Genomic DNA, 70,737 nt, shown 5'->3' on the forward strand with positions numbered 1-70,737 from the left:
CCTGATGGTTCAGGCTTAAGTAAAGGTGGCAAGAGTGACCTATTTTGGTCATTTTAATAAACGTGAGCACAAGAGAGAGGAAGACACCCTACAAGGAGTTGAAAAATTAACTTAGTTATTCGTGCATATACAATTTTTGTCACTCGTATTGTGTCCATCACGATTTACAATTTCTGAAAACAGCATAAAAAAACCTCTAAATTCTGCTTTTGGTGTGCCACCCCAATATTTTTAGTGGCCCCCATACAGCCACCCCTATGGAAAGATTCTGGAGGTGCCCCTGGTGACTAACCTTTGATTAACAATGCAATATTAAAATAAGATATTTATTCTGGTACATGTGCAAATACTATATGATTATGAGGAAGAGTAGTTTTAAAAGAAAACCCTAAGACACATTTCAAAGAAATACATACAACTTCCTGAACATCATAGCGTAATGCAATAGTTCCAAGGACCCACTAGCTACTTATAGCTACCCACTGCTGCAAGATTAGCTGTGGTCCTGCAGGACCAGTGAGATACCAAACCCAATGCAGGACACTGTGAAGCTCTGTCCGGAGTTCTCAGTTCCCAGTCCTGAAGTTTGAGAACTCTTGACTTGAGTACCAACAACCTGCAGGATTCAAGCGTGAATCTGCTTTCTGATGGACTGAGACATCAGAGAAATGCTTAGGTTGGGATTCAAGTTTCATCTTGTAAATATAATATTTATTCTTATAATGTCTTGCAACTGACATTAATACGACAAAACTATAATAGCTGCTGTTCCCCTGTTCTGAGGGAAAAATATATAAAATCAGTTTAGAACAAAGGCTGTTCCAAACAGAAGCAAATTATATGTCACTGCAACAATTTTGAAATCTTAATAAATGTTGTGATATTTACAGATATCATAGTGATATAGCTATGGATGTGCTGTGTGTGTGTGTGTGTGTGTGTGTGTGTGTGTGTGTGTGTGTGTGTGTGTGTGTGTGTGTGTGTGCGGTTTTCAGATTTCCAGATTTCAAGTTAATATGCTGTTAGTCAAACTCATATATTTCACATGTGTTAGTGGATATTGCTGGATACCTTCTCCTGTTGCTCACTATATTCACATTTTGATTCCTGAAACATTTTCTTAGACAACAATGATAATGAAAGTAATTCCTGGTTTAGAAAACTACATAGCTAAATTTAGAGTGCACTGTTGACTGTAAATATCAATAATGTACTGTAAATATACAGCACTTATAACAGACTGTGTACTTAAGCTGTATTGTGGGATGCCCGTGAACTGGAACTGATGTAAACACAGCACAAAGAAACCTAAAACCATCTGGTAAAAACAAGTTTGTGGCATATATGAACAAAACTCAGTCCTATCCAGTTAATCTAGGCAGATTTTGTGTCTATCCTCAGCTGCTGTGCAAAAATGTTCTGACTGTTTCTGGGAGTTTGAGTGGAGAGAAAATGTTGATATATCAGTAGCTTACAGAGGGAGCAAAAACAATGAGGATCCTGTGTTTGGATCAAATGTTCGGTCCTGGAGTTTGGAATGCTCTAATGACCATTTTTTCATCTGCACAACAACAAAAATCTCCTCATCTGTCTCCAAAGACTTGCAGTGCATTTGGACCGCCCTGCTGGCAATGTGTCATCTGCAAAATCTCCTCCAACACTCTGATCCACTCTTGTGGTCCTCAAGTTTGAAAGTCTTTCCTGTGATTAGAAACAAGTTTGACTGAATCAGAGTTCAAAGGTGGATTTCTGGACCCAGGAAGTAACACAGTTTTAAATTGTGCTGAAATTTTAGGTTTTGTAATGTTATGTAATCTCATTCACACATAATTAAAAACTTTCATTTATGATGGAAATTCATTCTTTCAAAATCCCAAGTTACACATTCGCAGCTTAAGAAAAAATTACCATGAGAAAAAGGAATCCTTGCAAAATGTTACTTTATTTTTGTTTAAAAACAGATCATACAGTGAATGTCATCAGACAAACGAATACGTATTTGTATTATTTTAGGAGAGTCCAAGTTAACTTGTGAACCAGCCTTTTGACGTTATAGTCTGTTTGTGAATTCTTTGTTTGGAATGTTTTAGTTTTGTTTTAGTTCAGTTATTTGTTGCTTTGGCTGTATGTTTAGTTATTTTTGTTTCCATGTTTTCATGTCACACTTTGTGACATGTAAACCCTTCCGGTTTACATGTCCCCTCCCCGTGCTCTGTTTCATGTCTCCCCTGTCTTTCATGCTTATCCATGTGTGTTCAGCCCATCATGTCTCGTTCCCTCTGTCTCGTGACCCCTGGGGTTAAGTTTCCCTCCGCCTCGCTGTCTCTCGTGTCAAGCTTGAGCGTCCCAGTTTACGTTGCTCCATGTTTCTTGTTTTATTTTGAAGTTCTTGTGTTCCACGTTAAGTGTGTTTAGTTTTGCTTTTCCCCTGTGGTGTCATGTTCATTTGTATCAGCTGTTTCCCCGTGTGTTTCCACTTCCCCTGATCACCTCCTGTCTGTTTATAGTCTGTGAGTTTTCATTCATTCTTTCTCAGGACGTCTGTTATGTTAACGCCATGTTTCCAAGGTTTCACACTTCCAGGTATTTATGTATTCTCACCAGGTTCCATGGTTTTTTTCATGTTTACCTTCTAGTTTTCCCAGTTTAGGTTTTTGTTTAGTGTCATATTGATCTTGACTAGCTGTTTGTTTTGTACCTTTTATCAGCCACAATTTCAGTTAAAATCAACTTTGTTTAACTTTGTCTTCTATTCTTCACTCCACACGGTCTGCCAGCACAGACTGTGACAGGTCTCAGTGTAACCCTGGATAAGTGTAGCCCAAATCAGTTGTTTTGTTTGGATGTGCTGTAAAGTGCATGGTGTTTACACAGAACTTTGGACAAGAAACATTATGTAGCACACAATATGGTATAAAACATGGAAGTCTGCTGCCTCTTTAAGAATAAGGTCATATGACTATTAAATGGACAAGCATTTATGTATCACTTTTGTAGGTTTACTGACCACTCAACGCATTAGACTACACATCTGACCAAGCATGACGACATATTCATATTTCTTCAATATGCTTTCTATGCCTGTCAGCCAATTTGGAATCACCAGTTAACCCAATATAAAGCATTTCTGTAAGTTCTGCAAGGAAGATCTGTGATCTGTCATCTGCATACTTTCCTGGGTGTTAGTCTATCTTTCTGTTCTCTACATCACTACCTCTTTCTCACGCTGTCAGCCTCAGTACTGTCATCATTAATCTAGTCCAATCATCATCATCTTCTTGCCCACCTTCTTTGAGCCACTCAGCCTCCACTTCACATATGCCGTTTCTCAATATGCGTACTTGTGCGTACTTGCGTTCTCGTGTACTCGTGATACGTCATCAGTCGGAGACCAAGTACTGTTCCAATTCGAAGTACGCATCAAACCGAGAACGCGAAAAAGTCCCGGATGTGTTCTCGCTCCGCCCGTTTTATCGAGCATGCATCGGTGGTGACTTGTGTGGACTTGGTACAGCTAAATATCCCAGAATGCATTTCGTCCGAAACTCAGACAAAGGCCGTTTCTCAATTCTCAAGTACGTGAGTACGTACTCGCGTTCTCGGCCAGTACGTACTCGCCGAGAACGCGAGTACGTACTTGAGAATTGAGAAACGGCAATAGTTTAAATCTGTGCTCTCCATCTGCAGGGGAGGAAGTGGAGCAGTGCATTCAGGGTGTGGTGTCAGGTGAGGCTGGCTCACACACCTGACCCCCATCATCTGACCATGAGTATGTCGCCGGGACCTGAAGAGAGAACTGCGTGTGGTGTGAAGCCGAAGGAGGGCAGCTTGAAAGCTCCTGTAGGAAGCGACTGAAATTTAAAAACAAACACCCAATGTGTAATGCTGTGTGCATAGGTCCTTTATTATCACATTCTCCTTTTTAGACTCGTGCAACCCACCTCCTTCCCATCTCCACCAGTCAGTCAGACCTCAGTCTTCATCTTCACCCACACCAGCATCTAGACTCCAGGGGGTCAGGTCCTAAATCCTATCACTGCTGAGATTCCATCATGCCATGATGGTCATAGGAGTCTACTCACCAGATACATTAATTTCTCCTTCTCAATAAATCAAATTCATACAAGTAGTCTCTCTTATTGAAATGCATATATGTATAATATGCTGGAGGAAATCCATGCAGGCACAGAGAAAACTCAGATCTGATGATCAAACCAGAACTCTTCCTCCTGTGAGGTGACAGGGCTAACCACTACGCCACTGTGCCACCCACAGGACATAATGTATATATGTCATGTGGGTGACAACAGGGGGAAAAAAGGTGGGAAAAAAGCTGTTCATTCCACTCTTTCAGCAGTGCCTGTGGTGACCATGAAACATGAAGCAGTCTCCAGATCAGAGCTGTACTGGGATAGAAGAAATGCTTTCACAAAGTTCAAACTAAAACATTTTCTTAAATTGTTCATTACTCAGTAAGAGGTGGTCAGGTCAGGGATTCATTTAAAGAATGTTACAAAACAGGTAAGATTCTTATGATAATGAAGGCAAATGATAAAAAGTGAAAATTTCAAGTCGACAGCAAGATATTATGTTAATTAATCTTATTATTCTAGACAGTCTGTTATTTATTTTACTGCATATTTAATGACACACTTTAGTGCATAGCAAGAAAGAACACACATGGCTTCTGTATGAAACAAAAAAATCAGGTTTCGTTGTGTTTTGGCCTCAGTCCTGCACAGTTGCTATAAACTAATAAAGTAGAAGATTTCGCTGTGCTGCTGAGTTTAAAGACTTGCTGCAAATATGTTTTTAATGCAGACACAAAGAAAAGCACATGGATAACACTTGATGATCGTCTGATCATTGAGCTTCTCATTGAGGTAAGACTGTAATGTGTTTCCCTTAAAATATGAGTTGCCATTATGATATATGTTGTTGTGAACTTGTACTATGTGAATAAAACTGAATCCATTTAAAGGAAATTGTTGTACTATGATCATTACAAGAGTCAAAAAAGTAGTATTATAAAAGTAGTATTATTCAGGGAATGTTCATTGGCTAACGACATGTCAGTCACAAGCCCGTAGCCAATGAGCATGCGATCTCTTCAGTTTTCCTTTCTTGTGCTGCTTTCTGTCAAGATCATGTCAAGAGAAAATGATCAGTTAGATTAAAGATAGTATGTTTGTTGTAACTGGTTACATTTACTTTTTTTTCTGGAATTTAACGAACAAAATGTGGGAGCTTTGTGTTGGGCAGGAGGGGGGTGGGTGGGGCTGCAGCTTCAGGTTTAGCAGTTATTTCAGAGTTATTATTAATTCAGGAATACTGAAGCATTATGTTTGCTTTATTCATCTCCTGTGAGTTCAGAGCAGGGTTCAGTCCTTCAGGATGAACAATCGTCTGAAGAGTTTTTGGACCTGGCCCTTCACCGTGTTCTCATGGCCCCCCACTGAACGCCGAAACCAGATCTTTGACGCTGCTGGCTGTACGTGGTGTTTCCTCGTCCTCCTCCTTCTTCTTCTTCCTCGTCTTTCTTGGGTTGGCATTGAGACTCTTGGAGCGCAGCGTTGGATACATCTGGTCCTCCCCTACCAGCAGCTCCTCCTCCTCCTCTGCATTATTATTCTGACCCTCCTGTTCATGGCCTTGCAGCTTGGTCTCATCTAGTTCCTCTTTGGATTCCTTGCTGGTCATCTCAGTGGCCCAATTCTGGTCCTGCTGGCTGGTGCTATAGATGATGTTGCTGACATACTTCTTGTTGGAAGATGGAGAGCTGCTGAGGGTTGGAGAGGATAAATACTGTGTGACCTTTGACCTCTCCAGAGGGAAGGACACAGCCGCCTCCAGTCGGCCCTTCTCTATGGGTTTATCTTTGTTAGTGTCAGCCGAGTCACGTTGAGTTGAAATGGAGCAGGTCTTGGGGGATTTGATGTCCGGGTCACAGGGAGAGATCAGGATGTCCACGTTTGAAAGAGACTGAGTGTCCTTAAGTCCTTGAGCCTCCAGAGCTGATCCGAACTCTTTCAATTCACCTAAAAAGAGAAGTTCAAACAGAGGATAACCGTTTACCTTCATTCTTCTGATATAATGCGTCCAATAAAGACTCGTCTCTGGTCCTACCTGTTTTGGCTCTTCCCTCGCTGTTCCCAGCTTGCCTCTCTGGACTCTGCTGGACCCTCTTGTCGTTTCCCTCCATGTCTCCGAACACCGACGTCCTGTCGTCGTGCTCCAGCTGGTATCTGTACAGACTGTACCCGTCAGCGCTGTTGATGCTGCCTTGACGCAGCAGAGTGCCCGGCTCACACACGGACGATCCTCTGGAGTGCGTGCGGACGAGCTCGGCTCGGTCGACGCCCGCCAGCTTCTCCAGAGCGTTCATCATTCGGTTGGAGAACTCCTCCAGCTGAGCCAGGCGGAGGTCAACCGTCTGCAGGGATGCCTTCATCGAGTGTTCCCTTTCATTCACCTCCTCCAGACGCATGAACATGTTCTCCACCCTGAACACACAACATGAGTACTCAGGGCTGCGATGGCAACATTTCAGATTGCAGAGCAAGTTGTAAGTTTTGCTGTCTCACTTAAGTTTCAATTGCCGGCTAAACCATTACATTTTATAAATGAATAAATTGCTATAACTGTTTGTTTTTTTTCTACATTTAACAGCATTTTAAGTACATTTTATTCAGTTTTAACATATCTATTTTTGATTCTGGGAGTTTTGGTCCTCCAAAGATTGCACGCTGAGATAAACACAAACCTTTCAGACGTGACTCTGATTCGCTCGTTGTTAGATGACTGCTTCTCATCGTCCTTCTCTCTGAAGTATTCCTCCACACACTGTTCCTCAAACTCATGCAGACTCTTCAGCTCATCTGCATTCAGCACCAGCTCTGAGGGAACACAGCATTTTAAACTCCGCACACAAACACACGTGACTGCAATGTGTGCCTCAGACTGGTAGGGGTGGGTCTGATAGCTTGAGAAATACCAGGATTATGCTGTATTCACACAGAACCTTTAACCTACTTTAGCTTGTGTTAGTGATGTGCTTAAACATATAACATTTTTAGATATCAGATATCGAAAAAAACTGAACAGGATCCAGACTTTAAGTTCAGGTTCTGATTATGGCAGTCTCTGTCTTACGCAGTCGTCTTTCACGGTCGTCATACTCTCCACCCTCTGCTCTCCGTCTGCAGTGGCAGCACAGCCTCTTCAGTACGATGTAGATGTGGGGGAAGACGATTAGCGGCGGGGGCAAGATGGGGCGGTCATGGAAGGTCATGATCAGCTGATATCGCTGGAACTTCCACACCTGGTTAGAGATGGACTTCACCTCAAAAAAGGTGTTGCTGTGGAGGAAGTGGAGAAAATCTCTTAATTATCAGTTTATCATTATATAATCAGGTTTTCAAAGTTCAAGGTGAAGTTATCAACTGGAGCCATGAGCTAACTACAGGGTGGGCCATTTATATGGATACACCATGATAACATGGGAATGGTTGGTGATATTAAAGTCCTGTTTGTGGCACATTAGTATATGTGAGGGGGCAAACTCCTCAAGATGGGTGGTGACCATGGTGGCCATTTAGAAGTCGGCCATCTTGGATACAACTTTTGTTTTTTCAATAGGAAGAGGGCCATGTGACACATCAGACTTATTGGTAATGTCACAAGAAAAACAATGGTGTGCTTGGTTTCAACCTAACTTTATTCTTTCATGAGTTAATTACAAGTTTCTCTTTGTTCACAGCCATTGACATGTCGAAGAGGTTAACACGTGAGGAGCGGATCGAAATTGTGTCGATATCTGGTGAACGCAGTAACCGGGCCATTGCAGCAGATTTCAATGCAAGACACCCTACGAGACCACCCATCTCCCATGCTACAGTTAGCAAACTGCTTGCAAACTGCAAACTGCCCCCTCACATATACTAATGTGCCACAAACAGGACTTTAATATCACCAACCATTCCCATTTTATTACGGTGTATCCATATAAATGGCCCACCCTGTAGAAAAGGGTTTCTAGTTATTTTCCCTTCCCACCAGACTTTTCCACACAGGAAGTGACATTCCCCGCCCTGGATATTGTTTTCAGTGCATCTCTACTGTACCTCTGTAAAGCAATTGAGGGGACACACTGCAGATCTAAGCATTTTGTCCTGACAAAATATGCTTATTCCTGAGTCTCCTTGGATGGAAAATTGTCCAACAAAATGATTTCCTCTCAAGGTCTTGATATAGACACAGATTTGTGATGTATACCACCAATAACAATAATGTTCCCGCTGCCAGATAGATACTTTGTTTCTATTGACCACACAACCCTTTGTACCAGAGCAGAGAGGTTAAACTTCGGAAGAGCTGAGGTCAAAGTTCATTTAAAGGCTTTGTTAAATTGGAAGTGTGTAAGAGTCTGCTTGAGTCTGAGTGATGAAAAACTTGTCATCAATGAAGTGAACATGAGGCTCCTTTTGGATGTGAGCATGCTCTACAGTCTGTCGCGACACTAATGTTGACAAAGAGTTTGAACTATAAGGGCACAAACAGCGTGTTCACCCTCCAGTGGGTTCCGAGCAAATAAGTGAGTATAAGGCCGGGATTATACATGCTTGTGGACATGAACAGCTGTGTACTTGGGCAGTAACCACTTGATAATCAACCTCACATCACTTGGCAGACTTTTGTCGACGTACAAAGTATGTAAGTACGGCAAAGTAAACAGTGCCATAATCAGCGGCCAAATGGTTTTTAGGACACAGCAGAATCGTTATTGAGTCCCGTTTGAAACATTTATAAAAGAGACTGAAGAAGTCACTTGGACGAGTGATGAAAACGCTACGTCCAGGTGAACACAATCATCATTTTGTCATTCGTAAAAGTTGTACTTCTGGTTTAGTTGTAGTAGTCTTGATATTAAACTTCCTTTGGTCATTTCCCACATTCTGGGATCATTCTCAGTATTTTGTCCTTATATTTTTCTGTTTCTCCTCTTTCCCCTTTTTTCACACTGAAACTAAACTCACTTCTTCACTGCATTTAACTTGAAAAATATGTCAAGTGTTTTTAAACTTGTTTTGTCTGAGTCAGTGTCTGCAACCCCTACTTTTCTTGTATCTCCAGTGCAAGTGTCAAGGCTTAATTGACAGTTGTCTACACCTAACAAGGTGTGGATAAAGGTATGCCTGAGGCTGGCTTGGGGGAGATGCCAGTTTTTGTCTTTGTGCTCTCTGGGCTTCATGTGTAGCTCGGTTTACAAACTGATTTAAAATTAAAATGTTGTTTCCTCTTTATGTTGTGACTTTTAAGCCAAGACGGAACATATGTTACAGCTCGTGTCTGTAATGACTACTCGGTGTACTGACTTGAAGACGGCAATGAGCAGGTTGACCAGAAGGATGTTGGCTACCAACAGGTAACAAGCCATGATGGCGGGGGTGAGCCAGGCTCCAGGGATGCAGGGAGGAAGCTTCTTCCCATCTTCATCATATAAGTTTTCTCCACATGGAGCTGAAACCCAAATACACACACGCGTGCACATGCATAGACTTGCAGCACTCATTAAATCTGACATAAAGGGTAAAGTATAACAATGCAAAAGACAACATCAAGCAACAGCATTTATGAGAAACTGAGCTTTTATGAGTGTTGCCGAAGAAAGTTTAAATAGGGTCTATAACACCCACACTCAGAACTTCCTTGTTTCATAGACAGCACTTATGAAATGACATAACGCTCATTTTTTGTGGAGGGTAGGTTAGTTATTTTAGCTGCTAAACTTGTTTCAGCCTATTCTGGTTCAATGAGACTGAACCGAAGGGAATTAAAAGAAAATCAATGAGTTTAAAAGCATAAATTCAACAAATGATGGTTAGTAGATAATACAACTGAGATTTCACAACACTATGAGATTAGCCTTGTATGATCTCAAACACACAGATGAGCACATTAACAGTGACTGTTTGGTTTGAGTGGTTTAGTGTTTTTAGATGCTTACGATTGATTTCCATCGCGTAAACTGTCCATGAGCAGCAGGAGGAAAGAAGGAAGAAAAATAATCAGCTGAAAATCCTCAAAAAGTGAAGAAGACTTCATGTTGGAACACTGAAGGAGATAATGTCTAACAAAGGAGAGGAGGACAATCACAGTCGCAATGAACACAACAAATCAACTTCAGGGGAAAAAATAAAATTAGTTTGTAGTTTCCAAATCATTAATAAAAAGCATAAGTACAGTAAAAGTAAATACAGAGATCAATAAACTCAAGTGAATATATAAATGTCAGCTTGTCTCTGGAGGGAGAGGACAGCAGGGTGTGTGGACTAACTGATAGTTTACAGTGTGGAGGTTGAGGATGGGATAAGGACAGCATGAGGACAGGGGACTAACAGCTGTCTTACTATGGATTCTAGTCTTACGGTCTATGGAGTCGGCAAACACCTCTCCGTAGATCATCCAGTAGGGCATGTAGAAGATGTTGCGGGCCAAACGCCACGTCGGCTCCTCATCTGGATGGAGGATGGCCTGCCGAGCTACACCAAAACTCATCAGCACCACCAGCATGATAACCACGAAGTACAACATGTCGATCATCTGGAGACGTGTGGGAACACGAGACATTTAACCCAATCAACGTGGACTCTGTGACAATATCAACATTACATCACATAATCACATATAAACAGTAACCTGTGTGCTTTCACTGCTGGTACCCTACATAAAGCTGATAATACAGTGTACATGTGGTTGTGTACTGTGAGCAGTGTTGGGAAGGTTACTTTTAAAATGTATTCCACTACAGATTACAGATTACAGATTACATGCCCCAAAATGTATTTTGTAACGTATTCCATCAAGTTACTCAATGAGAGTAACGTATTCTGAATACTTTGGAATACTTAATATATTATCATGCTTTTTACAACTACATGAATGTACTATTGCTGTGTGATTTATTACTATTACTGAAGGCTACTCGCCATACCAATACCAACTAGATTTTTAAATCTTTATATAAAATGAGTAACAGTAGGGTGGACATTAGGTAAGGCTGCACTTTTTGCAGTGATCTCGTATAGAAAACTATTTCTGTATCATTAATATTGTAACGGACTGGGTTACAATATGTTTTCTTTTTGTCTGTTAATAATCATGTGGAACTGCACATGATTATTTGCAGCTAGCAGGTTGTTAATGCTATCCATCAAGTCTAAAAACAGCATGTTAATACGTGGAGATCCTGAAGCTGCTCCAAAAATGATCCGATTATATTTTAAATATTTGTTCAATTCAAATTATTTCCAATTATCGTTGTTTTCTTAAAGAAATCTACTACATCATGTATAATTTTATGTCATGTGTAATTTCCATTGCAAATATTAATCACAGTTAAATTAAGAGGGGATGGCAGTAAAAACTCTGGAGCTGTGATGTCATCAAGTACGCTGCCGTTCCAATTGTAGAATGATCGCGCTGCGTTCTCGGGAAGTCTGGACTCCCGTGTGAACTTACGAAGTCCGGACAAGCGAAAACGCGAAAACTTTATTAATCCCAGATCCCAGAAAAAAAAAATGGTGGGGGTCGTACTCGAACTGAGGTAAACCTGCGCCCGACTGCATTAAATCACCAAAATTGGAGAAGGCATAGAGAGGGGATAGCCTAACATATGAAACCGGAAATGACCGCCATGTATTCTATTTATTTCAACAAAGTAACTGTATTCTGATTACCACCTATTTAAACGGTAATTGTAACAGAATACAGTTACTCATATTTTGTATTTTAAATACGTAACGCCGGTACATGTATTCCGTTACTCGCCAACACTGACTGTGAGGTACCAGTGCGTCACAGTCAATGCCAGACTGTGATTTCCTGGTGACGTTTACAAAAGGTTCTGTAACATTGCGTTGTCCTGACTGTAAGTGTGGTTTCCTGAATGAAAAAATACGATTGAAAACCCACACCAGGGGTCCTACCATTTTGCCGATCATCATGACGTAGGGCCCCAGGTATTTGTTTACTCCGAAGATGTCAAGAACTCGGATGTACCAGAAGATGATGTCGACGCAGTAGATGACACGGCCGTATCCCATGTACGGCTCAGGCTCCAGCCGCAGCAGGAACCCAAAGATGAAGACCGAGATAGCCACCAGGTCTGTGATGTTCCAGTAGTCCTCCAACCACACGTTGATCTTCTGCTTCAGCTTCCCAGGCTCAGACATCAGGATCTGACCGAGCAAGCGTTTTTATCCAGGTCAGAAGAAAAGGTCAGAAGTTCATTTTTCAGAGCATGTAAAAAAGTTACTGTACAACCCGTTTGAACTGTAATGATCTGAAAAGTTTCCTAAAATATCAATATTCCTAATGTAATTCAGTCTAATGCATTTCTAATGGAACAAAACTGTGTTACTATGGCAATCCAGCTCACAGGGTTAGCGTAACTACAGAGAGTGAATCGTTTTTGTTATCTGTAAGTAAGAATAAACAGTTCTGAGTTAAGGATCAAATATTGTGTAAAAGTGTAATTTGAAAAGAGACCCTTTAATATGAAATACTGTCACCTGTCAGGAGGCAGAAAAGCTTTATAGGAAACTCAGAGGATTAAACCTTTAGGTTCCGCCATTGAGCATAATTTCAGTTGCATTTGGTTACAAATGGTTAGTAAAGTGTAAAATTCTAATTAGGCAAAAATAAAACTTTCTTTTTCTGTTATTAGCTTTTCAATCTCACCCTGCGCTCTGATCAGATTTCGTTTTGTCCTCACACCTACTGAGCTCATACTAAGTGTTACTGGCAGTTTTTTTCAGGCACAAATTTTGCTTTGCCTTTAAATTTTAATGGGCAATTTTAATGGGCTTTAGAGCAGAATCCAGAGTTCATAACAAGCTCACATTTGGTCTGAGAATGTAAAAAATAGACTTGTCAGACAAGAGCAGTGTCTGTGTTATATAACACAGTACTGGCATACCAGTATAAATTGCAACTTGGAGCAGCAGAGATAATGTTGTTCTTGCACACCTTCACAGACTGGAAGAGAACCTGATATGGATCTATTTAACCATAACACCTGGGCCAGTTTTTGTGTAGTTAGGGACTGAAATCTGAATCTGCTGCTGAGTGAGTGTTACAGAAGCAGGCGGGGTTAACAAACAGCCAAGGTGTGTTTGACGTTTACCTGTCTGAATTTCTCCAGGCCCAGAGTGACGATGTAAGAGACGACGATCCACTCTTGCAAAGATGGCCACCGCTCCATCTTCACCAGGATTATGTAGTTATACAACATCAGATACACCAGGTATGAGATCTGACATAGATAAAAAAAACACAAGGATCATAGAATCTAAAAGTAAAAATTCAGCTTCTGGATTTACGAAGGACATCTAGAATTGGGAACGTTTCAGACTCTTAGACCTCTGAGTCTTGATGTGCCAATTTTTTAAGCACATAACATTGTCTGTTGCAGTTCTGTCAAACACGAAGTTTCAAGGAAAATATTCATAAATGTTCAGTCTTTTTATATCTACCAGATACTTATTTTTATTATCTGAAATTCCCTTTTATATATATTTTATTTTAAATATTGAAATGTGCACTTGCCGTATTGAACCAGAACTTGGTGAATGGGGCGTTGTAGAACTCATAGATTTTCCTCCCGATAGGAACCCTCTTCCCGTGCTTCTTGTCACTCTCATTTTCTTCTTCATCTCCTTTCTTTGAAATAGCGTCAACATTAGATGCTGCATCCTGAAACAAAGTCTTAGTTACTCAAACAGTCTAATTTTATGCCGATGTTAATGACACCAATGTTTCATACCTTGTTTGACTTCTTGTCATCTTTAGTTTTTCCATCATTGCTTCCTTTGGACGAATGATGAGGAGCTTCATCCCCAAGACGAAAGTCCAGGAGCAGGATGGCAGGAGGGAAAATAATCCCTAAAATGACCTGGTTACAGGGCGAGGAGGGGACAAAGGTCAGGCTTAAGAGAATTATGTTAACGTATAGATGCCTCTCCAGTATTGCTGGGATCCCTCAGGGTTCTATCCTTGGGCCCATTTAATTTAAAAATTATATTTTAACTTGTGAAGTTCTAATGAACAAACTCTTAACTGTTTCTGTCTATCCAGTTTCTTTATTCTACTTTTTTCCTGAGAAAACCTTGCTGCTGTATTCTGCTGGTACCTTGAGGCTGTTGCTTTTGCCCATCCTCAGACAGCCCATCCACATGTCGGTCAGCAGCATCTGGCTGCAGGTGTGGGCAATGAAGTCTCTGTGTTTGGCAGCTACAGCCAGTTTCAGACAGGTGGAGTTGCTCCAGTTTTTTAGCTCGTAGGTCAGGAGCTTCATGGCCACCTGCTCATCGTGTTTGTAGGATTGATCCAACAGCTCATAGGCCAGCTGACCAAAGTCCCTGCAAAGAAAAAGGCCAACGCTGCCAATAGGCTGCCTCACAGTGGACACCTTAAAGGTGGAAAACCAGCATGTGGCTTTAACAAACAGAACTGAGAAGGTTTAAAAGAGAACAAGGGCCTCACAAGTATAACCGAAGCTGAACATGATGTCCAGGATTGTGTGTGGGACTCACTTGGAGTTGTTCTCCAGGTCCTGGTAGATGTCATCCACCAGCTCGCTTTGGGAAGACTCGTGAGCCATGGCCTTGTAGAGCTTGCAGGCTACTAGAGCCTTTGCCATGGCCTCCTCCCCTCGCTGCCACAGGAACAATGCCATCTTTTGGCGCTTCATCAACACCGCCCACACCATCAGTTCATGGAAGGGGTATTGGAACCTGCTGACTTCAGGGTCATCTACATCAATGTCTACTTCCTCCTCCTTCTTCTTGTTCTTCTTTCCCTTCCCCTTTGGGCGGGGTTCATCATCCTACAGAAACCAAACAGGTCAGCAAGTCTTCCTCTCAGAGCAGACCACCTTTAGTTTTCAGATCCACATATACATACCTCCATACCAAGGAGCTTCAGCGCTTTGGGCTGTAAGAACACATGATGAAAATATGAGTAAATATAAGAAAAATAGGATATTGATGCTACAGCAGATGCAAGGTCATTTCTATCAGGAGGGTGAAGTGATGTCTAACAGACTGAGCAGTGGTTGATCAGTGTGCCATCACAGCTCCACCAACTTTACTCACTCTTTTGAGGCCATACAGGTTGTTATACAGTGTCCTGAAACTCTTCCTTGTGTAATTGCAGCGGTATGCTCCACCCATCAGGAACTCCAGTACCAGTCCAATATCAATCAGTGTGATCTGGTAATCTGGAGGAAGATTCCCCTGAAACACATGATGCATCTTTTGTTCAGTCATTCCTCATATTTTCTTTGATTTGCTAGTTTTCTTTCTGCAGATGCAGCGTAGAAGAGCAGGTTTCCTTCAGTGAACAGGACACTGCAGATTTATACCTCATTTTTAAAGGCCATGAACATATTTTTCCACTAATGATGTGCAGCTGCAGTTCTGCCCTGGTACCTTCTGGGGACAAGCAGCCTGAGCTCAAAGCATATAGTGCAGTTTAAATATTTCATGGACTCGGGGAATCCAGAGCACAGTACTCACCTTTTTGACATCTCGGACCAAAAAGTGAAGTGTGTTGGCTGGTCCCAGTTTCTGCAGAAACCAACCACAACACAAGGTGATGCAAATAAAAACAGCAGTGGCTTCTCTGCTTAATACAATTTATACAAATTAACAGATTCGCTTAGAGACCAGAGGACGTGATGAGCGGGATGCACGCAGACAGCAGCAGAGAGCTGTTTTGTAATCTGACAATAATGTGGCTAAACCATTGTTTTAAGAGCTTTTATGTCTGTGGATCAGAGCTAGATTAGAGACAGCAGCAGTGATATAACAGAAGAAGGACATTAAGCTGCAGAGCAACGTGTCAGCGAGAGTAAAGTGGTTAGAGCAGAGCTTTTGTTTTGTTAACAGTTGTCCAAATTTTATTAAGATCAAACAAGCATGAAGGTATTATATTACAAGGGAAGAGTAACAAATGGTGAAGTAACCTGAAAGTGGAGCATTTTCTGCCTGATGTGTATGAGCAGTGTCCCTGAGAGAATTAACATTTTTCAATGCATCATATAAAAGCAGAACTTTTTCTGCTGTGCAGTTTAATGTTACTCCCATATTCAATAAACCAGCCCTTCCATCATGTTCATCAGTTCAGTGCTGACATACCATTTATTTGGATAGTCTATCATTAGTGCTTGCTTGTTCACTAGTCTATTCTGCCTCGGTGCACAGACTTTGTCTTTAATGCAGAACTGTGATGGCTGGCCACATCCCCACTCTACTAAAACCCCCCAATGATTGATAATAAATGATTCCAGTAACCATTTATCATCGTTTCATTTTCAGCCAGAGCCATTCTGTGTTCTTTGGTTCAAAAACAAGGAAATTTGAAAGTGGCCCAAAACTTGTGAGTGGCACAGTACACAAAAATATATAACTTATAGTGTATAACAGGATCGGGACATGGGCAAGCTTTCTGTCTTTCTATGTAAGTTTAACTTGTTCTATTTTGTCTTTCTGTGGATTTCTGAGAATTTCCCATTTGAAGCTTTGCATTACAGCATCAATAAAAAACAGGGAAACTGGGAAAAACCATTTGAATGGTGACGTAACATGTATTACCAGCAGGGTGTGCTCAAGCTCCACTGCAGCTCAGTTCAATGCTCTTCGAGCCACCAATGAATGAACCTGAGGTTTATGTGTGTATTACCAGCCTGCTGTGAGCACCAAATAATCAGGACTCTCACCCTGCTACGTCTAACATCTTAATTCAGGATAATCACACCCAGTTTAACATCACCATAAATCGGTTACTCAGTTTCATTACCCCCATCATAAAATGAGTCTGATGCTTTGTACTGGGTTTAAAATGGGTTATTTCTTTTTGCTGCTCATGGATTTTTATGCTGATTTCATTCAAGGTCATTTTTGATTTTTATTTATTATATCATTCTTGCAAAGAGCACTTTTTTCTTTGTAAATCAGCTATGACTCTGCACTCGGGAGGTGTCATGTAGTAGGTCGTCCTCTCACCGTGTTGTACAGCTCCTCCAGACGGGGGATGGTGAGGAAGTGGTGGATGTTGACGCCGTTCTCAATCAGAAGTTTAACAAAGTCGACCCTGTCCAACACCAGGGCGTCCATCATGGCCTGTTCCAATGAGTTCACCTATCCCACACAAAAACACCATCATCACAATCATTCCCCCTGCCACCTGCTTCTGGATCACAGATTTGCCTCGATCAGTCAGTGATGGTCACTGAGTGGATGCTGGTGGTGGCTATTCAAGATGATAACATCAGTTTTAGTCCAGTCTCCTACCCAGTTGAGCAGCTCCAGTTTCCGAGGGTCCGTCTCTTCAGGAGGTTCGGGTTTGCTTTTTCCTCCTTTTCCCTTCTTCCCCCGGGGTTTCCCTTTAGCCCCTCCTGCTGATGGTCGCTGGGCTACCGGGCTCTTTGGACGGTCAGAAGGTGAATTTCGCACAGGCTGAAACAGGAAACAAACGCAACTGAGGAATCAATAATCCACACACACAGAAGTAAAAGACAACTAGGCTGAGGAAGCAGACAAATGATGACAGAAAAAGGTTTCTCTAGAAAGAAAAAGAAAGTTTACAGACTGACTAATCGATTGATAGCTGTTGTATCTGTGAACTCACAGGCCAGTGGAGTCCATACACAAAGATCTGACTGCGAGCAATGTCCACTCTGTTCCAGGCCAGAGCCAAGCTCAGCTGATCAGACGCAGAAGCATTTGTACCTGAAACCAGGAAAAAATCAACTGAGCCTCAGTTCCGCCCCTACACAGACATGTTTTTGGAATAAATATTAGAAATACGAATGTGTTGCTGTTACATTGACCAATTAAACCATGTGAAATCACCGCAACTCCATATGCTCGAAGAAATTATCTGTATTGCCAGCAACATGTGGCTTTCATGACACTCATTACACCAAATGTCCCATTTTACGTGGAGAAAAGCATCATTTTGACCTACTAGAGAAATGATCCTGAACTGAAACGCAGCCCAACAAACATTTCTCTTAGGCTGTCATCTGTCTAAACCCTAAAATAGGATGTTACCTAACACAACAGCATTAACATTATTGTGCTTCTCCTTCTTAAAACCTTTTCACACACCAACCTTTGAGCAGAGCTGTGAGGATGGACATCTCAATGTCCTGCTGTCCCTCTGAGCCCATCCTGAACACTGTAATCTACACAAACAACAAAGAAATAGCACAGTGAACAACACAAACCACACCAGACACCCAGAGCCTGAGAGGCAAAGCTCAGGGCAGAGAACACTATAGTCAAAGCCGACTGAGAACCGGTCCGTTATGGCTCATCCGTCTCAAATCAATGTGCATCTTCTGCTCGGCCGGCTCCAACTTGCATATAAATCTTATGGTGCAAAGATTGGACACATAGATTGATTACTGTGACAATTTAGCTTCATTTATCAAATATTTTTCAAGATTCTTTCTTTGAGTCAAAATAAATTAATTTAATGTCAAAAAGAATTGTGCATGCTTTATTTAGCATTTTATTTAGCATCAAATATTAGACAAGAGACCTTAAAGCTTTCATATTTTAAATATCCAGTACTCATTCATTTACACAGTGACATTTTTAGCCTTTTTGAGATGTTCATGAAAAATGGATCAGCTGATCATTGAAAGGATTCAAAAAGATCTTTAAAGGATTTAAAATATATTAAGCAAAAATTTCACAGGAATCATCATTTATGTTCAAACTATGGACAATAACATTTTTATGCAAATTGGAGACGGTCAAGTAGGTCATAAAAATGTGATGATTTGAGACGGAATAAGGCATACGTATTCTGGCAGTCAAAAATCTGTACCTGTTATCTCTGAGTCTCCAAGGATCTATTTCCTTTGATCAGATATAAAAGTTAGCAGTTATTATTCACATATGCAGAGTTGGATGCAGACATTAGATGTAAATGTGATGAAACTGTCATAATTCCAGATCTAACAGACGTTGGCCTGGATTTATGCAGCAGGTTAGGGTCTGAGCAGCTCTCCTGCAGAGGTGGTGTCCACCCCTCACACCACTCAAGGAAAAACAGCAACCTGAACACAAATTTCTTGTGACATTTGCCAATAATGTTATTTTTATTTATTTATTTTTAGATGCAGGCTGTATCACGTTCAGCTTTCTCGATGTGGACTCTTAATCAGCACTGATTGTGCATCTTTTTTTATTTTATTTAAAAAGTCCTTAAATTAAAGACAATATGTCATCTGATGACATCCTCTAATATATGCCAGCAGCATCAATCCAGCCTACTCATGAGGAACCCGTTTGGTTTTTAAACCCCCTCATCTGGCTAGCTCAGCTAGACCATGGAGCGTCACTGAAAATGACATTGAAGGATTCCCAGTGTGGTACAATATGAAGGACCCTCAGTAAGTGTCAGTAAAGGATGAATCTGGAGTCAGAATCTGTTGTTTGGACATGTGCGGGAGGTTTTCAGATGCTTTGCACTGCTGGTTTTCCCCCCCAATCCCATCTGTATTCTGTTGATTTGGTCTTTGTGCTTATTTACTAATTGATTTACATTCAAAAGTCAGGTTCTTCTCTGGAAGAGATTAATGCAGAATGATATCCTCACTGGAAGTCAAAATCTGAACATAGGCATTTTCATGTGTGTGACTTACATGAACTTTATTCATTTTCCTCATGTTTCTGACTTCAGGTCATGTCTGCAGACAAACGTGTGAACCTGCAGCCAAGCAATTTTAATCTGACAGCAGATCAGTTTAAGTGAATTGATGTTCAGATTTTTAAATTTATGGGCAGCCTGCTGCTGCAGCTGTTCTCTGGAAGAAGCAGAGGATTGTGGGATTAAATAAATGGTGGAGGGTCACAGAACAATCTCCACTAAGTGCAGCAGTGTCGGGTCAAAGGGAAACCCTTCATTGTGCTAATGTCACAGTGAACAGGTTTGTATAACATGAATTTGTAATCTGCAGAAACCGTGTCCAACCAATAGTGTAGGTTAGCTTACCACAGTTACACATGTCTGGTTTAAGTTCTTTTAAACCTTTTTTAAATTGGAGGGAAAAAAAAACAAAACAAAACAAAACAAAACAAAAAAAAAACCACACACACGCACACACACACACCAGCACGCCACACACGACCTGTAAAAACCCAACTTACGAAAATGTAAAGCTGCTCTTCTGAACTGCACAGGACTGAGCTTACGTCATTGCAATCTTCAGAAGTGTTAGCTTGTTTCAGACAGTGTTGCTTCAGAGACTTAAGCCATTGTTCTCCAATTAGCACCATCACTTGTGCACCTTGATATGTAAGGTAGCTCACCCTGGATGCTTTCGGTCATCAGGCCTCTACATGGCTTTAATTCTTTTGCAGGGTTGGACTGTTACAGGACACCCTGCCCTACACAGTACAAAAATAAATGGTGCATAGCCAAGACAAAGGAAAAATAAAGAAAATCTGGCACAGACTGTTTAATTTTGAGAAAAGCTGATGTGTTTCAGCATGAACTCCAATCACAGTGGGTTGTTGTCTTTAGTAGGTCTGCAGCATATTCATGCACTCCTGAACCACTCAGATCCAGGCAGGGATTATTTCGTCCCCAACAGTAACACAGCTGACTGTATGAAAGCAGCAGGGCTGGTTTGTGATAAATGACAGAGACGAGATGGGTTGGGACGGAGATCAGGTTTATTGATCAACTGATGAGGACATACATGACGGACAAATGCAGTTATGAAAAAAAAAAAACTGAATAATTTCCATTTGCCCCCAACCTACCAGAGCTCTCTTCTTCATGCACTCCATCACCATGAGGAAGATCTGCTGTGCCTGGCTGCGGCTGTAGTTGAAAGTCTTCTGGATGGTGACCAGCAGCTGGTCTTTGACACTCTCACTAACCAACCTGTGCAGGAGAAACATCCAGGTAGCCACATTAGCATTAAACTGAGGAAAGAAAGGGGTACAAGGATAAAGATCTTACCATATTAAACCTGGAATACTGAGAGTGTCTTACATGATCTGATAAACTGAACTCTTAGTAACTGTGTATTTTATAATCAAATATGATTTTGTACATGACATTGAAGTTAAATTGCCAGACTAATCTGTCGATGACAATCCTCAGTGACTGGATCAATACCATTACTGCCACCCGGTGTGATGATCTAGTTAAGCCTGGCTTATACATTCGTTCAGCTCACCCATCTTCCTCGCAGTATCTGTGAGCAAACGAAAGGATGTCTGAAGCTCGACCACTGCCATCACAGACCACCACTGGGACAGGGGGCTCCTCCTTCAAGCTCTCCAGTGCGATTGAGATGACATTTGGACCACCTTCTACGATTAGACAAACCACTGGGACCCCCTGACCAAGACCTGAAACCGCCACACACACACACAAAAAAAAAATTAAAAATTAAACTAGTACTAAGGCTAACTTCTATCAACATCTGCAATTTAAACTAATGACCTTTAGCATTCAACTATTAGCTTTAGTTGCACCAATTTGGTTTTCCTTTTCTGAAGTATCACTCATTCACACAGAGCAGCTTTAGCATCGCTGAGCCACCCACCAGAAAACTGCTCTCATGTATGATCTTCCACCTTTATGCAGGACCACTTACCTACACCCAGTTCCCCTTTCATTCTGGAACTACTTTCTGTCCATGCATTGTGCTCAAAGTAACTAAAAATTGTGTTTTAAAGACAACATTTCTGCCACAAGTAGCAGTGTGAAACAGCCTGCCTCACTTAGACTTACCTGACTCGATAGTTAAGGTTAGATAGAAAAAAGTCTCGAGTTTCTGGTCATTTATGGTGGCCTCATGAAGTGAGAGGTGACAGCTGAGCTCCCCTTTGCTGTCCCTGCCTTACAGAAGCTCCAGGCATAGGATGACAAAGGGAAACCCACAGGTCACACAGATTGATGGACTGATGAGCTTCAGACTGACACTAAAAGCAGTTGTGTATTTTGGGTAGGTCACATGTTTGACTCACGTGTGTTGATTTTCTGCAGAGAGATATGCTTCTCCAGCTGCCGGCGGAGGCGAACCTCAGCGCCGTACTTTCCACACGTCCCGTTATCGGCAAGGATGAAGTGGGAGTGGCTGCTGTTCAGGACTGACAGCTTGCTGAGTGGGTTGGACATTGTCTGATAAGGCCGGGTCACCTAAAACATGAAACCATGTTTCACCTAAGTGAGGAACGACACAGTCTGCTGCCAGGTGTTTTACTCCATAAATATCTGCAAACACTGTTGGCTTAGACTTAGTCTGGTTTGTCTTACATCTCTCCCAATCAGGTCTTCTTTGTTCTCCACAATCCCCCATGGTGCAATCCCAATAGCACAAACTTTCCCTCTGGACTTCGAAGAATGGTCTTTCAGAGCATCGCCAACATGGCGGATAACTCCTGGGGGGCGGGGGCATGATATACAAAATGACTCTTTTTGATGTCAAAGAACAGGAATGGCATCAAGTCATCTTCACATAAAGAATTAAGGCTGTACCTGTACTGACTCCTCCAGTGAAGATCCAGGCTCCAGTGGTGACAGCAGCTTTGATCAGCCCTTTACCAAAGACCTGCTTCAGCTTGGGAGGCAGGTCAAAGTTCTGGAGGCCTCCATGAACAGAGATGAGTAGCGTGGGAAGCTCCAGCTGCCAGTCCTTCACCATCAAGTGGAGCAGGGAATCTGGTTTGGAGTCAAAGGAGACCCTGATGTACTGCAGGAGGGGGACAGGAGGAGGAAGGGGTGTCAGTGAACGCTACAGAAGCAAACTGGCGTGTTACTTCTCAGGCACACTACCATGGCCTTGTTGACATGTCCTCCTCCCTGAAACTCCAGCACCCCGTAGGCATCAGTGGGGGAGACCTGGGTGTGTTTGAGGGCACTCCATCTCTCCGTAGGTTGGACTTCCAGCTGGACCAGTGGGGCCCCATCCTCTTTGGCCCCCAGAGGGATGGCGGTGTGCTGTGCCACCAGCTGACCACAGCTGCACCTGAACAAAAACAGGAGAGCAGTACAAACAGGTTACAAACACTGATGTTCATTTTCATTTACCGCCTCAGTGTGCAAGATAACTGTCGCACTGAGCAGAGTGGGAACTGTCGTGTCTCTGCACTTACAGTTCTTGTCATTTCTACTCTAATATGACGAGATGAGAATCTATCATTTCCACTTTAATCGTTTTTGCTTTTATAGGATATCAACTGTGCAGACAGGCTTTCATTAAATTGCAGGAACTAAATATTTTATGCAGCATTACCACCATTACAATTACTGAACCTGAAGTTAAACACTTTAACAGTACAGATTCTCCAAGAATTCTTCATAGCAACACAATTTATGTTATAAACTGGTGATCAACTCGTTTTTACCATCAAGCTCGTCTCATTTGTCATTTAACAGACATGAGATCATATGACTAAAGCACATAATCAACAGTGAGTGACCAGTCACATTACACTGATCAAATGAAGCGATCAGTGTAGACTACAGAGAAGCAGCTAATAAGGATACAGAAAGATTTCAGTCACTGGAAAGCTTTTTGGCTCCTCTGGAACTTGAGTTGCTTGTAACAAAAACAAGTTAAAAAGCCCCACTCGTGGCCTCAAGTACGACACAATTACAACACTCAGGCAGACGGGAACTATTCCAGAAAACCAGCCTTAATTTACATTACACTCAAAAACCCCAACACCAACAAGCACAAGCTCAGAGCCAAGAAGACACAGAGGCTAAGGTGAAAGACTGGTCTGTTTATACAGATGAGGTCATCAGGCAAGCGGCGACAGCTTAGAGAAAAGGGACACGGGTGAAGACAATAAGGACAACCATTAAGGATGAGCTCAAAGACACAAAAGAAACAACAAAGGAAAAAATGAAACAAACTAAACACAAAGGCAAGAAAACAGAGGCTGGAACAATAGACCAAAATATAAAAAATACAAAGACCTAACTCAAATATTGAACTCCAAAAATAAAAAATAAGGGTTAAAAAATATAAAAAGAAAAGAAATAACACAACAAACCCCAGAGCCTAACAAGCTGTAATTATAGCTGCATGAGGAGGAGGAGGAACAGCTGATAAAGATCACTTGAAAGTGACTGAACACACCTCGTCTCCTCGTTCATAATCATTCTGTCCAGTGAGAGAAAATTAAAAAGAAGAGAAAATTCTCTCTCTGAGGTCCTGCACTCAATTGTGTCGTTACCTGCTGGGGTCTTTGCTGGGAATGATCTGGATACATTCCCTCTTCTGGAAGGTTCTGTCGATCCAAGCTCTCTGGATCTGAAAATATGTGATTAAGAAGAAACATGAGGATGATTCTGCTTCTCCTTCTTCACAGTAACAAAGTAACAGGTTAACTGTCATCAAGAAAAACATGAAACCGAATGTCCGAGAAACACCTGCTTCCTTTCATCTTCAAAGGAACTTTAATTATTAATTTATCAAATTAAACTTCACTCATCCAACACAGTGGGGTTTTTTTAATTTAAGGACTATATTTTTTCAACTCTACTGATAATTTCACATCAGCTGCACAGAGACAAAAGGCAAAGAGACTAAATCATTGATCTGTCAGTTTGATCACAGAAAATGATTTATTCTACTTTTCCTGCTGTCAAAAATAAATAAATAAATATTTGGTGGTTTATTTTATGTTGTTGGGGCATCCTAAGGTGGATATTGTAGATTAAATATGTCTCACATCAACAAGATTACAAGATAAACTTAGTCAAGGATCAGAGTAAGTTTTTATAATAAAAACAAAAACTTTATTCAGTCACTAATATAGCAAACTATAAACAGGAAGTCAGCTGAGCGTGTCAGTGCTCTCTGGGCTGTGGTTCATTCTTGTTCCTGTGTTCAGCTGCAGAAATGAATGACTCAAATGAAACACCAAACTGCTCATGTCTGAATATATCTGGCTAATTTCTGGGAGAATGGAGCTTTCCATTCCTTTATGCACCCAATCCTCTTACCCTCCGTCCTAATCCTGGAGCTGCACAGAAAAACACACGGAACTCCCCTTTAAAGCTCTATTTCCTGTGTGTGTTTAAATCCAAACAGCACTAATGACTGTTTGTTATTGTGTGTCTGCACTTTGTAAAATTCCTGCACTCTGGATGATGGAGGATTAACGTCCAAACGGCACATGAGCCTCTGCGGTATTGTCTATTTCACGTGAGCGATAACCCTCCACCATCATCATCATCATTATCTTTCCCTCCCCATCCTCCTGGCAGCTGAGGAAGAAGAGGAAGAGAATCAGGTAAATTCAGTGATTCATCAAGCAGCAAACGTTCCGTAGAGAAGGAAACCAAAGTCACCGTTTCTGGGTTTAACTTTAAATGAAACAAAGACGTGTCAGAGAAAATACTTCAGATGTGAAGAAATCACAAAAAAGGGCATGATTTTCACATCAGGATGTGTGTGAGAATTCAAATGTAGCCCTCAGTACAAGTGCGTCTGATGTCCAGTAATGCCAGCATTAGAAATTAGAAAATAACTTTCTAATGTACGGTGCCTTATGTATGCTCTAGCCAGGCAGTGCCCACACCTGCAGCAAACTGAGTGTTTCCAGTAGTAAAAATGCTTCTCAGAGAGCTCCATGTGGGAAAAGATGACTTTGTTCCCAGTCGGATTCTCCCCACATTGTCCAGAGTTCCTGTGTGACAGCAGCTAGAGGGAAAAATGGTTAAATCAAAGTGGGTGAGCCATTACCTCTAGCTAGGATTCTGCAGTTGTTTCAGCCTGCAGAATAAAAACCCAGGAACCGAACCAATCCCAAAAAGTTCTATCTGTTCGTTTGGACGTAACGTTTTCAGTGGGAGAAACGTTTCCTCACTTATCCAAGTGACTTCTTCTGTGTCAGCTGACTGCAGGTTTCCCCAACCTTATAAACAGTACCTTTGCACAATGACTGAAGCTAGCACCACTGACTAATGATGGACTGCAACTGATGTGTGACAACTGTCTGATTTTGTGTTTTCAAACCCAGAAAGCACCTCGAAATCATCCAGCTGCAATGAAGGATGTCAACCTCAAGAATAGCCAAATTTTTATGGTGGACAAAATCTTGCTTCTTGTTCGTTTTTCTTCAGTTTTTTCAGTGTGTCGAGGTTGTAAACACATTGACAGGGATAAACCTAAAAAAGTACTTTTTAGTCATTTTTTTAAATTAATCTTTTGAACAGATAAAATAGATTTTTTGTAGATTTGCTCTATTTTTATCCACTTTATGAATATCATTCTTACAGAATCTTTCAGAAACCAACAAACCTCTCAGATGCTTCATGTTCAGATCGGGCGAAGAAGAGTCAGAAGTCTGTGTGGACACCAGCAGCAGCCCTCACGTCTACTCCAACGTCCAAACATCTCACTCAGTACTGAACCTGAAGTGAACTGCAGACCCAGCAGCTCTGTGAGCTCCCACTGGCTCTGTTAAGACCCTGTGAGGACTTCCAGCTCCGCGAGGACCCTGTGAGGACTGGGTCTGGGTGCAGCTCAGCAGATAAGAAAGGAGTTGACTTTATGCAACTGAGCAAGTTCATGTGACAAGCATGTGAGGCAGCAGGGCTCTTTGTTCGACCCAGTCTCATGACTCCAGGCCGAGGTAATCCTTCTGGGAGTCTCATGACCCATCGAGCTTCAACACAAGAGCATTTTCATGAGCTGCTGGAACCAGACTCAATAAATCTGCTTTTAAAAATCCCCCAAAAACATAACCGTCCAAAACCTCCCAAACCCTGATCCTCCATGTGCTCAGCTTTAAACTGAAACCTGTTGAACCTGCTCCCCCTCAAGATTTCGGTTTGTGTTCATGGAAGCTGAGTCCATCTTCTTTGGTTTGAATCGTTTTGCTTCTTTACTCCAGTTTTAGTTGCTTTTCCACCGCATCTCAGAGAGGAATTCTGATTGCTTTCCTTCACTACAGTCACCTGAAGAAATCTGGTGTCCACTTTAATTCAAGAGGGCCTCACCTGTGGACCAACCAGACTTTCTAACATTTTATCATGGCATGTGTTTTACCAACAAGCCTTTAGAACAAGCACCGCTGATATAACTGCCTCTGGATTCTGGGAAACACTCGTGAAAACAAAGTCTGCCTGCACAACAGACCAAAAACACATTTAGTTCATATGACAGTTTATGTGCCGGAGCAGATTCATTCAGATACTTTTCCCCGGTTGGTCCATTTTATGCTTTTTCATTCTTCATTTGCACATTCATTCCTTTATTAGAGATTTTACAAAAGCTAATTAAGCACAATTTAATTAAAGTTTACACCCATTCTGATTATTTAGTAAACCTTTTTTGTACCTTAATTTAGGGCTGTGGTCACAGAAAGATGGAATCGTATTATAAAAATTAACCAGCTGTGAAGTTTTGTTTCCCTCAGTTACCCCAATATTTTGGGGAATGGGACTCACTGCACTGAGCTACCTGACTGCATATAAAAAAGGATCAATAATAGGGACTGAATAAGAAGTCTGAATATATGGATATAGTTTTTAAAATTGATTTGAAATGCTTATCAGTGAGAAATAACAATTTATGGAAAGCAATCAGCAAACAGCACAGCAACACATTTATGGTCTTTCCTACATCTATCGGGTGCCTCAATAACAAAATACAAATTCATCCTAAATTCATACATGACCCCTCCAAATCGATCAGAACATTTACCTTTACTTCTGATACTCTAAGTAATATTGATGGACTTCTTCACAGGGATTTTTATTGCAGTACTTATACTTGAAAATTTAGTGGAGCATTTATACTGTGCTTCTGTGCAATAATATTCTGCTAAAGTACTTTTAAAGTGAATAAAATAAAATCAAGGAGTGTTTTCTCAACGAAAACAGAGCGATTAAAGTAAAAAGGAAGGACTCAGCAACAATGCACAGGGTGTGTGAGTGAGGCCTGGAGATTTGGATTATCAGGGGTTTAAATGAGATTAATGCTGTCCAGAGGAACTACTTGTTTGCATAATGAGCTGTTGTATTATGCTCTATTTTATTTCATTCAGAGACAGGAAGTGGACCGCAGCTCTGAACCAATCAGAGAACAACAAGGTGGAAATAAACAGCAAATCTCTTGGGTCAGCACAACAGCAGCACAATGCATTGATGGGGAGGAATAAGCAAAAATCTAACATTTATTCTCTGTGTTTTTGGACAGATTTAGTGCATGTCACATATGTAGTACCAAAACCGGCCTGGGTTGTACAACAGTCTCCCGGTGGTCTCTAGTTTGCACTTGTGTTACACATGTGAACTGGAGCCTATTTTAATTTATTTCTGTAAATATTGTATGAAAACATATTAAAAATATATACTGATGATAAATCTTTCAATGGTGAAAGCAATATTTAGGAAACTGATACACCCATGCCAGAAGGAAATGTGTAAAGTTCTTCTTTTGGACTTGCATCAACACTTTACTGAGTTTCCTGAGGTTCATCAGGGCAGTTGTTGCACAATCTTTCTGACAGACACACAAACAGCAACAAAAATATTTCTGTAATATCTGAAAAAGTAGCATCAAAAGCTAAAATAAAAACCTCAATGAATAAATGCTGGAAGAATTTAAAAATGAAAGAAAAGAAAAATCAAGCATTTGTGCCAACAAAAAACCCAAACAAACAAAAACCCTGCAGTTCCCACGATCGCCACGGGCTTCCGGTTTTTAAAATGTCCAACTTTATAGCAGAAATTTAAAAAATAATGTTTACAGCCTGCGATGTGAAACAGTTTTGGGTTTGCCTTTATATAATACTTACTTCGTGCTGAGTATTTCAGTTGCATTACGGCTCAAAATTGGCATTATTAAGTCTGAGGTGGACGCTTTTAAAGGTGCTTTTAGCTGAAATGTTTAACTGGTTACCACTAATTGGGTCACAAGGAGGTTTAGTATGATGATTCCTATTGAAAGTTTTCATACAATTATGAATTCATTTTATTAATTTTATCAAACTCATTTTATATATGAGTATAATCTGTGATTAATATCACAGATTAATGTGCAGTTAATTGTATTAATAGGCAATCCAAAAACTCTTTGCTCCAGTTTGGGGGAAGGATATTCTAGGATTTTTTTCTAATTTAATTCTTATTTTGTTCTATGAATAAATGTTCTTTCTGCCTTTCTGGCACTTTATTTTACAAAAGGTTTTGTGCAATCCTTTTCTTCCTATAGGAAAAGTGTCTGTTTTAGTTTTAATTAAAAAGTATAACCCTCGATGACATTCAATCAATTTAATTTGTTCCTTTTTTTCATAACTTCTAAAAAACTTTTCACAATGTGAAACTTGTTTTCCCGTTTTTGTCATTTATCAAATTAAAGTGTAAACTGATCAACTGAGGAGATACAGGTGAGGCCTGCTTCTGACAGAAAGGATCTGGTTCGAGTGTTAAGACGAACGTGTTACTCATCTGTGCGACGTTGGCGTCTCTGTTTTATTAATTAGACCCTGTGTTGTTCGCACTTTAATGTGTCTGATTTCACAGTCACATGTTTTCCAGGGAAAATAAACAGCTGATTGTGTTCATTGAGTAAAATCACATGAAGCCAATGAACCGTGAAGTGAGCGGGCCACATGATCTGAGGAGGAAGAGGAGGGGAGAAGGGCATGAGTAGGTCACATGGTCTGAGAGGAGGCGCTGCCGCTTCCTCCCTGAACCTAAAAACAAAAATCTGATTTTTTTTTTTTGTTCAGATATTTGTCTTTTTGTTTTTTAAATGCTACTAAAAGTGAAGTTGCAGCAGCACTTTAATTAACCCAGTTTAACTGTCCTCTAACTGACCTCCAAACCCAGCTGGCTGTTCTGAGCCCGGGGGGGCTTTTGAACTGTTACAACCCTCAGTCATAAAAGAGTTTTTCAAACATTTTCAGCTGTCTCAGAACAAAACCTCAGAGTCGGATGGAGGCGGTGATGATGATGATGATCAGAACAAAGATAAAGACAACAAATGAGAAAAAGTAAGACTGAAAGAAAAATGATTAAATCAGCATAATGGCACCAGTGAGCTAAAGAGAAAAGAGCACAAAGACAAACAAGGACCAAAACGGCATGAGGAGGCCGTCAGATAGTCAGTGAGTGTCTTCAGAACTGCAAATGAGTTTGAGAAAGTTTGCTGAAAAACACTGACACCAAAAAATTTCTGAAAATTTTCAGAAAAAAATCAAACACCTGATGTTAAGATGAAATCTGATCAAACAGTGAAGGTGAAGCCTGTTTGATCAGATTTCATCTTAACATCTTAACTGAGAGACCAGGAAACGTTTCTCCAAGAGCTCACTCTGGTTCACACCCACCAGCTAATTTTAACATGCACTTAAAACATCTGTAAGAGGCAGCATTATGCTAAACAATCTCAAGGGAAATGATTGCAGGATATTCAAGTTCCAAGTGTTCAGGTGAGTCTCAGGTGCAGGGGTGGAGCCAAATAGTGGTCAGGTGTGTCCAGTGACAGAACGGAAGTCTTGCAGCATGCATGCATCCTATAGAAGGCTGTGCATGCATACAGCTGATGTTACCTGCTGTGACTACTAAAGAGCTTTTTCTTTTAATGCCGTTTAACCACCTGTTTTAATTGTAATTATCGATGAGCTTCATCAACAGTTCAAAACGAGGAACTATAGATAACATTTCAGGTACTTTTTGATCATTTGATGACCTAAGTAATGATCTCATCCTGGCCACCGCAGTAAATATTGCCACCTTCCCAGGTGAGTTTTCCATCCTACCTTCTGTGATGCAGAGGACGCGCTGCGTTTTATGGATGAGCGTTTGAAAGATCCATCAGTTCCTCTCCTCCCTCTGCTGTCCATGTTGGTAAAATTTTGCTTTCCTCCACCTTCATCGTCCCATCTCCCCTTCTGTACGCGTGTCCTCTGTCTCTTCTCTGTCTCCCGTGTCCTCCCGTGGTCGTCGCAATCCTGTCCTCAGTCTGTGATGCATTCATCTCTGGGTGGGGTGTGGTGGGCGGAGACCCCATCCTGTCTCTCCATGTGTAATCAGGATTAGTGGATGCTACAGACGGCCAAGGGTGGTGCTCTATGAGGGATGCAGATTTAATAAATGATGATTGGAGGTAAATCTACTTTAAACCTTGCCTAACTCAGTGCAGACAAGGATAAAGTTCTGCCTTTTATTCTTTCATAAAACTGAAGTACCACTCCAACATATTTGGATGTGCAGCTCCACCTCAGCACTTTTCACTGCTTTGAGACTTTAAGTGAGAGTGAGTTGGGTCAGATTCCCCACTGCTGTTTGCATTCATCGCATTAATGAGAGGCAAAGGCTCCATCTGCAGGTTGACTTGAACATGACAAATTTATTCATGACAAAAACATATCAGTTGTTCCAATTAATCATTGTTCTGCAGTATAAGGCAGGATCAGGTGACCCTGCAAGAGGCTCATACTGCAGGAGGACTTCCCATGATGCACTGAGAACTTCTCCTCCACCCCTCTCTTCTCCCTGTGTGCCTTAAGTGCTGCTTTCTCCCATACTATTTGCCTATACGCTGTTTTTCTTCTCTGTCCTCTCACACCCCAACCATTCACGGCAGTTTGCGCAAGCAGCATTCTGCAGAAGTTCTCTTCCTGTTTTAAAGGGGTTCTTCCTTCACACAGTCAACAAGTGTGTTTCTGCTTAACAAATTAGGACTAAATAAAACAAAACATTAAAACATATTTGATAAAACTTCTATAAAATAGAGTGGCAGTAGAATAAAAACTTGTCTTTGCTGAATCTTTGTTAAGGAAACATCGGCATGGATGTCTCCCGACACTGTGGGAAGCGATGTTGAATTTCAGTGGAAGCGAAAGACAAGAATCTGCATTTTGTCCCAAGTGGTATGACATCAGTGACTCTGCACTGAATCTTGATTATGATTGAGTCACTTTGGCAAAACCATCTTGGTGTTTTGCAACTAAATGTCATGGATGAAGTGTGCAAAAAGCAAAGGGATCATACACACATCAGTCACAAAGTAGCCACACCTTAAATCATCCCCTGCTTTATCATCTATTTCACTCTAACTGGAACAATAATTTACAAAGTGAACTTTAATGTTTTGTTCAGTAAGACCCAAAACTGGTGACTGAGATCACAAATATCTGAGGAAAATGTTAATTGAGGTCATAAATCAAGTAAAAAGTTCTGTCATTTTTTCATACTCTTCTATACAATCAGACTTCTTTTGAGGATTTTCCTCCAGCTGATCATTAATGAGAAAATTTAAGGCTTTATTTTTCATAACTAAAGGCTGCTTCCACCTTTCATATACAGTCTATCATTCAAATCACTTTTTATTTGACGACTGAATTTAATTTGAAATAAATGTGATTGAATGCTTGACCATAAGCTGGAGTGGCTCTGGGCTATAATCCAGCAACACACACATAAATAAAACCTGATTCAGTGAAGGTTTTATATGATTTATATTACAGAGATTTAGGATTAATGTTACACTCTCACACCGGATTATTGTTGAGGGTGTTTCTCTCGTGTCGTATATATTAGCGGTATCTTCTATCAGAGGCGTCACTAGAAGTGATTTTGCTGGTATTATGCTTCAAATATACAGTCCATGGCGTATCCACGGGGGCTCAGCTATGGACACAATATACTCTGTGACAGCTAGTTTGCTCTGTGTGATTTTATTATTTGTCATTTAATGCCTTTTGTTGTTTTTAAGCTTTTATTCTAAATAAATTGTCAATCCGGATCTTTGGTTGTCATTTGATTGAAAAGGTCATCTGTCTTTTACAAATATGGTCGGATTGTCCAGAAACCTGAAGGGCTTATTTGTATCTTATAAGCTACAAATACGTGAAATGTATTTGTATTCCAGACCCAGCTAAGTGCATCATGCAGACAAGGAAGCCTCAGGATTTTTAAAACCTGTTCCAAAACAAGTTTGGATGGCTTGTAAAATGTAAATAAAAGAATGCAAAAGCTGAACTCTTGCAGCAAAAATCTCTATTCCTCATCCCCCTGACTGTCTGCTCTTATTATTTTAAATAAAACTAACCTGCAAATGCCTTTTGGGACATTGTCTTATTTTTGAAAATGTTTCTATGGCAAAAAAAAATCGAAACAAGAAACAAGAAAACCATTTTAAAGCTTTTATTTGTTCACTAAATTTACTTACACTGCATCAACAACAATAATTAACACGTAAAGCTCTTGGGGAAGATGTAAAATATTTGTTTTGCAGAAGAAAAATCAGGCTGAAAAAATTATATATAACAAAAAAAAAAGATGAAAAATGCAAACATGGCTTCAGAAACTTCAGCATTGCAGAAACAGTCTGATCATAATTTGATGTGGATCCAGAGATGGTTGAGAGTTTTTGTTGGTTTGACTTTCTTTTTTGAAGGAGATTGAATATACTATATATATGTACTATGAGTGTTAACACGTCAACCTTTTTCTGTAATGGGCAGTGAGAATTTAATTTGCTAAACGACTTTACACACAAACTACAGCCCCATTCAGACACATGAACATCACAGAAGGAGGTGAGCAATGAAGCCGTCACTATAGTTATTCAGGTTAACAGCAGAGGAGTAAAGTCTCACTAATGCGATATATACAGTCTAAGGAGCTTGGGAATAAAGCGACTGGACTCCTTTAAGTTTCGTGAAGACGTCTCACCTCTCATCCAAGAAGCTCCTTCAGTCCTGATATTTTATTGCTTCCTGTTGTGATGCAGTTATCAGTACAGCAGCTGCACATACTGAGATTTTTATTCAAACATGCAGGTGTGCTAAATGGATTCCTGGAATCAGCATTTTATGACTCCTCATGGAAATGGAAGAGGGAGCAGGGATGTTCCCTAAACTGCAGTGAAGCAGAAAAGGGGGGACAGCGTTAAATGAATTATTGTATTATTGTGTTATTAAAGATGAAAGCAGAGAATAAATACATTTTTCTCTGCATTGTTGACTGTTGCACATTGTGTCAAATATCACAGAGTTGCTGTATCGTGATACCATCATTATACAGGCGACCTATTGTGATAGCATAGTATCATGAGTGGACTCGTAAAAGAAATGGACATTCAGCAGGACAAATACAAAAGCCTCCCCACAGGGGCGCTACTGACTCAAAGGGAAGCAAAGTGTGTGCAGTTATCCTCAGAGATGGCATTTAGTCAACAAAATTAAACGTGTATCGTTAGATTTAAAATGACTTCCAGAAAATGCTGAACCTGTTTCCTGTTTTTGAGTTTGCTTCTGTGTAACCAAATAAAAGCTATAAAGATAATCAGATTAGCAGCAGCACTGGTGCCTTCATAGGGAGAATGAAAGAATTTGAATCACATGAGTGAGGCTCTGGACAGGATTGAAAGCACAGTAGGAGAAGCCAGGTCAGAGAAACAGCTCATTATTACTGAGCTGAACACTGAGTCACATGCTGCTGACTGGATTACCATCACTGAGCAGAGCAGGTAATGATTACATCACCCACCTCCTTGCTCTGAATGGGGCCACCGAGAATGAACAAAAAGTCCAGATGTGTGATGAATATTACAGCCTAAGGGGGGCGCTGATGAGTTGATATGAGGCCAATACCTCACCTCTGTCAGATCCACATGTTTATCTGCAAATCAGAATGAACATAAAGCTCTGTCCAGTGCAAACACACAGACATCCACACAGACATAGAAGGGTCAAAGTTCAAGGTTTGGTCCAGACTGTTGAGGAGCTGTGCTTCCAGTCAGCTCCCAGCAGGGGGCGCTGCCTCCGGCTTCCTCATTTCTCAGCTTTCACCTTTGTGTCATACGTCCCGGCATTCTTGTACGCTCCCACGTAGCCCGTGTTCTCCACAATCTCCTCACGACCCTCGCGACCTTTGCCCTTGCCGCTCTCGTCAAAGCGCTCCTTGTGCGATCCAGTGTAACGGGATGTGTCGGTCAGACGGTCCACCGCTGGTGTCTTTGCCACTTTCTGATGGAAATAGAAAAATTAGATTAAAGTCAGTAAAAGAAAAAATATCCTCCCTGCTTCAGGACGTGTCTCTGTCTTTTTTAACAAGAGGGAAAAATGAAGACAATGCAGAAGCGCCAAAAACTGCAGTTCCTCTAATGACCACTTGAGGCGACAATGAGTTCCATGTTAAAATATCCAGCGTTACAAAGCATGTTTACAGCCTCTAACATAAACCCATCCACTACTTCAAGTCACTAAACATTATTTATTGATCGTGTGTTTGGGTGTTGGAGCCTTTTAGTGCATTTTAATAGATGTCACGATAAATATTCTGGCTTGCTGTGTTTTATTTGTCTGCTTGTTTATTCATAGATGATAATGTGTGGTTCCAAAAATCTAACATGGCCAAATGTAAAATCATTAAGTCAACGACTGACATCACAGTGGCTACAACTATTTTTCATAACTTCTATGTTTTCTGCACGAGCATGAGTAAAACACACAAACACCACTTAGAAAGTTACAGCAACTCTTACTGATTCACGTTTAGTTTAAAGTGAAATTAAAATTGTTGTTTGCTTTAAGCTATGATTCTGATCATTGCACAGTGTTTCAGATAACACGGAGCCCTCTGCATTTAACTGCACTGGGTCCCTGTAAACTTCCTGTTATTCTATTTATATTATTAATTTAGTTTTTACCTAATATTTATTGATTTTATTCTTATTCATTTTTTATCTTCTTACTCTGTTTATACTTATATTTATATTGTATCCCATTCTTATTTATTTTATCTCTTTATCCTGTTTATATTCTTATTAGGTCATATCTCCAGTGTTTCCTCGTAGGGGGCTCTCTGCACCGGGGCTGTGATCGACCGTGGCTGCTGGGGCTCTGTGGGTCTTCTCAGCCTGGCTGGGGGGCTTCTTTGCCTCCTTCCTGCTGCGTGCCCAGCCTGGAGGCTGCGGTCTGTGACCGGCTCCCGGTGCAGACGGCTCCCTGTGATAGTGTTTCCTCACTTGGCTAATGCGTACCCAGCTTAATATTATTCTTTAAGTGTGTGTGTGTGTGTGTGTGTGTGTGTGTGCGTGGGGGGGGGGGGGGGGGGGGGGGAATGTGTGTATTCATGATCGTTTCTGTTAATGAGAGTGTGGGGAGTGAGTGGGAGGGTGGGGTGGGCTGCTGAAATGAGGATAAGCCAGAGTAACTGGAAACTAAGCGAATGAAAAAAGGTCCAATGTCAGAGCAGGCAAAACAAGGCAAACGGAAAGGGTAGTAGAAACCAAAGTTTAAAGAATAGTGAAATTCAAATAAAGCATCTGAAAGTTTTTAAAGTCACATTTATTTAGCACCATTTCCACTTGATCAGCAAGTAGCAAAAGGTGCCTACTCTTTAGCCTTTTACAGTTGTGTAGTTATCAAATCAGTGTGAGAACCAATAGTGAGTGAATGGGTAGATCTGGATATGAAACAGTTCTTTTTCACCTCAGCAAAACAGTGGATCTTCACCATAGGTACCAACGGTCCCTTATTGTACTGCCTTAAAATGTCCCCGTTTCAGAGAACCTGAAGAGTATGACGTGCAGTGCTGAATCTGTTTCTGATTGTCTAAAATAATATTTATTTCAACTACCATTAGATGAAATCTGTAGTTTTTTGAGTTGTTGAATTTTTGTTATTTGTGCTTTTGTGCTCAATATGACATGAAAGAAGGAAGGAAACAAAAGAGGAAGTGGTGACCAAGTTCAGGCCTTATTGAACATTTATGCTGAGAGAAAGGTTAAGTGTTCCTGTGACTAAAATTTCCTGCTTAAAATTTTTTAAATGATGCTCAGGTTTAAATGATGGACACTTTAAGCTTTTGATCCAGTATCAAACATGTCTTTATGTACTCTTCAAACTTATATACAGCAGCGTTCAAACTGATAGGTAAAGTTTAAATGACATGCAGTGTCATTTGTAACTCCACAGATAGACACCAAGAACTTCTTACTATGAAATTCTGCTATAATCCATGAAAACTTTAAAACTTTGAATCGATAACAATACCTATGATAGATAATATAACGCTGATTCCTTCATGAACACAAATGCTTGTCATCTGTAATGCATGCATTTCAGTCAGGTTAGTGTTGACTGTATCTGCTCTGATGACTGAAGAGCGTTTAATGATCTGGAGAGGATCCAGCCTGCCTCACTCGCTGGCTCAGGCTCTGAGGACCTCATCATTATAAAATAAGAGCTCTTTGATGTGTGCAGTTGTGATCTGATGGATGAACCAGCTGTGGTTGAGCCATGGCTCTGAAACATTAGAGTAGAGTAAGATGCTTCTTTGTGGAGCAGCTCAGGACTTGTTTTTCTACAGCTGAAAACTGAGAAGATGAGCCTGAGGTGATTAAACGCTGAGCTAAATATAAAATATGAGCAGCACATAATCAAACTCGTCTAATCATGTTTTCTTGATTATGCTGCTGTTTTTCACAGACAGACACTCTTCTGTCCAAGCTGTAGCTCAAAGTGTGGAGCTGGGAGATCGACTAAACTGATCCGGGAAGGTCATTTCTATGCGGATGATGCAGTTTTATGTTCTTCTGGTTCCGATGTCACTCGCCCCTTGATGTTTTTTATCATCACTTTAAATACACTGTGTTATCTACTGCCCTCTCAAATGAGGCCCTACCCCAGGTGTAGCTCCAAGGTGGAGTCCTGGTCCTCAGTCCTTTATGAATCCATTCATAGAAGTTTTGAATCGCACTTAGTCTGGCCCCTCACCCAGGACCAGTTTGCCTTGGGAGACCCTACCAGGGGCAAACTGCCCCGGACAACATAGCTCCTGGGATCACTCGGGCACACAAACCCCCCCACCACGGTAAGGTGGCGATTCATGGAGGGGACTATTATCAATAAGTATGGGTGTGGCTTAGTATGAGAGTGTGGCTTAATCCATATATAATCCATATAACTGCATTATCACTTACCTTTAAGTCTTTTCTTTTGCAGACTCATTGCTTTTGTTTTTACACATATGCACAAAAAGAAAAATAATACATTTCGCAACATATACATTGCATAGAATCACAATTTCCTCTTTTACTGTTGAGCGTCTTTGTTGTGGGATTTCAAGCTTTAAAACAACACACGAGCATCTTGTCTCACCGTCACACCAACGTTGGTAGGCTCTCGGCCTTCCACCAGCTTGTGGATAGACTGCAGTGCCTCCTCTTTGCTTTGACCTTTGAACCTCTTTGGAGCCAGCTCTTCCAGAGCTTTCTGAAACTCCTCGTAATTGATGACCCGAGACGTCTTCTGTCTGTACAGAAATACACAAAAGGAACACAGAGATGGAAGAGTTCAGAGTCTAAACTGTACTATTAATTCTCTTGGTTGGAAAATGTCTTTTAGCTGTTATTTAAATTATTAAACAGATATTTTGTTTCATCGAGAAAAGTCTGGGAAGCTCAACACAGGCAGAACTGTCAGAGTAATGGTGGTGACTGGGAATTCAATAATAATTCAAGTAACTAAAAGTAGAGCAACAAACCAATACACCACACTGTAATTCCTCAGAAAATTCTATCCCAGGAAAACAGCAAAAAGTCTTCTTATTGCAGGTCTAAATCTTTGGCATAGTTCAAAACGGGTCCCTAAACATTTCCATTATTTTCTTTGTGTATGTTATTGTTTCTAAAGAAATACTTGGCATCAATCATTTCATCCAGTGCTTAACATTTTGTCCCCCAAAACAATGATATACCATTGTTACTAAGTTTTATCATGTAGTTCCACGACTGTCTTTATCCGCCAGTCGCAGCCATGTTACACCCAAGTGATGGATGACACTCATCAGTTTTCGGAGTATGACTTCAGCGCTCTGCCTGAACTAATTATGTGCTTCATTTGTGTTTGAATATAGACTAAAGTGCTGCAGTTTTATCAGGGCGTGTGGAGGAGACACTGACTTAAAAACTAAATACGGAGCAAAAAGTCTTTCAGAGGTAAGATTTATGCACGTGTTTTCATACAATATGCTAACAAAAGACTTTAAGGGAGGTGGTTTTACAAATATAAGTACGAATAATCGCCCCACCTTTGTTAAAGAGCAGGACACATTCACTCCCTGCACACACTGTTGTCCCACATTACAAACAAGACTTGAACGGCGCTTCTAAAAGGGCGTTTCCAGACATGATCTGTACAGTGTCCGAGCACTTCAAGGTTTGTACCAAACACTGAGCTCCCCATCATCTACATGAAACGTGCATATGCAATAAAAATGTGCGAGCTACCTTGACAGTGGAGCTGCTGTTTCATCAGCATAATGGTGCTCAATTTTCCTCGAATTAAGTGTGAACCAGCAGGTGCTCAAATACCACAGTAAAATATCTCCAGTATTTAAAACGCACATGTCGCCAGCAGGGTGTTATGTAAAGTCACCTCTGTAGTCCTTTTGAGTATCTAGAGAGAGATTTGGCCATGTTAAAATGAGATGCTAGTTTATCAGCCAATGGTCACAAACTTGGTTATAAAGATGGGAAAATGTTGCTTTAGAAAACACACTGCTTTCTGTTCCGGGCTGCACATTTTAATGATGACAATTAACCAGTTCATTTCTACTGTGAGGCTGGGGATTATAAAATGGGAGTCTCACTTTTGCAGCCAGCCTCAAGTGGACATTAGAGGAACTGCACTTTTTGCAGTCTGTTGACACTGGCGCTGATGTGAACACTCACTTGACTTTGGAGAAGACGATGTCCACGTCAGTGCCCGTGATGTTCTTGCCATCGATGATCTTGCAGTCTTTGCACAGTTTGGCCCAGTTCTTCCCAGTTAGATCTTTGCCTGTTGCCTTTGTGTCTCCATGGACAGCAAACTTCCTGAAAGCTGTGAGGAGCTGCTCCATGTCCGCATTCTCCGCCATGATGTAAAGATAATCTACAATAAAATTAAGCAGAGGACAACACTGGAGATCGTGTGTGAAGGTAATCTCCTCCAGGATTTATTAGAGGATTTTGAGTTTATAAATCAAAGCCATATGTATTACAGCTGTTCAATTTTTTTATTCACCTGTAGTCACCTGGGGCCACACATACTGTGTCAGATCATTCTAATTAAAATGCTTCAACAGGTACCAACATTACAGTTGTGGTTCAGATGGGCCAAGAGAACAGGTGACTGTGTCGGCTCACCTGTGAGTCAGAGCAACCACACCCAGATCAGGCTGCGATTACGTTTTTTCATGCATGAGTCTTGATTCGCTTTTGAAGTCACCCTCCAGTGGCCATTAGAGGAACTGCAGTTTCTGGCACAGCTTCATTACAGATTCTATCCTGTTATTTCCTGAAGGTCAATATGTCGTGCACAACACTTTGTAAAATAAACCAGCAGAGTGGATATTTCCTCCTCTCTGTGCAAAGTTCCTCTTTCTGAATGACTCTTGGAAACAAGGCTTAGTTTTCCCTTTGGGAAACCTTCTGCTGCGCTAGTAGCAGCTATAACTTGTTGCTTCTGTGTGTAGGTGTTTTACACATGAAGATCATTTTGATTATCTTTGCAGCTCCAGCAGAAGTGTGCATGTGCCCACAGAATATGTGTGTGTGCGTGTAGGGTGTGAGACGTGACCTCACTGTGGTTTCTCAGGCTTGTGCGACTGCACACACACACACTGTTGCAATCCCTAACAGTGGGTTTCATGGAAACAGAGCTGGCTGCATCTCTGTCCAAATACACTTGTGTCTCCTTGTCATGCTGCTTCTGGAGAAAATTCCACTTGCACAACTCTGCTGCAGGCCATAGTGGGTGAAGTTATAGTACAGATAGTTAATATGAGCCCTGCTTACACACACACACACACACAAGCTGATTCATTAAACCTGCTTCTTGTTTTTAGGAAGAGTGATCACTGCAACTCCCCTGCAGTCTCTTTTTAGACATCTCAACATAAAAAGCATCTCTTCATTCAATTGGCTGTTGTAATAATCTTCAGGGACTGACCTCTTGTGATGAGCAGCAATTTGTATCGCTTCTTTCGACAACAGACAGGAAAATATCGCACAAAATCACACATTCATAAATCAGCCGATGATTTAATTGCAAGGAGTCAGACTCTGGACTAGCTCACAGCAAGGCAGGTACTGTCTAACATCTATCAGATGTGTTCAGGTGCAAGACTGGGAGTCGGTCATCTCTGAACCCAAAACACAATCACAGCAGTTAAAACTGAAGACAGACCGAAGCAGGAATTAATCTGGTCTCTTTGTGCATCAACAAGTTAAGACTGTTCTGAGTTCAGTCAAGTTTGAGCAGTTATTGTGGTAGAATGTTTCACTCTGATACAAACCATTCCCAAGCCAACTAATCCCAACAGAGACTGACAACATTTAACAATCACATGTTAAAACATTCAAATCTGTGAATAACTGTTAAAACAGGAGCACAGAAGCTGAGGAGAAATGCAGGAGTGTTAGAGACAAAGGAGACTATAACCAAATATTAATCAGATGTACTATGGTGCATGCGATTCTAGAAATTCTAGAAATAAGAGGAAGGTGACACGGGAGATAGCTGCAGCCCCGAGGTTAAAACCAAGGTCACTGCTTACATAAACATTAACGTCAGCGTACTTGAACTTGACTCACTGTAGTCTTTTCCTAAGAAACAGGTATCATTGCTCAGAAAAATTCCCTGCTTCCTTGGAGGAATAAAACAAAGATGAAACAGTGAGGTTAAAGTTAAAATCTGGGTGGTGTACAACAAGCCGAAATGGCACCAAAGCGCAGGGCACGCCAGCAGTTGTGACATCACATCTGGCAGAAACGGCAAGTGAAAACTCCCTGTGCAAAGTGTTTCTTGTGCATTATCATTGACAGAAATAATGAAAAACACAAAAACTTAAATTCAGATCAACATTTGCAGCACTAATTTAAAACGAGCAATGCAGCCCGGAACCTTTTACGATACCACCCGACAGAGCTGCATATGAGGACACAAACATTCAACGCACTTAGATGGGACATTAAAGAGTGGAACAGTGGTAAAACGTCAGCGTAATGTAAGATTTGCAAAAGGACTTCTTGTATTGAGAACGTTGTTAGCTTCATGCTAGCACTTGTTGGGTGCTCCATGCGAGAAAGGGGGAACTTCAGACACTCTCCTGAACTAATTCTTGGGAAATTGTCCAACATTTATGTGTGAAAATGACTCGAATATGTGATTTTTTTTTTCCTTAACCATCGATAGACTGGGCTGCCCACATCTCCCCGCCTTTATTCTGCCCATAGTGACCAACAGCCTGTTACAAAAGCATCCTGACTGTAGTTTACTGCCTAAAGCATCTGCCTATCACTTCCTTTCACTGTTTTCATACATCATGTAATATCTTACACAACCAAGTCCTTCAGTAGTAATCTAGAGTAATTCCTGGGTTACCTAAAAAAAACTAACATTCTATGCACAATTATCACCAGGCAGGTAGGAATACCTGCACCTGAGAGGTGAAACCCGGGCAAAAGGCTGGGTTTTGACACTTCACTGCTCCTTTATGTTTTTGCTTTGAGACGCACAGACAGATATTGAAAACTTGATTGATAATCAATAGTAGGAACTTCAGTCCTGTCTCAGTGTTAAAAACAAAGCTCGGCTAGGCTCACATGCTCTGTTTCTAGCAGCAGCTCTCCTTCAGTTTGAGTGTGTTTTAGTTATGAGGCCACACATATTGTGTAAAGTGTATGGGCGTGCTAGTCAGTGTGTGTGTGTGTGTGTGTGTGTGTGTCACTATGCGAAGACAAATAAACAGATTACCGACTGTCCACATTTTTAAAATTCATAAAACATGACAGCGTGTGGCTGCACATTAAATCCCTGCATCTTTCTGTTCAGTAGCAGATCCCATGTGCACATCACTTTTCTAATTTTATACTTTTTAAGCCAGCAATTTTTAGCAAATTATAATCAAACATCTTGTCTGGTGTGAAGGTTCCTGCTGTTTGCTGTTTTTGTGAGAAGAGATCTGAATATTTGTTTGGCGAGAACACTTCATGGCTATTTCTTTCAGATGTTTTAAGTTGATAAGTGGCAGCATTATTGAAGACACAGCAGATGAATCACTGAAGCTTCCAGCTGTGCAGACTGCAAACATTCTGCTCTCTGTGCATGTCTGAAATTAAACCGACTCTGATCTTCAATTGCTGCAGAAAAAGTTTCTGGAATAAAACTAAAAAGTTGTCCCAGCACTGACTGCAATAAGATTTTAAAAATGTATCTCAAAACTGTCATTAAAAAAATATCCTTGTATATTTTTACAAAATCTGTTTATATTAAACACATCAACTTCTACTTTTTTGTTCTTCTTAATTTTTCCATTCTTCTTCTTTGCTTTGCACTTCTGACATTTGCACCACACCCACATCTTTGAGTCTTATTCTGTAAAACTTTTTTTTTTAATTCCCTGATTTCTCTCTTTTTTTATTGCATGTGTGTCTTGCAGTTTCCTACCTGTCCGTCTTCAGTCCCCCTCCGTCTGCCTCTGCTCTCCCTCTTCTGGCCCTCAGCAGCGGTGGCAGCATTCAAATGAGTTCTGAAGGGCTGAGGGCTTGTTATCATCTGTTTACCCCGTCGCCTTGGCGACATCCTGTCCAACATCAGGGGAGGGCAATAAAACAGAGAAAGAGGGGGAGAGAGAGGGAGGGTTGGTCCTACCGCAGGGCGCTTATGCAGGCTCCTGCAGTTTCCCACAGCTGCAGGTCAAAGGTCAGAGGTCATAATGATCATATAACAATGCTGCATGCAGATTTTTATGCTTTAATTGAACTTAAAGGCTGATTAAGTATAAACACAAATAAGAAAAGCACTCTGTTGAGCCTTTGGCAGGTTTTAGCAGCTGCTCTATACACTGTCTGAAAATAAGATTTAATGAAGTTATGATGACAGATTTCTGAGTAAATACTCTTTGCAGTCTGGCCCCTTCCTCTCTGTGTCAAAGCTGCACGTAATGACGTGCGAGCGGCTGAAAGGCAGCACCACTGCTGCCAGTGATTGAGAGGCAAACACAGTGCTCTGGAGAATTTCTAAGGTAAAAAGGAGACATGCGGTCATGTGAAAAAGCAAGTGCACCCTTCCTTCTACCGTAGGAAGCCAGGTGCTGCTGATCAAGTGCACATGATTAACTGATCACCAGCAAGTGTAAGCACCTATGTAGAAGCAGGAGTTTCATCAGTTTGCTGTTCTGGACGACTTACATGTGTGTAAACATGTGTAATCTTCCATTGCCATGTCCCAGAAATTCACCCTGAGCTCATGCAATGCTCAGAGAAATTGCAAAAAACCTAGAGCTCTGTCTCAGACTCTCCAGGCTTCGGTTAGCATGTTAAATGTTAAAGTTCATGAAATGGGCAATTAGAAAAGGACTGAAGAAGTATGGCTTGTTTTCAGGGGTTGCCAGGAGAAAGGCTCTTCTCTCTAAAAGAAGATTGCAGCACGGCTTAGGTTTGCATGCAAAGATGCATCTGAACAAATTTTTCTGGATCAGTGTCACCTCAGACAGACAAAGTGTGGGAAAACCAAACACGGCACATCAGCACAAACACCTCATGTCAATGTCAATCAGGGTGGTGGAGGGCTGATGAACTGGGCTTGTTTTGAGCCACAGGACCTCGATAATTTGCAGTCACTGAGTGAACCACGGTATTCTACTGTGTAGTGTCAAGTGTGAAAGCTTGACTCAAACTGAGTCATGCAGCAGGTGATTAATCCAAAGCACAGCCGCAAATCTCCTACAGAGTGACTGAAAAAGAAAAGAATCAAGCTGCTGCAGACCTCAGTCTGACTGAAATGCTGCGGTGGGACCTTCAAAGAGCTGGGCACAAACAAATGTCCACAAACTTCAATGATCTGAGCCAATGCAGTAAACAAGAGTTGGCCAAAACTAAAAAGCATAAAAAATATACTGCTTCACGTTATTGTTGCTGACGATGATTCTACTGATTCTACTGAAGCTGTACTTCGCTTCTCACCGACTACAGAGTCCTAACAACCCACAGGCAGACGGCGTAATAAAATCATAGCTTGGTGTTAAAATGTCAAATGTCATAAACTCATGGCATTAGGTCTGATCACAAGTGGACTTGACTGCAGGTGTAAACACTCCTAGAATGCAGAATGCAATAGAGGCCTGCATCCATTGAGAAGTCTCAGGCCCTGGAGGCAGTCTGGTCTGCAAACGATCACATTTTTACAGCTGAGTGTGCAAGAATGTCTGCACACGCTTTCGGCTGACATCTTCTGTGTAAGCACAACTGCAACCTCATTCACACACTGATAAATGAGCGAAACACAAACATGGACCAATTTCACTGCTCTGCACTGGGATCAGCTGGTGCTACACATGTGCAGACTCATAATGTGTTTCAGAGCAGAAGCTGCGTGAAGGGTTAAACTATTTAAACTCATTTTATTCCACGGACGGCACCGTAAACCCTGATTTGATCTCAGGCACGTCTGGACCAGGAAAACTTTTGCATTACCTTATAAAATTAAGCAGATTCTGAAAAGTTTTGCATATTTATAAAACAGAATATCTCTTAAGAAAATAAGTGTGACTTTTCCATGTTTTTTACACGAACATTTGAAACTACAGCAGCTCTTTGAAGGCACAAAACCATCACATATATTGTGTTTTGAAACAGGACAGTATGAAACGTTATTTCACTGTGAAATAACATAACAGTGCATTTTATTGAAAAAATAATAGTAACTTGTCTTCAGTTTTCATCCAGTCTGCCAACTTGGATCTCCAGACAGGCCAGACTGACACACCTGGTTTTAACTGTTTTATTTATGTCATTCAGAACACTGAATCCACTGATTACTGCTTTTGTACTGAAGATAACACTAAAACGTAAAGCTGACCTTGTCAATGAGAACCTTCAAAAACTAAAAATACAAGCATATGACTCAAACTAAACCAGAAGCTGAAGTTAAGGCAGAGGTCAAAAGGTCACGGTGCAGCATAAACGTGATGCTTTATTTCCCCTTCTCCGTCTGCAGAGAAAGAACCTGCAGAACGTTTTTAGAAATATAGATGCAGCACAAACTATTCTTGTGGCAGGAAACTGAACTTTACTGAAACTTCCTGCTGGACATGCAGTGACAGATTACATCATTGTTTGTGTTTCTGTTGTCATGGCAACAGTGTTTTGATGTTTGTCAGGTAGAATCCAGTGAGACAGGATCAGCAGGTCTACACGCTGCTGCAAACATCTGCAGGTACTCCAGTGCATTTCATGTCCTGCTCAACTTGTTGAAAACAGAAAAATGCGCTTTAATCATATTTGTTTGATATTAAAGAAAGAAACCTCTCAGACACCAGAGGTTTTTATGGTTTATATTTTTCTCTTTTCAGCAGGGGAAAAGGAAGTGTGCAAGCTCTTTATTCTGCTTGAAACGCTTGAAATGCGTCTCTCTTCTCAGCATCATATTCACATAAACATTTCTCTCCTTATATAACTCTGCAGCTGCAGACAGTCGTCACCTTAATAACAGAACAAAATGAAACTGCAGGTTGATCGGTGCAGCAGGCCGACAAAGACAAAGAACAGCTGAGACGCTTTCATCGGGAGCACTTTAATCTCAGCATCTTTCTTGTTCAGTTGAAACCAAATCGAACTGGAAATTTCCAAGTTAGACATCTCAAGACCGATCACTGAAAATGTAAACTAAGTGGCTGACAGCGATTTGGCAGGCAGCATTTTAAAAGAGGCTTTTGCTTTCACACTTATGATATAATTTTTAAAATGCTGGATGTTTGTATTAAACAAACACACTGCTTAAAATAATGAGCATAACATAAGTGAAACTAAGGCAACCCTGAATTCTTAGCTATTTAGTTTTAGCCACATGGCACTCTGCTTGAGGCACCACCGGCTTCAGGAAGCCCTTCATCAGGCTTCCTGAAGTGGAACAATCAGAAGAGAGTGAAGACATATGGAAGAGGGAGCTGCCAGGCAGGAAGACAAAGAAGAAGATCACAGAGACGGTTCATGGTTGTAGTGAAGGAGGACATGCAGAGGTTTGGTGTGACAGAGGAGGATCCTGGGATAGCATGACATAGAAGCAGGTGATCTGCTGTGGCGACCTCTAAAGGGAAGCTGAGAGAAGAAGAAGAAAGGCCTTAGTGAGGCAGAAGCTCAAACAGCTTGTCTCAAAAAGGAAGTGCTGCATGAAGGGCCAGGATGACAGAAAGAAAAATGCAGGGCTGTCCCCTTTGTTACCATCAGATAAAATAAACGAGAGTGAATGATACGAAACAACCAACAACCACAACAGTTTCAGGACATTACCGTCCTAAACCTGTAAACCTCTGTGAATACCACAGAAACTATGTTTCTGAAGCTCTCATTCACAGACTGTATATAAAAGATGCATGTACAGTCATGTGCAAAATTAGTGAGTCACTCTTTATTTTTTAATATTTTGTTTCCAAGGAGACTTTCTTGTAATTATTAAAGTGGTCTTGAGCAATAGTTCTCCAGGCTTTTTGAAGGTCTTTCAGTTTTTCTTTGGAAATTGGCTGCTTTTTTGTTCATTTTCAGTCCAGCCCTTGGACCTGACCTCATTTTGGAGGTTATTAAGTTACTCAAGTGTGACCTATGGATTATTCACCATTACAAAAATGCTCCTAACTCAATGGATGAACCAGTCCCATTTCCATACATAACAGATAACTTGGCAAAGAATTTTAAATTGTATCTTTAAGCACTTTGTTACGAGCTGCTCGTCGCAAAAAAGTACATCGTTAATAAAGCACTTCCATCTTTTATGTCCAGTCTATGCTGGTTCAGGTTCAGGTGAGTTTTATGTGTACCCACAGGTAAATTTGGTCTGCGGCAGTTAGCGAGTCATCCATCCATCCAAAACTAAAACTACATGTGAACAAAACATTTTAGCTAATTAAAATGAAAATTAAAACTAGACATTTTTAGGAAAGGTTCAAACTAACTGAAATATTTTAGGAACTAACTCAAATAAAATAAAAATATAGAGGAAATGTCCTTAGTTTCAGTACTTACTAATCTTCTAAAATTAGTTATCATAACTTAGATGATAAAGCTTTGATGGACATGTTTAATGAGACTTTGGATGTCTACAAGAGTGAGAGTCAACTGCTTCAAAAAGTTCAGTGTTTTTAATGTCATACTGTGCTGAGTTTCCTAAATATTGCCTCTGCCACATGTCTCCATACAATAAAAGATTAAAACTAACACTGAAACTAATAAAAATAAAAATAAAAGCAAAGCATTTTCAAGCAATAAAAACTAAAGTGAAACAAGCCCAGCTACTCTGGAAAGTAACTGAGACAAAACTGAATTAAAATTCAAAGTTAAATAAAAATAAAACCTAATTAGAAAATCCCTAACTATGTTAACTTTGGTATGCACACAGTATGTAGGAGAATAACACTGCTGTTTGTTTAACTGAATGATGGCACTAAAGGGCTTCGTCCAGAAGGACGGTTAAACTGACAAAGGGTTAAATCAAAGCAGCCAGTCACTGTAGCTGGTGCACAGGGCTCTGCTGTGGCTCACCGAGCGGCCTGCTAGACCATTTAACAGCATGATTAAGTGAGTTTCAGTTCTTTACCGATAAATATCCAAACCACGATCCAGCTTTAATAAAAGCACAATAAAATGAAATCATTGTGGTTTTCATCAGTGTGGAAATGAGAACGTTCCCTCACACAGATGCTGGTGCCCTGTTTTTTCACACACAGCTTCACAGTTTGTCTCTCCCAGCGTGGGGAAACTGTCAGAGTATAACAGGTGCACTGCTGCACTCAACACTGACCTGCTCTCTGTTCGGCTCACATACTTTTAGCATTGGCTGCTCAGAGAGAAGCTAATGGACTCCGCTCACTTTCTGTTGATGGAAGCAGAACGGTTGATATAACAAAAATAACAGTAATTATCACCTATAAAAAGATATTCAACACAAAGACTAAAGCTGAAGCTGTTCAATCAGTTTCTCTCTTTAGCAATATGAGCTGCAGGTTCTCAGTATGTCTCGTCTGCTATGCTGCTGCCTCTTATAACATCTGATAACCTCACTGACTGATCTGAAGATGATTCGTATTTAAAGCAGATCAATCAGCTCCAGGAGAACAGATGAGATTATCTGCTGCCTCGTTAATTTACCGCGTGATTCTTCCTCCACAAGAGTTTATTTAACAATCATGTGTTTGTTTGACAGATACTGAGGACACTGATGAAAATTTAAATGATTTCATCATCTCGCTCTTTATTTGGTTTTCTGTTCACTGTCAGAATAATTTTGGTTTTCCACTTTGATGGGCTGAGTGAGCTCAGCTGTGATGTCTTCTTCATCCTGTTTAGGAGGATAAACATACTGTTTACTTTCTGAATCCACAAAGAACAATAGGTCAGAGACTGTTAGTGTGTGTCTGTGAGTGGCAGGAAGTGAGCTCATGGCAGCGGGTGTGTCGGCAGGAAGCAGCTGTTGGTGTTCGGTTACATCATGTTGACCAGGGTCTCCAGGACAACCTGCGAGGACACAGCCATATGACTGGAGAGGACGTCAGACTTTGGCCAGAACAAAGCTTCCAGGAAATAGCCATAGCCGCACTCTGGCATCCTCCATACTGGAGTGTTCATATTCACTCTTCGTTTGTCTGCATGTTTAGTCATGGCGGTATTAATATATAAAAATATAAAAAGTCACCAGACTTCCTTCATGAATGGGATATTTTGGATTTTTTTCAGTCAGGGGGCATCGAATATTGAATTCTTCACATAGTCAAATGAATAAACAAAGTATAGATAGATAGATAGATAGATAGATAGATAGATCTTATCCTTCCTTTCTAATGAATGATATCAATATTCGCCTTACTTGTACACATTGATATGTATATGACAAACATATGCAATTATAAACCTATAACTGCATATGTTTATTTATCTATTTATTTAAGATTGTACCTTAACAAAGTACAATCAAAGGTCTCTAACTTTGACTCAAATGTCCTGATCTCCATTTTTAAGCTCCATCTCTGGACCAGTTTCAGCACATCTGCTATTTTTCGATCACTCCATGGAAGACCTCTGCTGACCACTTTCACTCAGGACTTCCAGGGAAGCATCTAAAAATACTACAGATGCTGGAAGCTGTCCAGAGATGTGTGAGAAGATGACCTTAGAGGGAGATCAGGCAAACTAAAATCAGATAAGGTTTTTGCTTTTCACGGGCAGTCATGTAATTCTTTGATTTCCACACGTACCGTAAAAGAAGCTGCTTATGGTGTTTTTTTCTGTTATTGTTGCAGCTCCTAAAGGAGCAGGTGGAGGAATAACGAGAGGACAGCTGACTGCGAAAACATGACAATATTTGACGTTTGAGGCGGCAGCGTGTTAATGCGGCTGCTGACAGAGACTCACAAACATCAGTGTGTGTGTGTTCAGTGACCGCTCTCGGGTGTCACCACAGGAACACCCAGCTATGAATGTGTGTGTGTTAATGTGTGTGTGTGTGTGTGTGTCACATACTTCTCATTGCCACTCCTCTTTGATTGACGTTGTTATGATGTTGTCTTGACTGGTTGCCCAGGCAACTCCTCCTCACATCGTGAAGGGATGATGACATGCAACAACACACACGCACACACATTATCAGCCTGTCAAAATAAAAGCTTTGGCAGATACGTGGTGATAAATATGATTCATTAAGCTAACGTCTAAATCATCCCTGTGGTGTGTGTAACCACTGTGTGTGTGTGTGTGTGTGTGTGTGTGTGTGTGTGTGTGTGTGTGTGTGTGTGTGTGTGTGTTCCTGTGACCTTCAGCTCTTTTGCCACTTGCTGAGCAGCTCTGATTTTGGAAACACAAACAGCTATAGCATGAAGGCTGACCCTCGGGACTCATTCATGGGACCATTAGACTGAAAAAAACGGTGCAACTTACAATTACTTTCCTAACAATGAATCATTTGGACTATTAAACATCAGAAAACAGCACAAACATTCAGCACAGCTCCCCAGAGCTCTGATTCATTATAAATGGGCTTTTTTGTACAACCGACAGTCCAAACCCGGAAAATATTTAATCCAAAAACTGTATGAGAAAGAAAAGCAGCATTTCTTTTACCTAAATTAATGATTTCCAAATTGTGGGCCAGAGTTGCCTGAAAGGTTGTGAAGGATCTGCAATTGGGCTACACAAGGTCATTTAAATTCCCATCCTGTCATGTCTTGATCCTTTAATTCCCCGCGGAGTCATAGAAGCACTGAGCACATGAACAGGATACTAATCCACTCTCTGGAAAAGTCTTCCATGCTCACTTTTGATGTTTTCACACCATCACTTTCTCCGTCTTCCTCTGCACTGCTTCCCTGCGCTGTTTATTTAGTCATTTCTTCTGACCTTTTATTGTAAATAAAGGGAATGATTAACATGAACTTATTTCTAATAAAACACCCTTTGATAAGACCAATCTAGGCTCTACCCCTGGTTCTTGCCCCATAGCAGCTGGCACAGGCTCCAGCATGCCCACAACCCTGAATTGGGGCGATTGTGGCTCAAGAGTTGGGAGCTCGCCTTGTAATCGGAAGATTGCCGGTTCGAGCCCCGACTCGGTCGTTGTGTCCTTGGGCAAGACACTTCACCCGTTGCCTACTGGTGGTGGTCAGTAGGCAACGGGTGCAAGACGCAGAGTCTGCAGTTCCAGTGTGTCTAAATGTGAAGTTAGAGAAACTGCCTTGAAGTGTAAGTGCTTGTAAGCATTTTACAATGATTTGGTGGTTTCGGCTTGGGGATAATTTGTTCTTTTGTTTGTTTGTGTGTAGCCAGACCCACTGCCATATGCAGGGGTGCACATAAGTACTCTGCAGGTGCGCATGCGCTGTCAAAATAAAAAACGTGCACCAGATAAGAAGTTGCAACGCGCGTTTGCATACATATAAAAGGCACTGTTTTTGTCCGCTAGAGTGGGATTTTCACGACATATTCTGCACCACATCTCTGTGCGTTCATCATTTGTTGAAGCCAGCTCACCTCCTGCAACCAATTTTCCGAGAATACGCGCTTCTTTTGCGGTTCGGACTCCTTCTGACATTTCTTTGGAGGTGGAGGAACACCAAGTAATTGCTTAAAGGAGCTTCTTCAACATCTTTAAGAGTTTTAAACAAATGTCTGTCCTCCGGCACTGGCGCCAGTGTCCGGCAGCCTCGCCTCTGTCAGTGCGCCCCAGGGTGGCTGTGGCTACAACATAGCTTGCCATCACCAGTGTGTGAATGGGTGGATGACTGGATGTGTAAAGCGCTTTGGGGTCCTTAGGGACTAGTAAAGCGCTATATAAATACAGGCCGTTTACCATTTAGTAGCTAAGAGAAAGGATGGATGGAAACACAGCAATAAGTTTGAAATGACATGTTATTTCAAATTTATTTAACATTTTTGGTCACTTGTGACTCCAAATAAAAAAGACAGCAATCACAAAAATGCTCAAATCAAAGCTTAAAACGGTGAGAAAAAGGTTCACAGAACAGAGTGATGTCATGGTGTGTGCCCATCTTTTATATACATGTTTTAGTAGCAGGATACAGGCTTAAATCTTCATTTGCATTTCATTTCTTGTTTTATGTGGGTGGATTACTCATTTACATATACAAAACCAAAATATGTAGCTTAATGCTTTATCTTACACATGTGTGTTGATAAGGCTACAGAAGATTTTTATTAATTAATTGATTGATTTTAGGCTTCTTAATCAACTAATTACTGTGGCTCTGAACTGAAAATCCAGTTGCTGTCATGACTCTTCAGGAATGAAACAGCTGAAAGTGCAGCAAATGAAGAAGAATTAAATCTCCGGACCAGCATCTGGATATAAACGTGTAACAAATGCACCAGCTTTCATTCTTTATTGTTAAATCAGCTGACAGGTGAAGCATCCTCAGCATGTCCGGCTGCACACAGACTACAGGAGGAGCGGTTCAAAATGAAACCTTTAAAGGAGCGGTTCAACATTTACTGAAAAACTTGATTCCTGTTTAGAAAGAGCCGTTCTAAGCTTTCATGACTTTATGCTGCTTCACTCAGACATGATGGCTGAAAGAGTTACGTGGTGACATTTTCTCTGATCCCACCCTCACGCTGCACACCAACTATGCAGCAACAGCCTGTTAGCTTCCAGTTAAGAAAACTAAAGATCACCAATTCGGATGTTCGATGTCTGGAATGAACTAAATGCTTTAAAAGGATCCAGCTGGTGTTGCAGTTTGCAGTGTAGCAGCCGCTGGAAGCTACACAAACAGCAGACATTGAAAGCGTTTGTGATTGGCTGAAAAATGACAACGAGTGTCAGAAAATCCAAATTACAGATTTAACATAATAAGATTTAATTGCTGAGGCTTTGAGCTTCATTTTCTGGCTTAGTGTTACTTATCTGATCATTTCCTTATGACTTCATTGACTCATTATTGGCCTTTTGGGGATTTAAATTTAAAGTCTTAAGCACCTGGTGTCTCTGTGGCCCAGAGTTACCATGGAGACCAGGTTAAGCAGTAGAGGACCGATTGACAGGAAACAGTAAAAAACAACAGGGAGGTGTCCATAAAGTCTCCACAGGAACAGACACGCAAACATCCACAAACACTTCATTTACCGAGACATAAACAGGAAGTCACCTTTGGCTTTCAAAATTAAAGCAACTCAATAAATAGAGCAATATAAACCCTTCAGAATAAAAGTAAAATAGTTGTGCCAGTAAGTGATTGTAAAAAGATAAAGAGTAGCAGTCTGCTCTGATTACTGCTCCATCCAAGAGGGAGCGCCTGAGCCCAGCGATGCCCGAGACGCTGGTCTGGACCCGGGTCTGGGCCTCGGTCCAGTCTTCCTCCTGCCCAGGCTGAGGACTTCCTCTAGGGGCTCAGGGGCCTCTCCGCTGGCCCGGCTGACGAACACTGAGGGAGGGTGCGTGGTGGCCATCTCGAACCTCAGCTCCGCCGCGTTCTTAGCGCGGGAGGAGGCACCCTTCCTTTTAGTCCTGGGCTGTGGTGAGGGCAGAGGGAATGCCGGGACAGGCCTGTGTGAAGACGCGTCTGCCGTAGCAGCAGAGGCCGAAGAGCCAAGTTTGGCCAACGCCACCGGGATCTCCTCCAGAGACTCAGCAGAATCTGAGTGGTACTCGGCAGGAGGGGCGGCAGCCTGGACGGGGCCTGAAGTGGGGGCCAGGGGGGGCAGTGTGGCCCTCAGGGGAAATGCTGGGAAAGGAAGCCGTTGACCCAAGGACACAGTGGGCACATTGCTGGGCTCTGCTAGAGAGAAAGAGACAGAGATTATTCATTTCATCATTTTTTAGAACATTTAAGGACATTTCAGGCTTTCTGTCAGACATCGATCAGGTCCTGGTCTGACAAACTTGAAATGTGTCCATCTGAGGATCCACTTCCCACTGGTTTGCCCTTTAAACTCAGAGACTCCGGAGCTCTTCTGCATGTAGACTCTCGCAATTGTTTCATATTAGTAAAGACTTTATTCTGTGCCCGAGCAGCTCTGTGATCCAGGAACAGAAAAATACACATTCCCACGCTACCTGATATCAGTCGCTCAAAGCCCACAGCATTGGGTCATTTCATTTCATGTCCTGACTGACTGCCTTTTGAGACTCTGATTCTAACCTGAAGGAAAACCTGAATGTTTTCCTGATTGGAGAGTTGGGGACCCTCGAGGTTAAGGCTCTGTGAATGGAAGAAGATCTCGACTATTAACGATGGTCAGAATTGCCACCAATAGATTGCCAATCGAGATATATTTTTAGCATATGTACCCATACATCCCATCCAACCAGTCTCTTTAGTACATTAAATTAAAATTATCACCCTATTAGGATTCATTAGGAGTCTTGCTGCCTTTGGAATGAATGCATGTTTGGGAAGCGGCTACAATGATTCATTATCCAAAATGAGGAAAGAAAACAAACACAGGGTATTTCTGTCTGTTGTTCTGATTTATTACAGCCACTAACATTTTAGCTGTCCAGCAGATAGCATCTGTTTATGGCCATCTATCATCATCATGCTGGAAGTGGGAAATGAACTTCCGTGTGTGTATCCTAGTTTGTCTTTCTCTATCACCAGCAGCTGTTGTGTTTGTTGTGTTTCCACGCGGAGAGAGGGTGGCTATAGCTACCTCGGTGGGGGTACATTAACCCCCCCAACAATCTCACAGGGACAATTTTTCCAGGTTTTTCCAGCAAATGTGAGAAGTGAAATAACCAAAACAGCAGCACCAGAAATCTACACCACATGTTTGGATTTGCTCCAACATCACTACAGGTCTGAACAAGATGCTTGTGAACATCTATGAGAAGAGTAAAACCTTTGTTTGTGTGACTCTAAAATGAATAAATGACAGCTGGGATCCTGAGAACAGGTACATGTTTTGTTAAAGGAGTTCAAAGTTTAGACAGGAACTACCTGAAGACTGTCTGCACTCAGTGAGCCGAGGCAGGTCACATGTGCAGCTGAAGCATCAGCGTGCACAGCTGCACTGTGGAAGTGAGAGAAAAAAAACAGGTGGAAGGGTTCAGGTTTAGGTCAATCAGCGCTCCCACCTCAAATCTAAAATTTGTTTTACTTTTTTAAGTGGTCGAGCTGCTCTTCCACCCGGACTTAAGGTGACAGGATCTGCTGTGTGAACATGGGACGGGCAGAAGGACAGAAGCTTTGAGTGTCCTTGTTTTTGAACAGTTTCAGAGAAAAATCAAATTTAAGGAACTTGGATATGACCGAACTTAAAATGTTGCAAACTCTGTCTTTTTGATTAGTTTAGCTCTTTCTTCCCGACAGCTTTTCAGTAACTTATTTTAAGCCTTCACTTGTTTTCACTTTGTTTCTGTGTTTAATCAGCTGGAACCAATAAGTTTGACCTCTCCAAACCAATTCTGTGAATGGATTTGTTCTTTAATGTCAGATTTTGGATCTGTAATTGTAAAAATTTTCTCTTATTTTAGTCTCCAAATATCAACATTAAAAAATATATATTTTTGCTGATTAATCCTGTGCTTTGCTAACTGAATGGACTGAAACTGCCCTCCGCTGTAAGGTCAACTGAAGCGTCTTTATTTGGCCAAGGCTTTGTTTCATGTCAGCCCTGTTTACTAACATCGCAGCTTCTGCTGTCAGACTTTCATTTCTGCGTGTGAACGCACCACAGGACCACAAGGTTAACACCACCTAAATTTCAAAGAGGAGGTCATTTAAATGGAAAGCAGAGCAGACACTTGATACAGAGCAGCGGAACTTTGACAGCCTTTAGGTTCAGGTTAGAGAACATGGTATGCTCATGAGTGTCTTCATATGTACAGACAGGTGAGGCCATACCGGGAGGCGGGGCTGTGGCCGGGCAGCGCTCTCTGGTCACCTCTGCTGGGACTTTACGTACCTTCTTCTTCTTTTTCTTCTGCAGAAGAATAAAAATACAAAGCAGCTTTTTAAGTGCGGTCTCCCTCACTGCATATTCTCTTCAAATATACACAACTTTATCCAAAGTTTCCCCTGATCCGTCAGACCTCCACAGTCTGTGTAACATCACACCGAACCTGTTATCAGGTGTTTGGTTTGTGGGCTTTTACCTGTGTGTGTCGATGTGTGTGTGCCGCTATGGCTTTCATCTCTGAAGAGACAGTGGGCGGAGCTTCTTCCTCCATGACAGGACTGGACACAGTCCTCACTCTACCATTAGCCAGGAACCTGGTGCACACACAATGCATGATTATCTGATTGCATACTACAGACTGTACTAGTGCATCTAAAAAAAAGTACCTGGATACTGTGCAAAAGTTACAAATCGTGGGAAATATTCAAATAATTTGAGACACTGGATTTAATGACCAATAGTCATAATCATCAACAGCGAAAAAGGCTATAAACTTTTCACTTTACCTTTAATGACTATAGAATATAACACATACACAAAGTTCTGTGAACACTAGACCCCTTAATACAGGGACTTCCTTCTCCAGCAGCACTGTGCTGGTGCCCGATCTAGAGCCAGTTCCTCAGATTTCCACCAAATAAATAAATAAAGGCCTGGTGCTAATGTTAAAAAGCTGACACCAGTTTGGTACAACAAAACTGTGGAGCACAAAGTTGGAACCAATAACACTGAGCTAGATCTGTACTGGCACCAAGTTGGTGTAAAAGAGGTAATAATGTCAATAAAAAGTAGCACACGTGTCTTCTTCACTGGGAGAAACCTCAGGTAAAGAAGACACATGTTCAGAAAAAAGAAAGAGGTTATTAATGCTGTGGTGGAGAGGCATGTGCCAGGCTCAGGGTCAGCACTCCAGCGTCTCACTGTCGACCAATGAACCCTGTCAGTGCAGGTAAATAATCTACCTGACGGTCGCTCACAGATCATACTAACGCTGTGCTTCTGTAATGACCCGACACACTGGAACCAGAACAACAACACATTCTACGTGTGATTAAGTATCTAAACTAGTTTCCCTGTTTGTCAGTGTTTTATTTTGTGCCTTCCACGTTGTTCTCTGACTGTTCCTGCTCCAATATAAAAAAGGTTTCCTACGTCTCAGATAGACAGGATTCAGAGCAAGTGTTAGAGTGAGTGGGACTGTTTATAAAGCCTTTCTGTTACACACACACACACACACACACACACACACACACACAGAAAAAGCCTCCTCCCTTTAGCTCACACACACACACAATCCACACTTTGTTTGCTTCCTGAAAGTTGAAGCCAAAGAATTTCATGTTGCACTTTGTTTTCTGCAAAGAAAACCGTGTCCATGGCGACGAGGTCCGGCCTCCTCGTGTGGTGAAATAACTGTTGCCGGCTGTTTACTGAGACGTGTCGGGACCCGGTCAGTTCACCTCAGCCAATCACGCGCGCCGGCTTTAAGTAGGACCCGGCCATCTGAACCAGAACAGGAGGAGCTGAGAGACTTACTCTGCCTCTCCTCGCACGGCCACGGCAGTAGGTTCCTGCACGTCCAGCTGAGGGTTGGTGTAACCCAGAGTCCCTGAGTAGTTCACATCCTGATGGGGGGACAGCAGAGGACAAAGACTCAGAGCCTGAACTCAACCCCACCCAAACCAGACTCTTTCTCCCTTTATTAACAGAGCCTATTCGCCTGCCAGTCAGTCACCTTGAGGACTGAAGGAGCTGCCGTCTCTTTCACAGATCCCGGTTTCCTCAAGTCTCTGTTGTCCACACGGTGGCGCTGCCTCACTATGTACTCGTACGTACTGAGCCTGTTCCACACTGAAACACACATAAGTAAACATACATTTCCCCAGACCCTTGAACCCTGACATGGCCTTTAAAGGTCTGGAGGAGGTGGACAAGTTAAAAACACACACATAACACACACCCACAGGATTTGTTCTGAAACACTGATGGGGTCTTGCAGCATTACCATGAGGTCAGAAACAAAAATTTATTGTCTATTTGCCAAATAACCTCTATGAGAGCGTAGACAGCACGAGGAAGGAAAAACTCTATAGCCGCCTTCTCCTTTATGCTGCTGAATAAACAAATAAATATCCAAACGTATGATATACTGGCAGCATCACCTGAATGTGAGTGAAGCTATTAAAGAGAATATTTTTTTAACTGAATTTTCTCTCTTGGTTTTATCGAGCTGCAGAGGAGTGATGTGTCTGACTCAGACTGCTGAAGCCTCATATTGCATTTAAATAAATGAACTCTGGAATAAATCTTTACAAAGAAGGCAGACTGTGGATTTTATGCTCAATTTCCACTGAGCAGCACATCAGGTCCAATCTGAGGAAAAGGAATTATTAAAGCAATAAAAATGCTGATGGCCCCCCAGTGCTACCCCTCAAAATCCTTATAAAATGCTCACGTAAATGTCTGATTGTTTACAAAATAAAAATAGTAGTAAAACTAGTAAAACTGATGCAAACTCACAGTTTTGTGGATTGTTATCTCTTTATAAAACCTAAAGACAACAAATGGATTCTGAAACAGGAAAACCTAATAGTTACTTTGAAAGAAAATGCTGTTTTAAAGGGAAATTTTTTGCCCCACTTTCAAAAATACAGAAGCCATTCTACAGACTAACGTAATGTGTTGCCTGTGAACTGCACTGCCTGCATTTCATAAGCATGCTGTACCTGCAGCAGATCACCACAGAAACTTAAATCTGTGATGTAATAAAATCGCTATGTAACGGAATATGTCTAAAGCTGAGCTTCACAGGGATCACTTTTACATACGTTTTGAATTTTGAAAATATTTATTATGAACATCAGACATTACAACATTAACTGCAGGGCAGAAAATAAAGAAAAGCTTCCTCTTGTCAAAGATTTGACACGTGGACAGACAGGCAGGTGTGTTATTTCTTACTCAGGTAGATGTGGAAACAAAGCAAGTGGCAGAGCAACACGCAGGACAGAAGACCCAGAGCGATTGTGATGGCAGCCAGGACGGGAATCACCGGTGCAGCTGACCTGAGAGGCGCAACGGGCAGGAAGACAAACCACACACCTGTCTCATTCCTCACTGCGGGACACAAAAAGAGTCAACTGTGAAAACAGCATTTCTTCATTTAATGGCTGAATAACCAAACCCCAATATATCAGCAAAATCCAAGCACATCAGGTATAACTTTGAGGGTTTTTTAGCTTTAAAAGTTGTTGTCGTTGTATCTGTGAGCTAGGTGAATTATCTTTCTAATATTCCTCTTTTTTCTAGTTTAACAAAATTTCAGGTTCACAATGAAACATCATTTATAGAGAGGCAACAGTGACCGTTTGAACAGCAAAAATCGCCCTAAACTCGCTGAAACAACTATAAGCTGTCGACAAACTAAATAATCTTCCTCACATGAAAACACGAGACTGAAGGACAAAGACATCAGTCATCTCACTCTCCTGATCTTCCTCCCTCTGCTGCGGATGTGGACTCTCCGCCTGCAGATAACACTGAGAGGAGGGGGCACTGCTTTCTCATCCTGCAGCTACGCAAGTTCAGAAGAATCTAACTGGAGATAGGTGGCAAGGACTGCACACAGTTCAGTTCAGTTTGCAGGTTACTCCGTTCACTGTGAAGCTGCTAAATTCCGAGTATCACACTGTAGTGCATTTTATCACACATGAGTCTTTTATCACTCACCTGTGCTTCTTGACAAAGGAATGGGCATGGTCAGTAACAACACTAAGGTAGGCTGTGGGGTTTAACTGATCCTGAGCTGGTACTAAGGGGCCCAAAGTGTGCCAAGATAATATCCCCCACACCATAATACCACCAGCTTCCTGAAACGTTGATATGAGGCAGGATGAAGCCGTGCTTTTCACTCCAAATTCTGACGCCACCATCTGAGACTCATCAGACCAGGCAACAGTTTTCCAATCTTCTCTGGTCTAATTCTGTTGAGCCTGCAGGAACCTCAGTTTCCTGTTCTTTCTTGACAGGAGTGGCACCCAGTGTGGCGTTCTGCTGCTGTAGCCCATCTACTTGAAAGTTTGACATGTTGTGCATTCAGACATGCTCTTTTGCATACCTTGGTTGTTACAAGTGATTATCTGCGTTACTGATAATCACTTGTAACAGCTGCTTAAAGCAGCCTGGCCATTCTCCTCTCACCTCTGGTATTTTCCCCTTGAGAGCTGCTGCTCACTGGATACTTTCTCTTCTCTTTTCTCTTTCTCAACCCATCTCTGTAAACCCACAGATGGTTTGTGTAGGAAACAAACTACTCAGACCAGCCCACCTGACACAAACAACCATGCTGCATTCAGTCACCTTTCTTTCCCATTGTGATCCTCAGCTTCCACTTCTTGATTTCTGAACACCCTAACTGAGATTTCTTTTAAAATTTTTAATAAACACTACAGACTCACAGCTTTTTTACAAGGTCAGAGGTCAAATCTTACCCAGGAAGTGTTTGTCGGTGCGGAGTTTAGTGGGGTCCAGAAAGAACTCGACGAAGACGTAGGAGGCAACAACAAGAATGAGACAAACTCCCAAAAGAGCTGAGATCACACTGTGGAGGAACAACCTGCAGGACACACAGCACTGCTCAGTACACACACCTAATGGGCATGCATGTACAAAATATATATTTAAAAAATATTGATTAAAATATTTAAAATACATAACATTTGCCATCTTTGCACCCCATGTCTATGTTGCTCCAGTATTTTAGAAGAGACTTTTGGAAATGCTTCTGACTCGGTTTTAAGTTAATGACACTTTTATCATTACAGGCAGAAGCACAGAGTTATAAAAACAATGACAGACATCGACTCCTCACTGAGTCACATCAGACACGACGCATCCTCCTCTGATTCATCACTCCCATCATATGGCAGCTGCCTCGTTCTGTTAGTTTGTCTGTGTTGCTGTCGTGACTTTGCTGTTTTAAAGACTTTTAAAGTTGGCAAGACTCAGATGTGCATGTACAGGTGCAGCAGAATCTCCTTTTGTTAAAGGAGATTCAGTGCTTTGCACAGAGCTGCATAACAGCCTCGCTTCCCTGTCAGAGACAGCTGTCTTATTGGGAGTGAACCAGTGTCAGGTGACAGCATCCTTTATTGTTTGTCTCCACAGAAAAATAAACCAGTACTCACTTATAGTTCCTGCTTCCCACGCAGTTGTTGAGCCACCGACAATGATGGTCAAAGTTCGCCACGCACTTGTTACAGGCGCTACAATGTTTCGACTTCGGTCCCCTGAAACAACCACATACATATATCTGTATTTACAACCAAGTGCAGCCTAGGACTTGCACCACTATACAGAATGCATAATAGTACAGCACGCATTATGATACGAATCTAACTAAAACACATTCACGTTTGATGACTTTACTGCTTTGTTAAAACTTTGTTTGAATGTGTGTGGATGTTTAATTTGTGAATGAGAACTTTTTACTTCAAACACGATTCAGGTTCTTAATACACAAATGGTACATAAACTGTTATTAAAACAGCCAATCACAGAGTTCACATCCTGGTGTTGCGAATAGGCCGTATATGTAAATAAAACTGAGGAATAATGAGGTCAGTGTACGTGAAATAAAAGTTCAGTTTCAGTCTTTTTTTTCTACTTGTATGGGAAATGGTAAAATGGTAAATGGCCTGCATTTGTATAGCGCTTTACTCAGTCCCTAAGGACCCCAAAGCGCTTTACACTACATCCTCCAAGAGTAGGGCACAACAAGCATAATAAACCTTTAAAATTAGTTTTCAGATGTAGCTTCTTCTCTGCAGCAGATCCAGAGGATTGTGGGTATTCAGATCCGGTCCCAATGTTTGTTCAGAAATGGGCGTGCTGCGTGAAACGATGTCAGATCAGATTCAGGTCTGAGAGGGGGTTTACGGTCTGTAAGAGCCCCTGTGACCCAGTTCTCCGAGGCCTCCTGAGACCAGCCCACTGACCCATATTTTTTTTCCTCAGAAGTTGTCACTGCAGCTCAGCTCAGCTCATCACCTCCTGGCTTCAATGAGCAGCTCTATTATTTACTCGGGAACTGAGGTGCATTCAGCTGCTGAGGACTATGCAACACTGCAATTAACTTCACGCCACCTATTCCTGCTGCAATGAAGCCAGTAAAATATTTAAATGCAGATTTAAAAACAGCAGAATTCAGTGGTGAAGAGCTCCTGTCTGCAGTGCAGATGTACAGACAACTGGAAGCAAGTCCCAAACTGCTGTTTCTCTGAAGGTCAGTTCTGATTCATATCAAAGCCGACAATCAGCTCACGCTAAACCGAAACATGTGCACCTCATTTGTGTGAGCATACTGTGAAACAGCTAATTCCTCTCGGCATTTCTTACGTCTAAACACACAGAGTCTGGTAGGTAACCAGACTGCCTGAACTGTTTCTGTAGATCTACAGTCTGAAAAAAATCAAATGTTTTTACAGTGAATCTACACAAAAACTCCGAAGGGGTCTTTGTGTAGATTCAAATTCTAAGTAACAGAAATATTGTTTGATTTAAGTGTGCACAATAGGGCTGGGTATCGTCACTGATTTCTAGAATCGATTCGATCCACGATTTCGAATCGGGGAAATTTTGCCTCAGACAGTCAGAAATATTATAATTCTGATTATTTATCAGTACTGACACTTGTGAGACTTCATCAGAGGTGTGAGCATCCCAGCAGATGCCTTTGTGTCAAAGTGACAGAGAATAAAACAAAAAACATGAAGGAGATTTTCCTGGCCTGGCTTTTTATAGCAGATAACCTTAAAAATATTCTGCAGTAGAACAAAAATGGAACAAAATCATGAATCAACATATGAACATTACCTGATGCTGCTGAAGTGAAGCAGAGCAAAGTTACAGAGGTTTGATTAGAGACACAGCTAAGCGTTTTGCAATTTGCCATCATTTTGAAAAGTTTACATTTCTTCGAAATTGAACAGCAGAAATGAGTTTTTCTTTCGGAGGTCATTAAAAAAAAAAAAAACAGCAGCCGACAGCGCTGTGCACAACGGTAAAGTGGTGGGTAATAAGCAAGCGAATAATGCAGAAAATTGAGATTTTTAGATGGGAAACTGTTCTTAAAGTACACTGAGAAAGAGAGAAAGAGCTGTGCAGGAAGTGTGAATTTATTGTGGTGGAAGCAAAACAGCAAAAGTAAGAGGGAATTCATGACGATGTTTATCTGAAGCGAAATGTGAAGCTTAGTTTGGATCTTCTTTTGCTGCTGGTTCAGTCAGTTTTGGTTGGAGAGTGATGAAGCCTGCAGCATCAGAATCTAGCCCAAAAAAACCTAAACACAAAGTGCGGACTCGACGCATCAGAATGTGTGAGGTGTCAGATTTCAGCCCCGACAATGTGTCCGACCGCGTACGTGCCCACAGCTCACTGATTCTGATGCGTCGGGTCCGCGCTTTGTGTGTACGTTTTTTTGTGGAGTCCGTTTACCTGCTCTCATTTACTGTTTTAGCTGTTTGGTGGTTGTTGAAATAGTTTTGTGAGGTTTAACCTGAGATTCTGGCGTTTCTGGCAAAATACATTTATATTTTAAAATAGATTCAGGATTTTAATGAATCGATATCGCTTTATTCAAGCTAAAATAGATTTTAATTGGAAACTCGATTATTGAAACCCACCCCTAGTGCACAACATAAAATATCCTGAACATCACACTGACTTCATGCAAGCAGCCTGGCAGGTTAAAGACCATATGAGCTCTGATCTAACTGAGATGGACACTTGCAATATGTTAGGTAACATCTCAAAAGGTTCATGACTGCAGAGCATGCTTAAAAAAGGTTACAGGGAGTGGTGGACTGGAGGGGAGGAACCATCATGGAATTTAAAATTAAATTTAACATGACACATTTTCAATTCTCTCAGCTGAAGCTTTATGACCTCGACTTCAGATCAGTAACACTTTGTGGCATTAATAAATAAATGTAAAGTATGTGGCTGTAAATTAAATAAATCCACGACACCTTCACTTTATTTTATGGAACAAATCTTTTCTGTGCATGCAGAGACCCCCGGAAAACAAACATGCTTAAAAAAATACTTAAGAACACCGGAGTCTGATTGGACAGTGCAAATCCAGACCATGTGACAAGCAGCTCAGAAGATGAAGCAAGCTTCAGTTCAAGTTCATGTTGCTAGCAACAACACCAAAGCTGCTAACAGCTGACAAGCAGTTTGTGTCTGCATGTGTGTGTTTGTTTGTGTTTATATGTGTTTGTGCGACCTGCAGAGACTGTCCTCCTGTGAGAGATACTCAGCAGGGACATGCCAATAACAACTCCAACAGCAGCTCAAGTTAACACACCTGTGTGATCTATTTGCAATGTTAGCTTGACAGGAAGCAAAAGGACAATTTGGGCTACAAAATCTCAGCTATTAACAGCCAATGGGGAAACTTGATCAGAAAGAGTTTCAGCCAGTGTTAGCACCATCTGCTGGCAGCAATCCACAGTGTGGTAGTTTCTGATTAACCAGATCATTCAGGGTTAATGAGAAAAAATAGAAAACAGATGGGGTTCTTTTTGTTTGTTTTGTTTTTTTGCAGACTAGTAGACAAAACCTGATCACCTGATTTAATCTAAAGGTATCAGCCAACACCACGGCATCAACTGAAATAGCTTCCTGGGTCATATTGTTGCACACGAAGGGGTATAAAGGCCTGTCACGCTAAAATGCAACAACTACGCGTGCATCTCTTGGAAGAGTTACAACACAAATGAGTATTCATCTGCAGCTGTCTGGGTCCAATAGGGCTGTGCCATATTGAATCCATAATAACATTGGCTTAAATTTTGAAGTTACATAAAAGTGTCATATCATGACATCATACTAAGACCACGTGTTTATCTGTCCTAGTGCACAACGAGATGAGCCCAGGGATCTCTGAGAGCGAGAGCCATGTGTCAGCATCCACTGACAATTCAGTGGATGGACAATTCAACAAAACTCAACAAGGACCATAAAACGGCTAAATGTTAAAATACAAGCTTAGAGAGCACTTGAGAGTTTTTATCATTGGGATGAAGGTATCCAGCAGTTTCGGGAACGATAACATGATGCGGCATACATGCGTTGAAAAGCCTCTGTCTGTTACTCACACATCAACCTGGCACAGGTAGCAGTGGCAGTTCTCGATGACGTGCGCGTGTTTGGAACGGTCGAACACGGGGACCGGGCCTCGGACGCTCTTCGTTCTGACGTTGTAGTCAGCCGGGTCGATGGACACGGCCATGACGTGGACAAACAGGTGACACACAAACATGATGCCCGTACACTGACACAGAGATCAGGAATCAAACACAGACATGCCAGAGCAACATTGTAACACCTCACCTAAAGAAAAGACCTGAAATCACTGTCTGTCCCCTCAGTAACAATAACTCAATGCTATCAAACAATGTGGAAATTACATTTTGAATAGTGGTCCTTTTTCATATTTTCATAGGCATCAGACACTACCAAAAAACAGCTCCCTAACACTGCCAGACTTTACACTGGCTGTGCTAAATAAACCAGCAGACAGAATGAATAAATTATAGATTGTCGACTGTACAACCAAAGTATCTGGGACAAAAATTTGAGAACTCACCTGAATTACAATCCAGTTAAAATACGAAAAAACTGGAATTTTTAGAAGACAAAAACAATAAATATTTAGAAAAAAAACTGTAATAATTTGAGGGAAAAAGTCATCAAATTTTGAGAGACAATTTGCTCTATTCTTTGACTAAACTAACACTATACTTATATACTACACTTACTTATAACACTACACTATATATACAAAAGATCATCGGCTGCCCTCTCCCCTCCCTGATGGACATTTATTCCTCCCGCTGCCTCAGCAGAGCAGCAAACATCATCAAGGACAGCTCCCACCCTGGCTTCAACATGTTCAGCCTGCTTCCCTCAGGGAAGCGCTACAGGTGCATCAACACAAAAACCCAGAGACTCAAAAACAGTTTCTTCCCCAAAGCGATAACCACCCTGAACTCACACATGCACTGATAACACAGCCCCCCACTTCCCACTTCCTCTATGGACCACCACTATTTATACCAATTCCATGTGCAATAACTCAACTGTACATACATAACACTATTTATTACATATTACTTACGGCTTGTAAATTGTACATTTTATATATATATATACACATCTTCTTCCATATGTTAATACTGTCCATATGTATATAGCGCTGCAGAACTGTACCCCCCCCCCAGCATGTTTACACTGAGTAGGAGATGCTCTGTATCTCATTGTACAACTGTATAGTGACAATAAAGGCATTCTATTCTATTCTATTCTATTCTACTTTAAGGAAAGACGTCTTACTATAATTTGAGGAAAAAAAACGCAATTTTTTCCACAGAAAAAAGTGCTACTGGTGTAGAAAGTTCACATGTGTTTATCTGTACACCTCGCTACCAGTGGTGCGGTGGTGGTCTGTCCGTGCAGTGGAAGGATACGATGTAGCCCGCAGGGATCCAGTGTGCAGGCAGCAGAGGGACGAATATGCCGAACCCGGTGACGGCGAAGTAGATGTAGAGCAGCCAGGCGAGCAGCTGAAAGGGGTGCGGAGGCCAACTCCAACCGTTGGTCCGAGAGCAGAGCGGCATGTCAGCTCGTCGTGGGCCGTCCTCACCGACCGGCGCCGTCCGGTTCGGGTTCCTACAGCACACGTCCATCCCGAACGCGCATCCAGCATCAAAGAGCTGCCGTTTGTTGTCAGGCACAGAGCGTGGTCTCCATCACATGAGCGAGAGAGTAGCCGCAGGCTGAAGCTGCATAAAGAGCCGCTTCATGATCAATGAGTTTGAGCTGCAAAGGAAACAGAGAGAGAGAACAGAGGCTCTGATTCAAGCAACAACACACAGACCAACAACAGCTCTGCAGCATCACACCAGTGTGTCCCACTGTACAACACACAGCTGCAAACAGCAGTGATCTGAGACCATCAGTCCAATTAGCAACAATCAGTTTTCCACAAACCCTCAGCTTCCACCTTTCTGTAATCTGAACATCTGGAGTGAGGTGGAGTCGCCGAAGTCTTATTAAAACAATTATACCCTTCCCCTAAATTATTCTTATCATCAAATAAGTTACATTTGTTATTTGAGTTGTTGAGATATAAGTTAATTTTTATTCCAGGGTCCAGTTTCTGATTATTGTCATGATCAGTTCATCTGCTGGTTAATTTCTTTATCAATTTGTCCAAGCAGGCTGAGATAGTAAATAGATTATTAAACAGCAGAGGTCTTTAATTGAAAATCAGAAAAGATGCAGTTAATTTTCATAATCCAATCACCACAGCTCTGAATTCTCCAGCTCCTGTTTTTCCTGTCTCTGGTCAACTAATCCATCATCTGAGTAATGATGGTTTCACAGAGTGTTATTTTACTGGCTTATTCCTGAATTTATCAAAGTGTAATCAGGGGGAAGTTGTTTATGTGTTTGGTTCTACATGTATGAAATTTTTTTTTCAAATGTTTCTGCTGAGCAGCTGGAACCAAACAACACTGCCTTCTACATGCTGCAGCCGAGGAGCAGCTCATTCATTAAGTAGCCAAGTGAATGATGCAAAAGAAATTAATGAAGTATTACAACAGCATCACATAATTTATCGACAAATTTGTTGACTTCACCTCACCACCGGACCTCCTGCTGTACGAAAGGGCAGCCCACCTGGTTAACCGGTACCGGAGCCTCATCTCATCCCGGAGCCCGGGCCTGAGCAGCGGCGTGAAGCTTTGCCGTCCCCCTTGTCCCAGGGGAGGGGGCTGCTCTTGGGGGAAACCACAGAGATCCACAGATCTGGGCCACACCGTCCCAGTACTCCAGCTGTTAACTCACATCCATCCCGGTAGTCAGCCGCAGCCCTCGTTTTACCCCTGGAGCCGGGCTCGACCACTGTCGAGCGGCCTCGCCGAGACCGGCGCTCTGGGAGAAACTGTGATTGGTATAAAATTCTGATTAGCTCGCCAGATAGCGTGCTAAGCTGCTAACGAGACGCGACTAGCAGGACACCGCTGCTGCCATGCTTGCTCTCACTCCGACAAACGGAGGGGGGCGGTAACCGCGAATCAACAGCCGAGCGTAACGTTTAATATTTAACGTGAACGACTGCTTTAAATATTTAAGATCGCTGGAGATCCTATTAGCCTGCTAGCATGATACCCGTTAGCCTATCTGCTGCCTCCCACCGTCTCCTAGCGTCTTCCAGCCTCGTAAACCGTTTCCCTGGTAACGCCGTAGGTCCACACCTATTGGTCACTGGTGCTGACCCCGCCTACTATATGAATGTAAGAACCGAGCTCAGGGAACTGATAGTTGTGTTAGTGACCTGCATCCAGCAGGGGGCGGCAGATCCACGACGAACAGAACGCAACGCCGCTATGCATTTATTTATGCTGATACTTTTATATGTAAACTAACTTCTCGCCATGCTTTTAAGATTTACGTTATTTTTCGAATTATTATCCATTTTTACCTCGTTTAATTTTTAATATGATTATCAATTATTAATACTTTATTTTTGTCATTTTACTACCCATGCGGAATTTGATGTTTCATTTAGGTTTGTTCATTTATTATCATTAGTCTCAAAAACCATTTGCTGTAACCTCAGTTTTGTCAGTGGTTTGTAAAACGTTAGCTGTTTTGTTTAGTATAAACTAAATCAGTCTCAATTTGTTGGTAGTTTTTTTAAAACTAAAGTGTCTCATTATAAGCTGATCAGGTAAATGCTGGGTGGTACTGCAAGCTAAAAAAAAGTGTTTTTATATTTTTTTTATGCTGTATTTTTATGTGCAAATACAGCATATAAAAAAGTAAGGTGTAAGGTCTTTAATCTCATACATTCACATTTATATTTCTGATGCAACACTAAATTGTTAACTTTAAGATCAAAGCAATTAATTTAAAAAGATTACAACATGGATTCGCTACATACAAAAGTACAAAAAAGTACAACTAATCCAGTTAAAGCTGCCTTGCATACCTTCTACCTCCTACACAGTTTTTTCCATGGCTCTTGTGGACTCTGGTAATATTTCACTTGTTGGCATAGAGCGTAGTGCATTCTTTACAATAGTCGACTTGAACAGACACATCTGGAATGTAGCTGTTTTATGCAAATTCTGTCCTTTTCTTTTACATTCTTTACTCTTTGAGCAGAAAGAAAAAAAGCATGAAGTTTGTTGAGCAGCTTGTGACATGCACATATACAAGTTTACTGTGAATATTCAAAAGAATACAGTACAACTGACATAAATGGACATTTAAAAATTACCCAATATATTAATTATTTCTATATAGGTCATCCAAATTTAATCCTCAAAAGGGAGTAGGAAGAAGTAAAGACTTTTATGGTTATATGAAGTGCATTCATACCTATATCTACACATATGCTCACCCATATACTTGAACCTTTAGATTCAGTCAGTTTTGGATCACAGACATCTATCTATCTATCTATCTATCCTCTTGCACTGGAGCCTATCCAAGCTGTCTTAGGGTGAGAGGCAGGGTACACCCAGTCTGTCGCAGGGCTAACACATAGACACAGACAATCATTCGCACTCACATTCACACCTATGGGCAATTTAGAGTTACCAATTAACCTATCCCCACTAACTGCACATCTTTGGACTGTGGAAGGAATCCAGAGCACCCCGAGAGAACCCACGCAAACACGGGGAGAACATGCAAACTCCACACAGAAAGACCCCAGCCACCATGCTGCCTATCTATTTGAGCTGTTGTTTTATTCACAAACTAAAATTCCTCACTGGTTCATGGACCTTTACGAATGAAGTGACTCAGAGGAGCTCAGCCGTGATATCTGGCATCCTGTAGACATGACCTAACCCAGATACTATACTGAAACAATGCACATGAACAAGTACAGTTAATCCGATTAAAGCTGCCTTACGTACCTTCAGCCTCCTACACTGTTTTTTCATGGCTCTTGTGGACTCTGGTAATATTTCATTTGCTGGCATTGTTACGGGCCCCAGGAATGGTGCCACAATAACAAAGAAGAAATCCCTGCAAATACAGGTAAAGTTCAGGAGCAATGAAGACACAGTGCACTCGGTTTGCCTCTCAGATTGCATCTCTTATTCAAGTTTCAATAAACATGAACAACATTAACAATATTCATGTATGCATGACTCTTTCAGTGCCAGTGTCCATATCTGTCCATTTTCCAAAGT

General features: G+C 41.4%; 3 protein-coding genes and 3 long non-coding RNA genes across 12 annotated transcripts; 3 read left to right on the forward strand and 3 right to left on the reverse strand.

Annotated features, from left to right (window-relative positions):
* The first annotated feature begins 2,490 nt into the window (after positions 1–2,490).
* Positions 2,491–4,126, forward strand: LOC102080038 (uncharacterized). Its single transcript, XR_265684.1, has 3 exons — positions 2,491–2,583; positions 3,688–3,840; positions 3,927–4,126. It is a non-coding gene; the product is annotated as an uncharacterized LOC102080038 (long non-coding RNA).
* A 301-nt stretch (positions 4,127–4,427) lies between these two features.
* Positions 4,428–27,351, reverse strand: LOC106097084 (transient receptor potential cation channel subfamily M member 1). The gene is made up of 28 exons (XM_019361238.2): positions 26,351–27,351; positions 24,279–24,355; positions 22,870–23,062; positions 22,573–22,786; positions 22,351–22,475; positions 22,062–22,233; positions 21,266–21,440; positions 20,844–20,967; positions 18,178–18,250; positions 17,692–17,792; positions 17,355–17,519; positions 17,067–17,201; positions 15,579–15,629; positions 15,156–15,296; positions 14,965–14,994; positions 14,595–14,887; positions 14,192–14,420; positions 13,826–13,954; positions 13,609–13,755; positions 13,187–13,315; positions 11,988–12,239; positions 10,428–10,602; positions 10,007–10,027; positions 9,375–9,519; positions 7,153–7,358; positions 6,764–6,896; positions 6,127–6,503; positions 4,428–6,038 (listed from the first exon to the last, which is right to left on the reverse strand). Exons 3-28 carry the CDS (start codon positions 22,870–22,872, stop codon positions 5,443–5,445), a joined length of 4,341 nt encoding a protein of 1,446 aa, XP_019216783.1. The 5' UTR covers positions 22,873–23,062; positions 24,279–24,355; positions 26,351–27,351; the 3' UTR covers positions 4,428–5,442.
* LOC102079946 (uncharacterized) lies at positions 12,205–17,846 on the forward strand. Of its 2 annotated transcripts, none has more exons than XR_265682.2 (4): positions 12,205–12,278; positions 13,205–13,306; positions 13,852–13,982; positions 17,750–17,846. It is a non-coding gene; the product is annotated as an uncharacterized LOC102079946 (long non-coding RNA). The 2 variants fall into 2 exon arrangements; XR_003220562.1 differs by lacking the exon at positions 12,205–12,278 and adding an exon at positions 12,425–12,481 and having other exon boundaries at positions 17,694–17,802.
* Positions 24,556–26,791, forward strand: LOC102079805 (uncharacterized). Of its 2 annotated transcripts, XR_001223458.1 has the most exons (3): positions 24,556–25,340; positions 26,070–26,225; positions 26,329–26,791. It is a non-coding gene; the product is annotated as an uncharacterized LOC102079805 (long non-coding RNA). The 2 variants fall into 2 exon arrangements; XR_265681.1 differs by lacking the exon at positions 26,070–26,225.
* A 5,844-nt stretch (positions 27,352–33,195) lies between the features above and the next one.
* On the reverse strand, positions 33,196–43,603 carry tppp3 (tubulin polymerization-promoting protein family member 3). Its single transcript, XM_003437732.4, has 4 exons — positions 43,509–43,603; positions 39,749–39,950; positions 38,175–38,328; positions 33,196–35,036 (listed from the first exon to the last, which is right to left on the reverse strand). The coding sequence occupies exons 2-4, from the start codon at positions 39,934–39,936 to the stop codon at positions 34,842–34,844; spliced, it is 537 nt and encodes a 178-aa protein (XP_003437780.1). The 5' UTR covers positions 39,937–39,950; positions 43,509–43,603; the 3' UTR covers positions 33,196–34,841.
* A 9,177-nt stretch (positions 43,604–52,780) lies between these two features.
* zdhhc1 (zDHHC palmitoyltransferase 1) lies at positions 52,781–70,611 on the reverse strand. 5 transcript variants are annotated; one of them, XM_025908269.1, is made up of 12 exons: positions 70,459–70,611; positions 68,207–68,471; positions 66,991–67,342; positions 65,620–65,795; positions 61,645–61,746; positions 60,949–61,073; positions 59,420–59,575; positions 58,194–58,309; positions 57,995–58,083; positions 56,655–56,772; positions 56,404–56,482; positions 52,781–54,336 (listed from the first exon to the last, which is right to left on the reverse strand). In XM_025908269.1, the coding sequence occupies exons 3-12, from the start codon at positions 67,207–67,209 to the stop codon at positions 53,828–53,830; spliced, it is 1,689 nt and encodes a 562-aa protein (XP_025764054.1). In that variant the 5' UTR covers positions 67,210–67,342; positions 68,207–68,471; positions 70,459–70,611; the 3' UTR covers positions 52,781–53,827. The 5 variants fall into 5 exon arrangements, with proteins under 5 accessions (XP_025764054.1, XP_013122493.1, XP_025764049.1 ...); XM_013267039.3 differs by lacking the exon at positions 70,459–70,611 and having other exon boundaries at positions 52,781–54,333; positions 68,207–68,764; XM_025908264.1 differs by lacking the exon at positions 70,459–70,611 and having other exon boundaries at positions 68,207–68,764.
* Between the last annotated feature and the right edge of the window lie 126 nt (positions 70,612–70,737).

This window comes from Oreochromis niloticus, linkage group LG1 (genome assembly GCF_001858045.2).
Source record: "Oreochromis niloticus isolate F11D_XX linkage group LG1, O_niloticus_UMD_NMBU, whole genome shotgun sequence".
In the NCBI taxonomy this organism is placed as follows: domain Eukaryota; kingdom Metazoa; phylum Chordata; class Actinopteri; order Cichliformes; family Cichlidae; genus Oreochromis; species Oreochromis niloticus.

What these genes read in the sequence shown, in the direction of transcription:
- zdhhc1 (XM_025908269.1), bottom strand. Translation starts at nt 67,209, where the DNA reads ATGGACGTGTGCTGTAGGAACCCGAACCGGACGGCGCCGGTCGGTGAG. An exon ending in TACCTGTGCCAGGTTGATGT is followed by an intron (nt 61,747 to 65,619) that starts GTGAGTAACAGA and finishes TGGTTGTTTCAG; the next exon opens with GGGACCGAAGTCGAAACATT. An exon ending in CAGCTCCTTCAGTCCTCAAG is followed by an intron (nt 58,084 to 58,193) that starts GTGACTGACTGG and finishes TCCCCCCATCAG; the next exon opens with GATGTGAACTACTCAGGGAC.
- tppp3 (XM_003437732.4), bottom strand. Translation starts at nt 39,936, where the DNA reads ATGGCGGAGAATGCGGACATGGAGCAGCTCCTCACAGCTTTCAGGAAG. An exon ending in ATCGTCTTCTCCAAAGTCAA is followed by an intron (nt 38,329 to 39,748) that starts GTGAGTGTTCAC and finishes ATTTCTGTACAG; the next exon opens with ACAGAAGACGTCTCGGGTCA. An exon ending in CTACCAACGTTGGTGTGACG is followed by an intron (nt 35,037 to 38,174) that starts GTGAGACAAGAT and finishes TATTTCCATCAG; the next exon opens with AAAGTGGCAAAGACACCAGC.
- LOC106097084 (XM_019361238.2), bottom strand. An exon ending in TGTATGGACTCCACTGGCCT is followed by an intron (nt 17,520 to 17,691) that starts GTGAGTTCACAG and finishes TTCCTGTTTCAG; the next exon opens with CCTGTGCGAAATTCACCTTC. An exon ending in CCAAGTTCTGGTTCAATACG is followed by an intron (nt 13,316 to 13,608) that starts GCAAGTGCACAT and finishes TATCTATGTCAG; the next exon opens with ATCTCATACCTGGTGTATCT.